The 72,089-nt window shown below is 38.4% G+C and overlaps 1 protein-coding gene across 1 annotated transcript; it reads right to left on the reverse strand.

Moving 5' to 3' along the window:
• Positions 1 to 9,701: 9,701 nt before the first annotated feature.
• On the reverse strand, positions 9,702 to 24,002 carry LOC122009953 (very-long-chain aldehyde decarbonylase GL1-6-like). The gene is made up of 10 exons (XM_042566278.1): positions 23,915 to 24,002; positions 23,551 to 23,774; positions 23,230 to 23,462; positions 13,652 to 13,871; positions 13,199 to 13,574; positions 13,012 to 13,119; positions 12,733 to 12,933; positions 12,509 to 12,605; positions 12,087 to 12,260; positions 9,702 to 9,885 (listed from the first exon to the last, which is right to left on the reverse strand). The coding sequence occupies exons 1-8, from the start codon at positions 23,972 to 23,974 to the stop codon at positions 12,516 to 12,518; spliced, it is 1,512 nt and encodes a 503-aa protein (XP_042422212.1). The 5' UTR covers positions 23,975 to 24,002; the 3' UTR covers positions 9,702 to 9,885; positions 12,087 to 12,260; positions 12,509 to 12,515.
• Positions 24,003 to 72,089: the final 48,087 nt, after the last annotated feature.

A 72,089-nucleotide genomic window follows, 5' to 3' on the forward strand; every position in this document is an offset into this window, starting at 1 on the left:
TATATTATGAAAGCTTGAAAACTATATATATAAGTAGATTAAAATAATAATCATGCTGCTAATGGGCCCGGCATCTGTACGTGCTATGCGCGCATCCCTAACTAGACCCGGGTTTGCAAATCCCGACTTTAGTAGGGTTACTAGGTTATCTGTACCTAGGGACGACTATGGGAGCCCAACCCAATGGATATCTAATCCTGTACAGTGCCACTGAAAAGTAAAATACTGAACATAGCTAATATTTCTTGTCTTGCTTTTACTAGGTTATCTAAACCTAGAACTAGGTTGTCTGAACCTAGAGGCGACTGTGGGAGCCTACCCATTGGACATCTAGTCCTGTAAAAGCTGTAGCAAGACTATATGAGCTGTAAAATGCTTCTATTGCATTTATTTAAGCTATTAAAATGCCTATGGTGGCATTCACTTGAGCTAAGCAATTAATCGGGCACTCGGTGTGCGCTAATGCACACCCTATGTGCCAAAGACTGCATATATCTAAACTAATGCATAAAAATCGTACGGGAACTACTTATACTGCAGGTGAGGGGTTTCTTACCTCCTGTGCTAGTTTTCTTACGATTCTAATCGCTAGATTTCCGGTGGAGACGATCTTCTCGACGATTCTCTCGCGTCTATGTGTTCCTCCCGCGAAGGGAAGCGTCCTCGTGTCGGAGTCGTCGCCAGAAGGTGCTCCTAGAGCCCTTAGGCTTGGTGTGCCGAGAGAGGAAGAGGAGGGAGATGTGGGCGGCGGTGAGGGTTTGAGGGAGAGGAGAGTTACGTTAAAAATAACTCTTCACTTATTAATTCCCTATTTATATTAAGTGGTTAATTCACCCAACTCAAATATAAATATAATTGTTTCCCTTTCCTTTCAGCACGGCCCTGCTGGGTTCACTTGGTTACTAGAGTCCACCATAAGGCATAAAGTTTGCTAGGTCTCGGGTTCAATTCCCACGTAGGCTATTTTCGTTTTCTATTTATTTTTGCTACTTCCGCTATTCTAAAAATTCCATAAAAATATCTTAAAATTCCAGAAAAATACTAGGATATTTCTAATAATTATTTTGAGAATTTTCGGGCGTTACAAAACATCACCTCCCTCCCACCCAAGCAAGGTCGAGTGAACATTGTAATGATAGCAAGTTGAGAAGTGGTTTATATATCAGTGAACTTCAGGAAAAAGATGGGTATGGATATGAGGAAAGGAACACAAGACAACCACAAATACTCACCTCCATCACTCCACCAGTCTCATTTCCGCAATGGTTGATTACATTGGACAAGCAATTTGAACCCCCACCGCATGCTCAAAGTAAATTTGGAGAAAAGTCTAACCGATTCTCTCCAAAACCTCCACTACGGATTCCTTTTCCAAAAAGGCTAGTGGGGTCAATAACGGTAAATTTTTTTGGAAAATTCTGTGATAATAATATAGTTGAGTATAGATTTCCTGATATCTATAAAGATGAAGACTCTTCAGATGAGGATTGTAATGATAATGCACCGGATAGAAAATTTTTAGATCTACCTCTTGGGGTTATAGGGCATTATAGTGAAATAGAATTTTCAGATGATGAATGCGATGAGGTAGATCAATTTAAGATTGTAAGTGAAGTTATTAATCCTCATGTAGTTGATTCTCCTACTGATGATATTGATATTAGTGGACTTTTTACTAATAATGATGATGTGGTAGAAGTAGGAATTGAACTAGCTATGGAAGGAAGTGTAGGGAACTGTGTTGTGGAAGCAATATCTTAAAAATCACTTCCTTTATTTCCACAACCCCTTGATACTTTTATAGTGGCCAGAATTGAATAAGTTGTGGATAAAAGTGTAGGGCTTATACAGAAATGGCAGAGCCCCAAGAATCACCACCTTTAGTTGCACTTCCACCTGATCCAGAGTCAGAACTAGTATTTAGTTTTGAAGAAGACACATCCACTTGTTTGGAACTTTCATGCACCTCTCTGAAATGCAAAATATCACTAGTGATCTTTTAGAAAACTTCATAGAAGTACCTATCATTGATTTTATTGAATGTGATTCATCTTTTGATACATGCTCTATTAAACTTAATATTTTTATAGTTCTTGTAGGACCGATGTGGCCGGCTAGAAGGGGGGGTTGAATAGCCTTGGTTACAACTGGGGAGGTTGTTAAGCCAAGGAAAATGATTGCACTACTATCTCCTTCAGGCGGAGAAACCTCTTTTACAGCAATGTAGGCACAGAATGAAAGAAACTAATCTAAACAGTGGAAGCACACAAGCGTTGTTACAATTTCTGAACTGATTGAAAAGCTTCTGGACCAAGGCTATATTTATAGCCTTGGTCGGGGCGGCTGAAGGATTCCGAGCGCCCTGGGGGATAAATTTTATCCCCCAACATTCAGATCGAGATAAATCTCGATCTGGTCAACATTCAAGGTCCGAGCGCCCCAGAGCCCAAAGTTAACAAAAGTTAACTTTTTCGTCCAGAACCTCTTCTCCACTTCAGTCCCGCCTCGGTCCGGTTCTTCTACTCCGGATCCCCTTGCTTGGGTGATCTCTGTCATCCGGAAAAGGGCTCACCTGAACCCAACTTCCGGTCTTCTCGAGCGGGCTTCCCCGGAAGCATTTCGGGCGCCCCGGACTGCTCCGGGCACCCGAAATGATTCCGGGCGCCCCGGAGCCCAAAGTTAATAGAAGTTGACTTTTTCGTCCAGAACCTCTTCTCCACTTCAGTCCCGCCTCGGTCCGGTTCTTCTACTCCGGATCCGTTTGCTTGGGTGATCTCTTTCATCCGGAAAAGGGCTCACCCGAACCCAACTTCCGGTCTTCTCGAGTGGGCTTCCCTCCAGCTTCTCGTCCCTCGGAATCGCCGCGTGTTTCCTTCTCATCCGCCAGCGTACTCATCCACAATCTTCATCCCTCGGACGCACCGCGTGCCGTCCTTCTTGCTAGCTGCGTCTCTTGCTCCTCGAGCAGTCTTCCACTCCGGCTTTCGTCCCTCGGAACCGCCGCACGCTTTCTTTTCGTTCGCCAGTGTACTCTTCCGCAGCGCCTCGTCCTTCAGACGCACCGCGTGCTGTCCTTCTCGCTAGCTGCGTCTTCCACTCAACTACCTGTGCTCTTAAGCTCCTGCACACTTAGACACAAGGTTAGAAACACACATGACCTAACTTAACTTGTTGATCACACCAAAATAACCTTGGAGTTCCAACAATCTCCCCTTTTTTGGTGTGAGTAACCCAAGTTAAGCTAGGGTAAAAATAGACATAAAATAAAACTAACTTAATTTGCCATTTAAGTACAAAAATAAAACAAGTTAGAATTTGGTCTACCTCCCCCTAGATTTATACTTTTCCTTCTCCCCCTTTGATCACATAAAAAATGGGGTTCTAAGAAAAAAAAATCTAAGGTTAAAACTTAAAAAATTTGAGATCTTTTTTTTAAAAAATTACAATAATAAATAGTCTCTGAAAATTTTAAGAAAATTTTCTAAGTGAAAAAAAAATTCTAAAAAACTTACGTAGAAATTTTCAATTTCAGAACAGCTTTTAACTTAGGCAAAAAAAAATGTCTTCTGAAAAATTTTTCTAAGTATAGAAGAGAATTTTTCTAAGAAAAAAATATCAAAAAAAAATTCTAAGTAAAAAAATTTCACGTAAAAGTATTTTTCTAAGCATAAAAAAATTTTGAAAAAAATGTTTGAAAAACTTTAAAAGCATTAGTTAATTCTAATTTTAATGCTTTGACAGAAAGTTAATTAAACATTTATTTCAATATTTTAGCTTCCAGGTCGTGGCGAGACATTAGGCCTTCTTGGTTATTGGAGCAACAACCACTTCCTTAGTCAAAGCCTCATAGAGAAATTCATTGTTTAATTTTCTCACTGAAAGCGCTAATTTTTATTAATATTTAGACTAAGTAAGATTTAGGAGCCCAATAAAGGTTCCAGCCTACTGGATTGATTAACAATTTCTTAGGAACATATTTTCTAGAGATATTCCTAATTTATCCCTAGTGATATCTAAAATACCAATTTAAATTATTAGATCTTTTAAAATTGGTTTTAGGTGAACATGCATAGTTTTTCAAGTTAGTCTATTTGGATTTTCAAATTTTGATTTTCTAATTGTAATTTTTCATTTTCCAATTTTGATTTATCTAATTCTTCTAAAGGACAGGATTTAGCTAATTTTTTTTTAAAATTTTTGATTTCCTTTTCTAATTTACAACAGTCTTTAGTTAATAACTTAACAAACTTAAAAAGTTTGTCGGGAGGAAGAGAACGTACCTGATTTACCTTGTCGAGCTCGTTGTCCGTTTCTCCCCCTGAACTGCTGCTTGCTTTCGACGTGGCTCCCCCTTCATCGATGCTCTCGATGCTCATTTTGGAAGAGCTTGACTCGCAGTCGTCGTCTTGATGACTTGCCATTAAAGCAAGTCCAGAGAATGCCTCGACTTCCGACTCCGACGATGTATCGTCCCACGTCACCTTTAGGGCCTTTCACTTTTGGATAGGCTTCTTACCCTTCTCCTTGTCCTTGTTCTTCAGCTTGGGGCAATTGTCCTTGATGTGCCCTTCTTCGTCGCAGTGGTAGCAGTGGATCGTCCTTTTCTTCTTCCCCTGCGGATGGTTAGTAGATCTGAATTTACAAAGTTTCTTGAATCTTCTTACCATCATTACCATTTCCTCGTCATCGAGAGAAGATTTCGACTCTAGTTCATCTCTCAAAGCTTTGAGGGTGACGTTGTTCTTGGGCTCCTTCATTCCTGCACATCTTGGCTCATGCACTTCAAATGTTGAAAAGAATTATTCTAACAAAATTTTTTCTAAATCTTTATAAATGTAAAAAGCATCTACTAATGATGCTCATTTGGTATTTCTAGGAAAGGAATTCAGTGCGTACCTGAGCGAATCTCGGTTACTTACCTTTTCTTTGAGATTCGAAAGTCCGGTAATAATTTCTTTTATTCTCGAGTGTAGATGCACGACTGTCTCGTCTTCCCCAAATCGCAGGCTGGTGAGCTGATTATGAAGCAGATCTCTTCTGGCGAGCTTGGCTTCGGACATCCCTTCATGCAGCTCAAGGAACTTCTCCCAAAGTTCCTTTGTCGAGTCATAGCGCCTGATCCTGTTGACTTCTTGAGGTGGAAGAATGCTTAGCAGATGGTATTCTGCTTTGTCGTTCGTCACGTATTCAGCCTGCTCCTTTTTTGTCCATTGACATTTTTCCTTACCTTCTGGAACTACAAAGCCAGATTCCATTGTTAAAACTAATTCAAAATCTATTGTAAAAAATACCTGCATCAATTTTTTTCAGGTGGCGAAGTCCCCTTCATATTTCGGTGGGTGGATGCTTGGTCTGGCCATCTCGTTGCTTCGTTCGGCGGTTAGTCCTCCTGAAGCGCCTTGGCTCTGATACCACTTGTAGGACCGATGCGGCCGGCTAGAAGGGGGGTTGAATAGTTGGTTACAACCGGGAGGTTGTTAATCCAAGGAAAATGATCGCACTACTATCTCCTTCAGGCGGAGAAGCCTCTTTTACAACAATGTAGGCACAAAATGAAAAAAGATAATCTAAACAATGGAAGCGCACAAGCGTTGTTACAATTTCTGAACTGATTGAAAAGCTTCTGGACCAAGACTATATTTATAGCCTTGATCGGGGCGTCTGGAGAGTTCCGGATGCCCTGGGGGGGATAAATTTTATCCCCCAATGTTCAGATCGAGATAAATCTCGATCTGGTCAACATTCAAGGTTCGGGCGCCCGGAAGCATTCCGGGGTGCCTCGGAGCCCAAAGTTAACAGAAGTTGACTTTTTCGTCCGGAACCTCTTCTCTGGTTCAGTCCTGCCTCGGTCCGGTTCTTCTACTCCGGATGTGCTTGCTTGGGTGATCTCTGTCATCTGGAAAATGGCTCACACGAACCCAACTTCCGGTCTTCTCGAGCGGGCTTCCCTTCGGCTTCTCGTCCCTCGGAATCGTCGCGTGTTTCCTTCTCGTCCGCCGGCATACTCATCCTCAGTCTTCGTCCCTCGGACGTACCGCGTGTCGTCCTTCTCGCTAGCTGCGTCTCTTGCTCCTCGAGCAGTCTTCCGCTCCGGCTTTCGTCCCTCGAAACCACCACACGCTTCCTTCTCATCCGCCAATGTACTCTTCCGCAGCGCCTCGTCCTTCGGACACACCGCGTGCCATCCTTCTCGCTAGCTGCGTCTTCCACCCGACTACTTGTGCTCCTAAGCTCCTGCACACTTAGACACAAGGTTAGAAACACACAGGACATAACTTAACTTGTTGATCACACCAAAACAACATTGGGGTTCCAACAGTTCTTTCTTATCTTTCTCTTGTATGGAAGGTGTGCTCTTTCTTTGCATGTGCAGATTTCACGTGGGCTGAAAATTGGAAGCTCAATTTGAACCATCTTCCACCACTTGAAAGAACTTTCAAGAAGACAAAGATGGAGAGAACGATACTTCACTTTATAGCTCCTATGATGAAAGCTCTCTCCATAATAAGAGCCTTTGGTAAGAGAGTGTTGAAATCTTTCTAGTTTCCATTTAAGTTCTAGTTTCTTTTTCATAACCCAAATCTTCTACTTAATTTTTCGTATCTATCTTCTTTGTATAGGATTCAAAAATTAGGAGGAGTGTGGCTACCCGATGGAGATGTTAATGACTTGGGCGTTTGTATACATCATTTAGTAACTTCTCTTACTTCAAACCTCCTCCATGTTATATTTCTAGTTTTTATTGGGACAATAAAAAGTTTAAGTCTAGGGGGATATGTTGGGTTGTAGTTTAGTTTTTGCACATTTTTATTTGCATACTAAAATTTTTTCTAGTTACATCATTCATTACATTATGATTATTTGTTCCTTAATACAAAAATATTAGCATGCTTGTTCTAGATTTCATGTGATTTATTGGTTAATTATGATGATAGTATATTTAGTGATATATCTTTTTCTATCCATGACAACATGAAGTGAGCAATATTTTTACTATAGAAGTTTGAGTGTTGGTCTTGTTTTAGGATCTCTTTACATATTGCCTAATTTTGATGGTAGATAACTCTAAAAATAGTTATGATTCATAGAACTGGACTAGTACTTGTATTTCTAAAGTGACATTTTAATTATATTTTGGTTACTGGAAAATCTCAGATTATGACAACTCACTTAAAAAAATCAAAATCCTTGCATTTACATTTATATATTTTTATTTGTGTTAATGCTACACTTTTAAAGTACTAAAGAAAATTATATGAATAAAGGATAAAAAATAGTTATCATGAGTGGAAACTAATAATTTACCCCTTTGAAATCGAGTTAGGTTACCAGGGAAATAAATGTTATGTTTCTCTTGACTCTTAGTAGTTCTTTAAGACCTTGTGTAGTTTTAGAGAAATGAACCATGCATATAGCAGGTAATTGTCTATCACTAAAAGCATAAGGAACACAGTTTTATGACGATTTAACTAGGCTTAGGGATTGATATTTGATAAATTTATGCCACTATTGTACTGAGCATGGAGAACTATTACTTAGGTTGTACTTAAATAACTTTTGCATCTTGCTCACCAATAAAATTATTTGATAGGATTAGATCGACTTGCTAGATATTATGATGCACTATTTAACCACATGAGTTTAGATAAGTTTTTACTTGAGGACAAGTAAAGGTTTAAATCTGAGAGTATGATGTACGTAAATTATATATGTTTTTAAGCATCCTTTAATGCACATCTACTTGTATTTCATGCATATAATCTATGTTTATTGCACCCTATTTTATTATTATGTCATATTCCATTCTATTTGTTCGAAGATCTACTCTTTGCATATTTTTATTGATAGGACGTAATTTGGAGTGAAAATAGAGCAAAAGACGCACATTGGAGCAACTTATGAAAATCCAGCAATATGGTCGTGCCAAAGGGCACGACCGTGTGCTCTTGCCCATGGCAAAGCAAGGGCAGGCCGTGTGAATTCACATGGCCATGTCCTCCGTCCAGAGCACAATCAAAGGCAGGTCATGTGGTTTCACACAGCTGTGCTAATTTTCTAGAGTTGATTCAAGTCTTGGCTGTGCCAAATGGCATGGTTATGCCCCCTCACTCATGGCCATTCAAGCCACGGTCGTGTGAATTGGCGCGATTGTGCTTCCCTAATTGAGGCTATTCACACCTAGGCCGCGGCCGTGGCGGAGAAAGCAAGGGGGTCGTGCCCCTTGCTATAAAAGGAGATTTTCTCCCCTTTTCACTCATCTTTGACTTCGGGCTCCGTCCCCATTCCTTGGGGAAGGGCTCTCCCTTGGGAGAGCCCTAGATCTTCTATCTTCACCGATCCGTCTACCTTCAGAGCAAGGATTGCAAGCAAGAAGACCGAAAATGCATAGATAAGCATTCCTCTCTTTTCTATATTTTGTTTTAAATTATAGGATGCTTAATTTCTCTTCTGTTGTTTGTAAATCCTTTACAATGGAGTAAATCTCCATATCTAGGAAGTAGTTGTGATGTAATGTCATATATGAACTATAAATTTGGACATTTATTTGTACAATGATGTGTTTTATAGACTTGTTATTATGTGTTGTGCCTTGTACATGTTTGATAAAATGTGTGTATGGTATATGCATGTTGATTGTGGTGGATTTGTCACTTTGTAGAGGAGAAATACTAGATTGTATGACCGTGAAACCCTGTGATAGGAGGTAATCCTTTAAGTGGACTTTCTAGGATGATCCTCTGGCAAGGAGACCGATTCACTATAAAGGAGTATCTAATTAGAGCTTATAAGGTTTCTCCCAAATTAATGGTTGGAAGTGACTTATGTAATCTAAAACTGTATGTCCGGGGGGGGGGGGCCTGTAAAATAGGATTACCTTTTAATCGAATTTTTTCAGGTTACCTCTTCTACTTAGTTGCATTAATCTACCATTAGGAAGTAAATTGGATAACTATAGGATTGTATGATCGGAGGGTCGTAGGGTAACCCTTTAACCGAACTTTCTAGAGTTGCTTTTTACTTAATGATGTTACGACTTGGGTAGAGTGCGACTTACGCGGGGTTGTGTCAGACTTTAGTTAGAAGTCCTACAAGAATATAAATACGGAATTAGGTAGATGAATAATGCATAGGGACATTAACTAGCATTATAATGAAATCGAAATTCTAGAATCTATCATCCTTCTTTCACTTACGCTCATTCTCTCGCTCTCTGTTATCTCCCTCACTATCTCTCTTATCTCCTCCTTCTCCTTCTCCTTCTCCTTCTCTTTTAAGCAAAGATTTGAAGACGTATGAACGTAAATCCGCGTGATTATTTCATGGAAAGGAGTAGGAGTATAACGGGAATGTGCTACGTATTTTTAATTTAAAATTACGAAAGTTGGGGTAATATTGAAAGCTTACGTGGTTCAGTGAAATGCTATTTTTTTAATTCAACTACAAGATCAGTCCGGTTTTTATAACTATGATCAAACTCACAACCTACTCAAACCTGTAAATCACGTCAAAACCAGTAGAACCAACAAAAGCCCATATGCAAGTAATTTGAGGAATAGCATTACATAGATGATGCTTGAAGCCACAAGGTTATGTAGTAGAATAGCACACATGGAAATTTCCTCCTCGCTCACGAAGCAGCAGTAGCAATTGTTCATATAATCATTACACAAGTAATTAATAGCACGCAGGGGAAGTGGTTACCGGGGATTACTAGCTTGCAGGAGAAGTGACATTGAATGGAAGAAAGCCATGGGCAAGAGCAGCTCGCCATACTCTATCCACGTCGTTCACCATGTCACCACATTCGTGTGTGTTCCACCCTTCCAACGCATGAACTATTCCAGCCACCCGCCACGCGCTCATCGCCCTTCTTGGAAGCCAGTTCTATATATGAAAATTTTACAAATCAAGAAAAAAAGATATGTCATTGTAAAAGATGATTGAAAAAGAACAATGAATGATGGGTAAGGTTGATCATATGATACGACCAACAAAGTTACACATAACAGTAGAATAGGTTTGATTAGGGGTAATATATATAATCAAACTTGTAATATCTAATTGGGTTTGAAATATAATTTAGATTACAAAATTTTACTACATGTTATTGACCTTTTATAATTTAAATTAGATTATATTACAGTTTTAAAATTGTACCAAATAAAATAATCAATTTTATAATATAATCTTTATTATATTACAAGGCTAATTACTTCTCACTAAATATAACCTTAGTTGAATTGCTATATAAAGACGGTTGAATGTAATATCAGTTTCTTGTGTATCTGATTTTGTTTTAATCTGTAAGCTACTATCTACTTTTCCTATTAGCACTAATGGAATTTTGGCTCATATTGGTCTGGGGACGGATTGATGGAGGTGTTGGGGCGAATGAATTACCTTTTTGTCACCACTAATGGAATTTTGACTGTCTAATTTTGAACAGCAAGGGGATTGAGAAAATCAAACTAATAAGTAGAATAAAGGGAATCCTATTAGATTACTTATAATCACATTTTTGGTGGCAAAAAGTAAATAAGCTCGCCCCAGCGTCCACGCCAACCCGCCCCAGAACTAATACGGATGAGGTAAATCAGGGACAGTTACTAGCCTTTAGAATAGTGACTAGTACATAAGGAAATACCTTGGCTATGCCGAGATTTGAACTCCGAATCTCATGATGACAACACTTCATATGTTAGCCACTAGACCATCCCGAAGAGACCTGATAATCACATTTCTGATTATCTGTTGGGAGGGTGAAAGTTGGGAGTGAGCTTTAGCAATATTGAATATTTGGAACTGAATAAGCTTTGATTAATAATCCTCACCTGAAAGGAGTTTATGCTATATGAATATGAAAATTAAAAAAAAACATGGGACAGACAAGAAACTCAACTTCTAGTTCACAACAAGTGGGCTAGGCGGGCCCAATCGAGCCAAGCCACACAAGTCGGGCGGATTAGATAACTAAATTAGACTAGTGGATTGGGCGGATTAGACAACGAGATTAGACCAATGAGGTCAGGTAAATTGGACTACTAGATTGGAACAATGTGATCAGGTTGATTGGACCAGTTGCTCGAGTTGAGTAGACAAGCAAGTTGCGCAACTTGGATGGATTGAGCGAGTTTGATAAGCTGTTTAGATGATGAGCCAATCGGACTTGTCAAGCCAAACGAGTCATCAAGCTGAATAGATAATTGGGCTTATCTAAGTTAGTCAAGTAGGACAAGCCAATCGACCTAAATGTGTCAAATGAAGCAAGATAGATAAGTCAAATAAGCTAATTAGACTGACAAGGTTGCTTAGTTGGGTTAGAAGAGAAACCAAATGAACTAATTGAATTGAGAAAGTGGATCAACGGCCGATCGACCTATGTCAAATGAATAAGATAGACTCGTCGCACTTAAATTTATAGATTTTATGAACAAAAATAGTATAGTTATTCTATATATTGGGGAAAATTAAATGACATCCCAAATTATATAAACTGTCAAAAGAGTGCCTTTAAAAAAAAGTTAAAAGAACATCTCGCTAGATGTTTTGTATTCAAAATATTCTTTATTTTAGAGTTGTAACAAATAGCTATAATGTGAAATTTTAATTATTTCATTTTAATCAAAATTATTATACACAAAACATTATTATATTAGCATACTCTTTATTAACTTATCAAAATTACTTAAACTTCATCAAAATTATTTTAAGTTGATTAAAATATTTTAAGATAGTTAAAGCAACTACTTAGGTAGTGATTATATAGTTATGACAGTTACTTAGATAGTTACTATATAGTTGTATGTAGCAAAATTTTAAATCTTACTCTAAAATCTTGAATCCTATATCTTAAATCCTACACATTATTATATCATAATACTCTTTATCAACTTAATCAAAATTATATAAATTTTATTAGAATCATTTTACATGGATCAAAATCACTTTAAAACAACTACATAATTTGAAGTACCCTTTTGATTTTTACCCAATTCTATTTATGTAAATCGTGATCACCCACCATAAATCTTATCTCTAGGCATTCATGAAGTATTAATGTGTTGCAGCTGACGAATGAGATATACCTCACAAACATGCAGGTTCTCATATGCCTTCGGGGCCAACATTGCAGGCGTGCAGTGATAAAAACAATCTTCGCGTGTCATTTGCAGAGGGAATTGAGACATGGGAATAAAATGGATCCCTTCTCTGGCCTTCTTCATTTCTTTTTCACCGGTTCCATTCCCACATAGCCATATCTGCATGTGAAGCAGTAGAAAAGTAAATAGCAAAGCTCTTCATATATATATTTTTAAAAAAATGGTAATTAAACACAAATGATAAGGAAAAAGGCTTTCATCATGAAATTATAGAAATAAGATTTTACAAAATCATCCTACTTATTTGAGATGACAAACTAATGTAGGATCATACTCGACATGAGAAATATTAGGGCTAAACCAAGGTTAATAATCAAAGTAAACAGGTGATTGAAAATAAACACTACCTTGCTTTTATAACACTGAGGTGAAACCAAAAACTTTGAAGTCCAGGTGGCATTTTTGCTTCAAAATTTTATATTTTTCTTTATGGATCACCTCTACCTGTCACACGATTCACTAAGAAGCTATAAATAATCTTAAATAAGGTGCAAAAGGCAAAGAAAAATAGAAATTTGATTGAGTTAAGTGCATTTCCAAGTGAAAAAGAGTAACATAATTCACTGCTGACCTCGATTCCTTTGTGAGACAAGGCCAAGCACAAAGAGAGAGCCAATTTAGAAACTCTTCCTGCAAGTAGAACACTCTCTGTTTCTTTCGGGATGTGGTTGAGAAGCACTGCGGTCGCTAAGCTAGTTCCGTCTACTATTTTTGCCTTAAGCATGGGATTCCTTTTAACATAAAGCTTACCGTATCCATTCAGTTCATCTTCCTGGAATTATGATTTGAAACATAGAATCGACAAATTTATTAAACTAAACAAATGTGAAGAAAGGATTTTAAACATTACTTGGTTTAGGAGGCCTAAACTTATAACTTTTGCTCCCCTCTTATCTGCTTCCAATATAGAATTTTCAATCATGTCATTTATTGTCTCTTTTCCAATCCCTGATAAATACTGGAAGCAAACAAATGACTTGTGTTAGCACACCTCAAGTTATTGACACACAAAATGAGATGCAGTTGGGAATTCCTACTTGGAAGGTGAATCTTGGCACTAGCCATGTCTCCATATGCAGTTTCTTTAACTTATTCCTCTCTACTGTGAGGGTAGTCCCAAATATCGAAGCTACAAACGCCAATGCGCATGAGAAGGGGAACAGAATCCACAAGTGGCATTTGTTGCTGTATGGCTTAGAAGCTAGTGAGGCAAAGCCAATTCGTGAATGGAACACGGATTGCAGAGTGGTCAAGTGGGTCAGATGAACAACATCGACAATTTCCTCCTTTTTTATCATGGACTTTTCATATAACTCTTCCGAAGACTCGTCCATTGTCCCGTATATGTAGTCATATATGGGCATGTACAAAGAGTAGTTAGTTCGAAATTTGGTGTGATGAAGGGAGTGAAACCTGCATGCAGAAGCCAACAATTCACTTAAACCCCCCTGAGCTAGCATTAGTATATATATATACTACTATTTACTTACGAGGGAGTGTACATGAAGTACTTCAGAGGGGGAAAGGCATTGAACAACCACTTCGGCACCATCTCAAAGTTGCAGTGCCCCATGTAGTTCATGAAATCGATATAAATCAAATACCCAAATCCTGCTGCCAAGGAAGCTGTTCCAGTTGAAACCAGGGCTACAAAAGGAATTGAGAAGAGCAGGAAGTAAACTAGCTCTTCAGCAAACGGATGGATGACAGCTGCAACAACCAGCAAAGTAAACAAGTCAGTAGATTAAATTCTATATTATTTTTAATGAGATTAAAAATATTGAAAACAAAATCATATTTATATTTTTAAAATTGAAGAGGCACTTTTGGTATTTTTCATAAAGAATGAAAAACTCCATTTATTGACTTAAATGCGAGTGCGAGAAACCTACAGCTATCTCTTCTTTAGAAAAAACACGAAAACTATATCTAAGGATTAGTATTGATTGGAAAATTGATATAAATAAGAAATTAAATTTAGATCGTCATATCAAGATTCATCTATATGAGAAGATATAAGTATCTTTTTGGATAGCTCAATCTTAATTATTAACTTTAAAAGGAAGGCATTCAAATAAATGTGCATTGAAAAGGAATGCGATCTAGATCATTCAATTCAAGTCGGATGGATCAGATCTAACTGAACCAAAAGGTTCTTCTACCTATCCATTTAGTATAAATAAGATCTCTCACATTCTCATTTGATTCATTCCAATTCAAAGCAAAGCAAAGCAAAGCAAATATTGCATTCTAGATATTTGGAAAGTTCGAGAAACTTTTTCAATTCGGAGGTCTTGCAATTTGCAGTGTTGCTATTACAAAATAAATTCGTTATATTTTGAGAGACAATTATCGTGTTCTGTGAGCACTATGCGCGGAGAAAATTTATCGTAAAGAGATAGAGTCCAACTCTAGCCTCGACTTCACCAAAGCGTGTTATACTGTCATGCTACCCACGCTTAGATTGCATCACCACCAGACCTAATAATTTTAAGATAAATTTTTCTGCCCCTAGGGCGTAGCATAGACGGTGGGCACATGACAACTCTGGCGTAATGGCTAAGGGTCGATTCTCAGGAACTGACGACCTGGGGTTTACCTCACCATGCGCCTGACTCCTGTGTACCTGCATGTACCTTCCTCCATATCCGTATGGCCGACACTAGGGGGACCTTTAATGTAGCGGATCTACATTTTTTAAGATAAATTTTTCTACCCCCAGGACGCAGCACAGACGGTGGGCGCATGACATCTCTGTCGTAATGGCCAAGGGTTGATTTTCAGGAACTGACGACCTGAGATTTATCCCACCATGCGCTTGATGCCTGTATACCTACATGTACCTCCCTCTATATCCATGGGGCCGACATTAGGGGGGTCGTTAATGTAGCGGATCTATATTTTTTTAAGATAAATTTTTCTGTGCAATCTTGATAGTTCATCATTGATGGCTCTTGTTCCACTGGTGCATTATGAGAAACCAGAGAAGTTTAAAGGTACTGATTTCAAAAGGTGGTTCAACAGATGTTATTTTACCTAACCACATTGAACTTTGCGAGATTCTTACGTGAAGATACCCCCTTCATATCTCAAGGTGAGACTGATAAAGGAAAGAGGGCAACATATGCTTGGGGGCATAATAACTTCTTATGTCGAAATTATGTCCTCAATGGCTTAGACAATATGTTATACAACGTGTATAGTCCAATGTTAACTGCAAAAGAGTTATAGGAATCTCTCCAAAGGAAATACAAAACAGAAGATGTTAGACTAAAGAAAAATTTATCTTTAACAAATTCTTAGACTTCAAGATGATTGATTCCAAAACTATGACGACTTAAATATAAGAGTTGTAGTTGATCCTACATAATCTGCATGAGGAGGGCATGCCAATGAATGAATCCTTTCAAGTTATCGCGATAATTGAGAAACTTCCACCTTTGTCGAGGAAATTTAAAAATTATCTAAAACACAAGTGAAAGGAGATGGGATGAATTTGATTGTAAGACTGCGGATTGAAGAAGATAATCATAAACAATCAGAATCAACAACAATGTGTATATTTGTAAAGACAAAATTGATGGAAACAAACTCTGACAAGAAGAGAGTATTCCGGCAAAGGGCAAAGCCAAGGGAGGGCCAAGAAGTTCCAAGGAATATGCCACAATTGTGGCAAACCAAATCACAAGGCCAACGATTACTGACGTCAAAAGAAAGTCACTCAAGTGCATATGACCGAAGATAAGTCATTGCTGATAGACATGCCAGAATTAGTTCTGATCATCGTTGTATTTAAAGCCAACTTGGTGGACAATCCAAGGTAGTGGTGAATCGATACTAGTGTCACATGACACATTTGCTTTGATAAGACCCAGTTTTCAACTTATATCCCTATGAATAGGAGAAAACTAATCATGGGTAATTCTATAACTTCTAACATTATTGGTCTTGGCAAGGAGGTATTAAAGATGACATCAGGCAAAGAAGTGACACTAATTGATGTGTTCTATGTTCCCGACATTTGGAATAATTTTATGTCAAGGTCGATTCTTGTTAAAGTTGGTTCCAGGCTAATATTTGAGGCAAATAAATATGTATTGATAAAAAGTTATCAATTCATAGGCAGAGGCTTCATAGATAATAGTTTATTCAAAATGAATGTAATGGTTGTACATCGTGACTTTAATGATAATAAAATTATAAATTCTTCTTAATTGATTGAGTGTTATTATTTATGGTATGTTAGATTTGGGCATGTAAATTATAATATTTTATGGTGACTTGTGAATTTAAATTTATTGCAAACATTTAATGTTAATACAACACATAAATGTAAAATAGGTGTTAAAGCTAAAATGATAAAGTTATCTTTCCATTTAGTGGAAAGAAGAACGACCCCTTTAGAGTTAATTCATAGTGACATATGTGATTTAAAATTTGTGTAAACTAAAGGAAACAAAAAGTACTTTATTACTTTTATTGATGACTCCATTAGATACTGTTATGTGTATCTATTGTAAGACAAAGACAAAGTCTTAAAAGCATTCAAAAATTATAAGAATGAAGTTGAGAATCAAATTTATTAATGAATTAAAAGAATTTAAAGTGATCGAGGAAGAAAATATGATGGTCCATTTGATGAATTTTGTGTGGAATTTAGCATTAGCCATCAAATGACATATCCTTACTCTCCTCAATCAAATGGGATTGTCGAGCATAAAAATTAAAAAAATGATAAATGCTATATCAATAAGTTTGGGTTTATCCTAAAATTTGTAGGAGAAAGCTATTTTATTGACAAATCAAATTCTTAATAAAATCCCACACTAAAAGAAAGATAAAACTCCTTATGAGTTATGGAAGGATCATAGACCTTGCTATAACTATATGAAAGTATGAGAGTGTTTGGCTAAGGTGGAAGTGCCTAAGTTAGAGCAAATAAAGATAGGATTAAAGACAATCGATTGTATTTTTATTGGATATACCAATAATAGTAGTGCATATCGATTTTTGGTGCACAAATCAACAATTCTTGATATACATGTTGGAATAACAATAGAATCAAGGAATGCAATATTTTTTGAAGATATCTTTCCTTGCAAAAAGAGGAAAGAAGAAAGTTCAAATAAAAGAACTCATAAACTGCGAATATAGATAATCTTGGAAACAATGAAGAAACAAGATGTAGTAAGAGAGTGTTTGGCTAAGGTGGAAGTGTCTAAGCTAAAGCAAACAAAGATAGGACCAAAGATAATCAATTGCATTTTTATTGGATATGCCAATAATAGTAGTGCATATCGATTTTTGGTGCACAAATCAACAATTCTTGATATACATGTTGAAACAACAATAGAATCAAAGAATGCAATATTTTTTGAAGATATCTTTCCTTGCAAAGAGAGGAAAGAAGAAAGTTTAAATAAAAGAACTCATAAACTGCGAATATAGATCATCTTGGAAAAAATGAAGAAACAAGACACGGTAAGAGGGCCAAAATAGTAAATTCATTTGGTTTTGATTTCATGACTTATATGTTGAAAAATGAACCAAGGACAATAAGTGAAACTTTATCAAGTCCTGAGGCTCCCTTTTGGAAAGAAATCATCAATAGTAAGATAAATTTATGCAAAATCATACTTGGGAATTAGTGAATATTTCACCTAAAATCAATCTTTTGGGATGTAAATAAATCATAAAGAAGAAATATAAAACTGATGGAACTATTGAAAAGTACAAGACAATACTAGTGATAAAGGGATTCAAATAAAAGGAAGACCTTGACTTCTTTGATACTTATTCACCAGTAATAAGGATGACATCCATTTGAGTACTCATTGCTATTGATTCAATACGTAAAATGGATGTAAAAATAATATTTCTAAATGGTGAATCAGAAGAAGAAGTATATATGGAGCAACTTGAAGGGTTTGTACCTCCAAGACAAAAAAAAATAAGGTATATAGACTCGTGAAATCACTATATGGGCTAAAATAAACACCGAAACATTAGCATAAGAAATTTGACAAAACTATGATGTCAAATGGATTTAAAATAAACAAGTGTAATAAATGCATATATATCAAAGGCACACCTGACTCGCTTGTTATTATCTGTCTATATATAGACGATGTGCTCATCATACATAGTAATCATGATATAATCATGACTACTAAAAAGATGTTAACTAAGAACTTTGATATGAAAAATATGGTTATAATGGACATTATACTCAAGATTAAGATCACTAAGGCATTAGAAGGAATTATCCTTTCATAGTCTCATTATATTGAGTCAGTGCTAAAGAAATTTAATGTATATGATCTTTCCTCTGTAAAAACACTGATGGACTTAAGTTTGCATTTGACTAAGAATCATAGTGAACCTGTATCTCAATTGAAATATTTGAGAATAATTGACAGTTTGATGTATGTCACTAACTGCATACGCCCGAATATTATGTATAGGGTCAACAAATTAAGTAGATTTACGAGTAATCCAAATAATGACCATTGGAAGACATTAATAAGGGTTTATTTAAGATATACCTTAGAGTATGGATTACATTATACGAGATATCCAGTGGTACTAGAAGGCTATTATGATGCAAATTGGATATCTAATACAAAAGACTCTAAATCCACCAGTGGATATGTATTTAACAGTGTCATGGAAATACACGAAACAAACCTGCATAGCTCGATCAACTATGAAATCTGAGTTTATAGCCTTAGATAAAGCCGCAGAAGAAGCAGAATGACTTCGTAACCTCTTAGAAGATATCCTATGTTGGGAAAAGTCAATGTCTATCATGATGATACATTGTGATAATCAATCGAAAATTGTAAGGGCATAAAATACCATGTATAATCGTAAGTCACGACATATTTGTCGATGACACAATACCATTAGGTAGTGAATCTCTAACGGAGTTATATCTATTGATTATATCAAATTGAAATATAATTTGACAGATTCATTTACAAAATGTTAGAATAGAGATCAAATACAATGTACATCAAGAGAAATGAGATTGAAAATCTATAAACAAGAATATTCACAGTGGTAACTCAACCTTGTTGATTGGAGATCCTAAGATCTTGGTTCAATGGGACAATAAAATTATAAAAATTCACATAAGCACTTGGACTAATTCCTCTCTCATCCTAAGATGAAAAAGTGCTACATATGATATGTAGTGAGGTTAATTATTAACTCTTAATGACTCCGATACTTGAAAAAAAAAGTATAGTAGGATACTCTTGATAGGAGGTCACTTATATTAGTATGAAGACAGGCCGCTTCAATGAAATACTTATGAATCAAAGGTGTTATCCATCACCACAATATATAAAATAGTGAGAACTATAAAGAAGTGAGAAATATTATTGTAAAGATATCATTGTCTTTATTTACATGAACGAATAAGTAGTTCAAGACATCATGTTCACTATGCAACCTAGTAAATCTAATGGTACTCTACTACGGAAGATTCAAAGCCACAAGCTACCTCTCCTAATGTAATAATCTTTTGATTGAACTCTCATTTGATGTCAACATACATGCATCATTAATTTTCATTCATATAGGGGATTGTTGAAAAATTAATGTGAATGAGAAATTAAATCTAGACCGTTGGATCAAGATTGACAAAGCTGATTCATCCATATGAGAAGGCAAAAGTTCCCTTTCAGATGGCTCAATCTCAACCATTGACTTCAAAAGGAAGGCATCTAAATAAAAAGGCATTGTGTCACTTGGGAAGAGATGCGATCTAGATCATCCAATTCAAGTTGGATTGATGAGATATTGAACCAAGAGGTTCTCTACCCCTTTATTTGGTATAAATACTCACATTCTCATTTGATTCACTCCAATTCAAAGTAAAGTAAGCATTGCATTCTATATTTGCATTTGGAGAGTTTGAGAAGCTTTTTCGGTTTAGAGGTCTTGCGATTTGTAGTGCTACTATAACAAGATAAAGTCGTTGTATCTTGAGAGACAATTGTCGTGTTCTGTGAGCACCATGTGTGAGGAAAATTTATCTTAAAAAAGATAGAGTCGAACTCGAGTCTCTATTGGTGCATATTGCATTAATAATTAGGTTTTGATGTAAGATAAATAGGTTGAAGTTAGATGTATTATTTGTCTAACTTTTTACCAAGTGTGCAGGACTTGATGAGTCCAGAGGACTGAAACACTAGGCTGAAGTCTAGTTAGGTTAATAGCTAGCATGAAGTCCAGATTTATTAAAATTTGGCATGCGAAAGTCCAGTTAGGTTGACAATTGATAGAAGTTCAGATTGGTTGAGATCTGGCAGAAGGAAGTCTAGTTGGGTTGACAATTAGCTGAAGTCTAGATTGGTTGAGATCTGGAAGGAAGTCCTGGTGGGTCAAGGAACCTACAATCAAGGAAGTCTGCAAATAATAAATGAGGTAAGTCACAGACGAGTCTTGATGGGACTATAGGCGTGATCCAACTTAGAGTCATTTGGGAAATCTAAGCTGAGATCATAACTAGATCCTGGTCTTGGGAAGATATGATCTAAGTCATAAATTAATTATATTATCATTGTGCTAACTTTGTTTTGTAGGATAAACATATTATGATTGTCTGAACTAACTCTTTTTTGTAAAAAAAAAGTAAAGGTGGAAATGAGTGGTATGAGCGCTCGGAAGTGATCCGGGCTCCTGGACGCCGAGCGCATGGAGTTGATTCGAGTGCCCAGACCAGCTTCGATGAGGCCGGGAGGGTGCCTAGCCAAGCACCCTGGCTATCTGGGTGTCCAGAGTTGCACCAAGCGCCTGGACCAGAAAAGTTCATCTAGAAGCTGAGTTGAAGCGTGACGACTGGCCGACCCACGTCAACGATCCAAGCGTCCGGAGGGGGTCCAGGTACCCGAAGGGGGTCCGGGAGTCCGGAGGTGGATAAACTTTGAGAATGAAATTTCGATGAGAGTTCGTCTTATCAGCACAGTCTAGGTTCCTGGGAGCGGATTCAGGCACCCGGACAGGGACATAAAAGGATGTTTCAACCAACAGCTTCAACACATCAATTGCTACAACTTTTGTACTTGCATGGTGCTCCAAAAAGGTCTTCGGGAAACCAAAAGGCTGCTCCGATAAACTACTCTTGAATCTATAATTTTGTATTGTCAGTATAATCTAAATTCCTGCATTGTACTTACTCTTGTAATGATTTCGTGATTATAGTGATTGCCCAATGAAAGCACTCGGTGAGTGCGGACCTTGGAGTAGGAGTCGTTGAAAGACTCGAACAAAGTAAAACTATTTGTGTTAGGTGTGAGTTTCTTGATTATTTTCCGTTGCGTATTCTCAATTTTTAAAAAAGCGATGAATATGATTCACCCCCTAGCATCTTTATGATCCAATAGTCTCAGCTTCGCCAAAGTAGTATTATACTGTCATTCTGTCTGCATTCAAATGATCAAGTACCAGACCCAACAATTTCAACTAAGATTCATATACCAACCGTCCCAATCAATCACTCTAGATGTGGATCTCGACATTCTATTTATCGAAGATAAACTAAAGCAATGTTTGACACCCAAAACACAAAGAAGCCTCAAAACTTTTAAGATTCAAGATACTCCAATCTTAGCTATGTGTTATGAGAACCTGAGTAAAAAGTTAATGTTATTATGAAGAAAAAAACATGTCCTCTTAACTTTCCCACCTTGGGTATGTGTTATTGTCTATTTTTACCCCAGACAACAAGGAGCCCCAATTTGTCCGAGCTCTCTAGCCTCACAAATCACACTGTCCTCATACCAAGAACAAGTTGCTTTATTAATTTCATGTTTATCTTTCTTATTTCCATTTTCCCAATAATTACCCAATAGATTAATTCCATCTTCTGTCTTCGTTTTCATCAAATAGAAAAAACGGAGGGACAAATCAAACTGCCCTAACAAAACTATCAATCTACAAAATATATTGCTTCCCCTCACAGGACCATGACCGTGCATTTAGGGTTGTAAATTGTTGGATATGGTGGTGATACAATCTGAGTACAGCTAGAATGACAGTATAATATTATTTTTGGCAAAGTCGAGATTAGAGTTGGACTCTTAAGATGAATTTACCCTGCACACGGTGCTCACAGAACACGGCAATCGTCTCCCAAGATATAATGACTTTATTTTACGATAGTAGCACTATAAATTACAAGACCTCTGAACCGAAGAACCTTCTCGAACTCTCCAATGCAAGTATGGAATGCAATATTTACTTTGCTTTGAATTGGAATGAAAAATGAGAATATGGGAAATCTTATTTATACCAAATGAAAGGGTATTAAAATTTCTTGGTTCAATTAGATCTCATCTATCTAATTTGAATTGGATAGTCTAGATTACATCCCTTCCCAAGAGATACAATACCTCTTCATTAGATGTTTTCTTTTTTGAAATCAATTTCAGATTGAACCAAAAAACACTTAAACCTTTCAAGTTGGATAAATAAGATTTGTCAATTTTAATTCAACGATCTAAATTTAATTTCTCATTCACATTAAATTTTCAACATAAAAAAGTCAAACACCCATAAATAAATTTGGTGTTTGATTTAATAAGAGCTAGGTCAATTGAATGAATAAGTTTGAACAATTTGTTAAATTAAACGAATAAGATTAAACACATATGTGCTCAGTTCATTAATATTCATAATAACGTTTATGAATAATGTTTATGAATAATATTTATTATAAAAATTTCATCAAAGTGCTAATTAAATAAAGAAACTTTTAAAATAAATAAATAAGTATATATTATCAAACTCAATAATTAACCAAATAAACTTAAAATATAAAAATTTTAAATAATCAAACAAGTTTGAATTGAGAGTTCAATAACATTTAAACGAACTAAGCTTAAACTCACAAAAAAAAAAAAATAAAGTCTTGAACAATCATTTTAATGATTTAGTTCCTTTCAAGCTCAGTTTGGATTTGCCCGATTACCTTATCAAATAAGCGGCCTGGATCGGTTACCTGTGCATCTTTACTTTCAAAAACGAAAAGAAAAAAACATATTAAAAATAAGAAACTCACATGTTATAGGCTGAGTGACGATGGAAGCATGGTGATGGGAATGGTAACGAGAATAGAGGTAATGGTGATGCAAAGCTCGATGAAACCAATAGTAGAGGAACTCCACAGGGCCTGCATGAAGAGCTATCACGATAAGCACGCCTTTAGGATCCCACAATGGCGATTGTGGCAATCCAGGAATAAGCATATTTGCCATGTAGAATAGGAGAGCCGTCAAGATGATCTGGTCATCCCTGCCATTATCCATATCTTCTTAATTACTTCTGCAGGATAAGAAATTAAAAGCTAACGAAATAGTAGCTAGAAAAATAAATAACCCACCAATTGCTTTCTCTGTCAACTTGCTCGAACTCGAGGCTTTTGTCAACTATGCGATGCTTGCTGTTGGCTGTCTTGAGACGCGAGACAGTGATCCAGAGCTGGGCGAGCAGCAACCTCAGCAGCAATACAGCGAAGATGAGCAGGCCAAGCGTTGCCCGCTCCCCTGGCTTTCTTACCATGAAGCTGTGCGTGCTGTGTGCCAACCATGGAGCCAACAGCAAATACTTACGTACATACATACAAAACACACACACAGATATGCATCAGGATTTGCAGATCACGTTGAGAGTTTAGATGTGTGGTATTATTAATTAAGACGAAACTTTTATAGGAATGGGATATATATATATATATATATATATACCTTCATGTTGCCTAGCTTCTGCCATGGCCATTGCGTGAGGGGTCCTGGTTGGGTGGCCATTTGCTTGAGCTTCTAGCGACCCTGTGTTATGCCACAGATTGTTTAGATGTGTGGCATTTATAGGTCTCAAGCATGTTGCATCATGCGGTTGTATTTGCTCATTTTTGTGTGGACTATACCAACCCTCCTTGGCATGCTTTTACAGTATAAGAACGTAGACAAAAATAAAAAAGACATTCTTTTTCAGTGGAGTCCTGAAAAGGATGTCTCTTTTATTATTATTATTTTGTTTTAAGTATAGACCTCGAACCGATCGGTATATAATTTTGAGGAAAATCAAACCGGATCTGACCGGACGCGCCCCTTAGAATTCTCTCTGCTGCTTCGTAATCTGTCCAAAATCCCTTGCTTGCCCGTGCCATCCCGTCTTCGCCTATCAACTCTACCGCACTACCTGCCTGCCGTCTTATCATCTTCCCGAATACTTAAATCCTATATATTTAGTCTCCAGGACTACTTAAATCCTACATATTTCATCATTTAACTAATATATTCAATTGGTTCAATCAGACTAATAATGCTAGAGGTTGGGCAATCCAATCATGCTAACCCGTCTAAATAAATCAATTAGCTACCAATATAAGGAGGGACAGCCCTATACAACCTTAAGATAGCCCTATACAACTACCCCAGGAAAGCAACTAGACAATCATACACCTAAGGCCATTTAGGCTTTCCCTAAGGCAAGCGCCAATTAATGTGCGCTAGTAAGTCAAGTAGACTTTCATAATATTTCTTCTCGATATACATTAGAGGTGGTAAAATGTCTTAAGAAATTAAAAGTCATGGAAAATACATTTTATTATAATAAAAAAGGAGAAATGAAAAATCATCCCAAATAGACATTCAATATAGATGTTTACTTATTTTATAATACTCCCCTTAAATGTTCATTATTTAGAGAATATCGTCCTGAGATTATAGTATCATGGTAGGACATCTATATTGTCATTCAAATATCTATGATTCGATCCTAGGTACAGTGTATTTGTAGAAATTTTTTCTTCAAATGAGACGCACAATAAAAAAATGTTGGGTTATGGTACCACGATTTTGAGTTATGGTGTCCGCCGCGTACACTTCTCAATTTACCCTAATGGCCGGTGAGAAATTTTCATGGAGTCGGACCTATCTATAATTTACTTCACGAATTATAGCTAGAATTGGATTTCCAAGCAATACTAATTTCTTTTGTTATTCTTAATTAAAATAAATAAATCAGAGAACTATCATGTGAGATTATGAAATATCTATTGATACGGTGGTAAAGGGTGCCTATCAAGTATAAGTCAAAGGCGAGATCAACAGTCGACATGGAAGTCAAAATCAAGACAATAACGCTAGAGAACTAACAGACCCACCAAAATTGGTCGAGCAGAAGTCAACGCCAACTGATGATCGGGTCAAAAGGGTCCGATCATCCAGGTGGCTGGAAAGAATATCAAATGCTCACAATTGACAAGTGAACGCTATGACAACCGAAGCACATATCCGGTCGGGCAAGAAATAATTTGCCGAATTGAGATACTACGGAGAAGAGCAGCTTAGATCGACCTAGCGGGAAACCCCGACCGAGTGGCTACCCCGCTGGGACAAGCTTTGGGACCCCTCCCATATCTCATGATATCCCTCTGGGAGATAATGCCGCTGACAATAGGCATGGTCAATAGACAAATCGTACGATTGACGCTTCTACTATTATATCTGGGATTTGCATACCCTATTAAGGTATGATGTCGGTGACACATTCCTGACAAGTCTTTTCATAGGGTAGTTGAAAAAATGTGCCAACATCTTGAGAAGCGTGCACATCGCCTATTGTAGCACTATATCAAGGAGGGTCCATGCACCGACAGAGGTATGTGATATCTGTTATTTGTACTTGTGCTCTCATTATTATTAGATTGCTCCTTCGTCTTTCTACTATTTCAGTGACTGACTTGAGCATCGGAGGGCCAATGCCGGAGACCCCCTCCCTAGCCCGACACTGACGCTTCTTGTGTTGTAGATCGGAGCGGAGTTTTCACGCAGTCAATCGAGGAGCCACATCCCCAGCTAGCATTCTTCACCGTTTTCTGTCAGGATCATATTGGTGTCGTCTGTAGGAAACATATCTTGTATCCGAGACGTGGAGATGGAGGACGTTGGATGACTCATGATGGTGGTACTAACAAAGGAGGAATTAGACATGCTGATACAAGTCCGAGCAGCCATGATTATGGAGCAGCAACAGCGGGTGATGGACGAGCGACATGTAAAAAAACCTATGGTGTCAGCAGCGGGACAGCAGGTTGGATACAAAGACCGAGAAGAAAATATATCCGTTCGGGGACAGAACAAGAAACCAACAGGCACATACGGGGATGCGTCGAATGCGCCGATCCCCTTTCACTTAGCGTTGTTCCATACCCCTTTGGAGGAACAAGGCCGAGTGGATAGAGAGTAAGGATCTTCATCGAACGACACACCTATCCAGGACGGACGGAAAGGAAAGGCGCCAAGGTTGATGATGCCCCAGAACAGATCAATAGGAAATTCTCGCAAGGGATCCTGGATGACACACTACCACGCCATTATACTTCACTAGCGATGAGAGAGTATAATGGAACGACCAACCCAGAGGACCATCTAACTAGGTTTAATAACACGCCCACGCTCTATCAGTATACTGATGGGGTGAAGTGCTCAGTCTTCCTCACCACTCTTTCTAGAGAGACACAGAGGTGGTTTATACGCTTGCCGTTTAGATCAATCCGTAGCTTCAGGGACTTCCGGGTGGCGTTTCTAAATCATTTCGCTAGCAGCTGCCATGACCAGAAGATGAGCGTTAACTTATTTGCTCTAAAGCAATGGCCCAAGGAGGCACTAAGAGCCTATATCAAGAGGTTTAACCAAGCGGCCATGGATATTCCATAGGTCACTCCGGAGTTATTAGTAAGTGCCTTCTTGTAGGAACTTTCAGAGGGTGAGTTCTTTCGCTCGCTCATCTGAAGGGCGATGAAAGACTTCGATCACCTGCTCAAGTGCGCCAGTGAATACATCAATGTGGAAGAAGCCTAGGCGGCACGAAGAAAGGAGGCACTCACTAAACCTATCGCCACCCTTGAATGACGGTCGGATAGAAGCCATCAACCACCAAAGGGCCCCCGAGCGGGAGTAGCACAACCGCACCACGAGCCCCGAACCTATGTCGTACAACATGTAGTAGCAAACTGACCGAAAGTTGCAAAAGGCAGCCCTTGGACATCATTATTTTTCTCGTTCAATCAATTGGTGACACATAACACTCGAGTTTGCTATGACTTGAGGCCAATTTCAAGTCGGCCGACTCCTCCAGGATATCGCTGTCATGCACCATCTCACGATCGTCATCATCAGCACCGATTAGATAGGCGATGGGAAGAAGAAAGAATGGCGGTCGAGAAATGTCAGCGCTAGCCTCAACTGAGAGGTAACACAAGTCCCACTCGAGTTTCGGCTGAGCGGACTAGACCCTCAGCTTGGGAGGAGGAAAATTGAAGCAATACCGCTTGGGCAAAATCAGAATGATCGTCGAGGGCCAACCTACTATGATTCCAACCGAGCAAGGAACTCGCACGTCCGATGACCGAAGATACATGTTGTGGGATGTAGCAAGAGAAGGCTGAAGGACCATATATCAGTTTTGGTTCTCGGGACCTAAAGGGAGTGGAGATCCCTCATGATGATGTCTTGATCATCCGAGCAGTAATAGCTAATTACACTATTCACCAAACTTTTGTGGATACAGGCAACTCGGTGAATATCATCTTCAAGAAGACGTTTAACCAGCTGCAAATCAACCAGAGCAAATTGCAACCCATGATGACCCCGTTGTATAGGTTCACGGGAAATGAATTATTGCTGATCGACCATGCTCGGTTGGCCATATTGCTTGGAGAAGAGTCTCTCAAGAGGACAAGGACCACAAACTTTATCGTGGTTAATATGCCATCCACCTACAATGTAATATTGGGTCAATCAACTTAAACGAGTTCCGAGCCATAATGTCCACCTTCTGCCAGAAGATAAAGTTTTGGGTGGACAATGCGATAGGCAAAGTCAAAGGCGACCAATTGGCTACTCGGCGATGCTACGTCGAGATAGTCAAGTTAGAGACAAAGGCCGCTCGGAAGACTCAGCGTTTGGAGGTGAACACCAACATGGAGAAACCGACGACGTTGGTCTATGATGAAAAAGAGGAGGTTCAAATCCATCCAAGTCGATCAGAAGCCACAACATTTGTTATCGCCGACCTGATAGACTAGAAGAAGGCAGAGCTGGTTGCCTGCCTTAAGTAAAGTATGACGTGTTTACCTGGTCAACTCACAAGCTTCCGGGCATCTCGTCGAACGTGGCTTGGCACGAGCTTCACGTCTGACTATACGCTTGACCGATGAAACAGAGGAAGAGGAACTTTAGCTCGGAGCAGAATCAGATCATCCATGTGGAGATAGAAAAATTGTTGGAAGTCGGTCACATTCGCGAGCTATAATTTTCGAGCTGGCTGGCCAACATCGTGCTAGTCTCCAAGTTGGGCAATAAATGACGAGTCTGCATCGAGTTTCATGATTTGAACAAAGTTTATCCGAAGGACTTCTATCCCCTGCCTTGAATAGATCAAATGGTACACTCCACGGCAGGCTATGAGCTAATCTGCATGCTTGATGCATACTAAAGCTACCATCAAGTGCCACTCACTAAGGAAGATCAAGAGAAGGTGAGCTTCATTATGGCCGATGAAACCTACTGCTACAATGTTATATCGTTCGGATTGAAGAACGTCGGCGTCACTTATTAAAAACTAACGAACAAGGCGTTTCGACGGTAGATCGGCCGAAATATGGAGGTATATGTTAATAACATATTAATAAAATTACTCCAAGCCGCTGACCTTTACACAGATATCGAAGAAACCGTTACAATTTGAGGGTGTACGGAATTATGTTGAACCTAAGCAAGTGCCTATTCGGAGCGAAGAATGGTTGATTCCTCGGGTACATCATAATTGAATGGGGAATAGAGGCGAATCTAAGCAAGGTGATGGCGCTGCAAGACATACCCCGCCCCACAACTTGAAGGAGGCCCAACGGCTGTCCAGACGAATCACTATATTATCAAGATTCATCTCCAAATCTTCTGACCGAAGTCACCCATTCTTCAAGATCCTGTGACATGCGACGAAATTCCAGTGGGGCGCGGAATGTGACAAGGCGCTGGAGGAACTTAAGACATAACTTACCTCCCTACCTGTACTGGCAAAGTCCAATGCCGAAGAGTCTCTCTAGATTTATTTGTCATCCATAGAGTTCAACATTAGTACGGCTGAATGGCTCTAAACAATAGTCGGTGTACTTTCTTAGCCATATATTAAAAGATACAGAATCCCGCTACACTAATCTAGAAAAATTAGCGTACGTACTAGTACTCATCGCTTGGAGGCTTCACCCATACTTTCTCTCACATCCCATCGTGATGATGACTAATAGCGCATTGGAAAGAGTCCTCAACCCAGAAGCATTCGGGCGGTTGATCAAATGGAGCACCGAGTTGAGTGAGTTTGACATACAGTATCAACCACGGATGACGATCAAGGCCCAAGCCTTAGCTGATTTTGTCACTAAGGTCCAGAGCGTCGAGTAGGACACGACTTGGAAGGTATATGTGGACGGCTTGTCCACTCGGTAAGGCAGTGGAATAGGCATCTTATTAATATCACCGCATGAGGATAGGATGCAGTTGTCCATACGACTGGACTATCGGGCAATGAATAACGAAGTAGAATATAAGGCCTTGATAGCAGGCCTACAAGTAGCATGACACATGGGAGCCACGAGAGTTCTCATTCACTCAGATTCTCAGCTGGTGTCTCAGTAATTGTCGGGAACAATTGAAATAAATAGTGCTTAGCTCAGGCTATATGCAGAAGCCTTCGAGAAACTAAGAGTAAATTTCCAAAAGGTCATTATACAGAAGATTCTCCGATCGGACAATCAATGTATAGACAAGCTGGCTAAACTAGCGAGTTCTTTAATTCCGATCATTGTGAATGAACCAGTCGAGAAGGTTTTGCTAGTGGCAAGCATCAACATGACAACCGGTATGGGTTCGTCAAACGACTGGAGGGTACCATTCGCCAATTTCCTCCGGTCAGGCGCTACGCCCGCCGATCGGGACAAATCACAATTATTAAAGAAAAGGGTCAGCCGGTTCACACTAATTGGAGATCAGTTGTACAAAAGAGATTTTTTGAGGCCGCTGCTTAAGTGCATCAGATCGGATGATATCGAGTATGTTTTGCAAGAAGTGCACCAAGACTCCTGTGGTGATCATCTGGGTGGTCGATCGATGTCTCCTAAAATACTATTGACTGGGTATTTTTGGCCCACATTGCAAGGCGACGCCGCCTAGATGGTGGTCACATGCCTTTCTTGCTAGAAATATTATAACATCCCACACAGGCCTACTGAAGAAATGAAATCACCGACTGTGTCTGCATGGATATAGTAGGCTCATTCCCCATCATGACTAGACAGAAAAGGTTTTTACTAGTGGTGATAGACTATTTCTCGAAATGGGTGGAGGCAGAGATGCTCGCCAGAATAACTGAGCATATCAAATTCATAAGGCAAAGTATATTATGTCAGTTCGGCATACCTCGCAAGCTCGTCTAAGATAATGGAAGGTAATTTTCTGGATGGAGGCTTAGAGAGTGATGTGCCAGTTATGGCATCTTGCAGGATTTTACTTCAGTGGCCTATCCGCAAAGCAACAGCCAGAAAGAGGTCACCAACAGGAAAATCCTTAGAGGACTAAGGGCTCGACTTAACCACGCCAGAGGTAGCTAGGTCGATTAACTCCCGAGTGTACTATGGACCTATCGCACCACACCTAGAGAGATGACCAATATAAACCTATTTCATGAGGTAATGGTGTTGGTCGAGATAGGAGTGCAGTCTGATTGGGTTTAGCTCTATGACAAGGAAAACGCAGATCGATGACTCATGGAGCTTGACTTGGTGGATGAAGCACGATAAAAGGCTACCGTCCGGCTCATAACATACCAATAGCGCATGAAGTAGAGCTAAACCGAAGGGTCATCCTGAGGTCATTCTAGGTCTGCGACTTCGTATGGAAAAGAGTCAAGTCGGTCGACGATGTCACCAAGCTAGAATCCCCATGGGAAGGACCATATAAGGTCATTCGGAAGCTTCGCTTGGGAGCTCATTCTTTACAATATGAGAATAGGAGAAACCTCGAACGACCTTAGAGCACAAATCATCTCCAACCCTATAGGGTTGTGTGAAAGGTGCTTGGTTAAATTTAGATATACTTGTATAAATGTATATTATGTAATTGCAGGGGAACGATGAATAAAAATCCCAAGTGTCTCAGACTCTTGCATCGATCTATCAAGTTAAAAGTTGAGCAGTGACTATAAATCAAAGAGTCGACGAGTCAACAACCAAGCGATAGCTATAAACCTGAGAGTTTACACTAACTAAAGTCAAGCTTGACTATAAACCCAAAGTTGACAAATCAACAGCCGAGCAGTGACTATAAACCCGAAAGTCTACGCTAACTAATACCGAGAGGCGACTGTAAACTCCAAGTTCATCAGTTGAACGACAACTATAAACTTGGGGCTAGCAAGAAACAATAATAGCTGAGTGGTGGATATAAACCTGAGAGTCTATGTCAAATAAAGTCGAGCGACAACTATAAACTCGAGAAGAAAGTTATTAGAGAATCAAGCGACGACTATAAACCCTGATTCAACTTGGAAGAATGGAAACGCAAGGATTCACACTTAGAAGGTCTTCACAAGTATTACAATATTGTAAGATGGGAAACCGGATAGCTTTATGAAGTTGAGCGGTGATGCATGGAAGGACACTTGGAATATTTAACAATGTCCTACAACAAAATCTAGGAAACCGCCAAACGGGCGTGTGTTTATTGATACTTAGAAATTTTTACAAACTATCAAGGAGAAGTGTTGGGGTTGATTTGTAATTAGAGGGGGGTGAATAGCTCGTCACGCTCATTGGCTTGCTTCGTGATGATGATTTGAAGCGGATAGAAACACAACACACGCTCACAACGCTAAAACAAAGGATTTACTTTGTATCCACCTCAAGAAGAGGTGACTAATCCAAAGATCCGACCCTCACTCTCTCATCCACTACGAAGACACTCCTTCTCGATCACAGTTGGAGACGGAGAAGCCTCGTACAATCTCTCAATACAATAAGAAGAAAAGAAGAAAATACAAAGAAAATCTTACAAGATTTACACAAATGAATCCCTAGCTAACTTCCTCTTCTTGTTTGGAATGCCTCTTGACCTTGTAAATGCAGCAATACTTTACTCCAAAAACTTCAAGAATTGGTCAAGATCACCTGAGAGAATCATGAGAGGAGGAGAAGAAGACAGCTAAGGAAGAAAGCTCGCCACAGTTTTATACTATGCGCTTTTAGGGCTCCCAATCGATTGGGCTTACTCCTAATCGATTGCCACGTCACATCCACGCAATCGCAGCTGTCCATCACTCGCTTCCTTTGTAACAGTCATATCTCAATCGATTGACTAGTCGATTGGGGAGGCTTGAATCGATCGGATGATCGATTTAGAACTCCTCTTTGCTCTCGCTAGAAAAGGCCTGAATCGATTGATCAATCGATTCTGCCTTCCTCATGTCCGTACAAGAAATCTAGCCCCAATCGATTGGTTGATCGATTGGCGTGGCCTAATCAATCGATTGATCGATTGACATAGCCCAATCAATCGGTTGATCGATTGGGGACTCTTCTATGCTTGAGACAAACACTCCCAATCGATCGGTCGATCGATTGAGCAGTTGGTTATCGTAGCACTCTCCTAATCGATCGACTAATTGATTGGGCTTAGTCCAATTTGATCATCTAAACAAATTGACCAACCCTAACTTCCCTAACTTAAGTCTAGGGTGTTGGTTGCTACTCAGAATATCGTACCGGTTCCCCTGTACAAAAATTTTGTACAAGTCCTGAACCTTTCCTAACAACCTATTGTGTTCTTTAGAAATTAAATTTGGAATCACAAACAGAACTTAACATTATTGATTCCAAATGCAACTTATCTGTTCTTAGAGGTTAAGACTTGGATCGGAAATGATGCTTAACATTATTAATCCAAATCCACCTATGTTACAAATTTGATTAAATATTTATTTCAGAGATCGGCTTCTAGGTTAAACATGGTGAGGCACTAGGCCTTCTTGGGTATGAGATCATCCACCACTTCCTAGACAAAGCCTTTCAACAAAATTCAATATTTAATCTCTTTATAGTAACCCTAGGTTTAACTAATAAGAACAATCAAATCACAAGATCGAAAAATAAAAGAAACACAAATTTGAATCACAAATCCGAAACCTAGAAACGTTAGCCTCTTGTGTTTGGTATTTTAAGATCAAAACAAAAAGATGAACTAGTTATGATGTGGAAACTAATAACTAGTTATACCTTTTGTAGCTTATAGACCTCACGATCTTCTATCGTATTCCTCTTCTTATCTCGGACGTCATGTGGGCGACGATCTACCGAGACGAGAATCCACCCAAGCTTCCTTCTTCTCCAAGCAAGTTTCGGCCACCAACAATCTTCAAGAGATGAAGAACTTCGGCCACCAACCAAGCTCCAAGGGATGCTAAGAAACAAAGCCTCCTTTCTCTACTTCTCCAAGCAAAGTCCGACCACCAACAAGCTCCGTGAGAGTTGATGCCGCCAGCCACCAAAGAAGAAGAAAAGGAGGAGAGGAAGAAGATGAGGGCCGACCACCACCAAGGAATTGAGGAGAGGAATAATAGATGTGTTGTTGTTGTTGTGAGGTGAGGCATCTCTATCCTCTCTTTTATATTCCTTGTTCTTGGCAAATAAGGAAAGTTTTAATAAAAACTTCCTTATTTTCCTTGCCATTGAAAGGAAAATTTAATTAATAAAAAAAATTTCCTTTTCTTCTATTAATGTGGCCGGCTCCTACAACTCCTCCAAACAAAGAAAGTTTTAAACATAAAATTAAAACTTCCTAATTTGTTTCCGAAAATTTTTAAAATAAAAATTTCTCATCAAAAATTCCCTTCATGGTTGGTTATAAAAGGAAACTTTTATAAATTAAAATCTCTCTATTAAAAGATGTGGATGATTACAATATGAAAAGTTTTCTCCAAAATTAAAATTTTTCTTTCAATCTACAAATAAGGAAAGATATCAAACCTTTCTCTTAATCTTTTGTAGAAACTATAAAAGGTAAAATTTAATTATAAAACTCTCTTTTAAAATCATGAGGATGGTTACAAAAAAGGAAAGTTTTATCAAAAATTAAAATCTTCCTTTTAATTACAAATAAGGAAAGATATCAAACATTTCTCTTAATCTTTTGTAGAAAGCTATAAAAGGAAAGATTTAAATTTTAAACTCTCTTTTAAAACCATGGCTTCCACATAAGGAAAGCTTTTAAAATAAACTTCTTTTATTTTTTATGTGGCCGACCACCTAAGCTTGGGCTCCAAGCTAGGGTCGGCCACACCTCAACCCATACAAGCTTTATCTTGGCCGACCCTTGCTTGGGCTCCAAGCTTGGCTTGGCCGACCACCTTGGGATGGGTAAGAATATGAGTTTAGGTGGGTATAAGACTTTATAAATAAGAGGCTACGACAGGGACCGAGAGGAGGAATTGGTTTTGGTCTCCCGATGAACTTGAGCTTCCCATGTTCGCCCCGAACACCCAACTCAAGTTGATCAATAATAGCTCATACCACTAAAAAGTTATTATTGAACTACCACACCATTCCTATATTACTATAGGGGCTCCTTCTTATCATGAGTGTGTTAATCTCCCTGTGTTTAAGATATAGAATGTCCACTAATTAAATGAGTTACTGACAACTCACTTAATTAATATCTAGCTCCAAGAGTAGTACCACTCATCTTCATTGTCATGCCGGACTAAGTCCACCTGGAGGGTTTACATGACAATCCTTATGAGCTCCTCAAGGGGGCATCATCAGCCTAGATTATTAGGACACGGTTTCATTCTATAATCAATAATACACCATATAAATAGTATCATTTCCAACTTATCGGGACTATTGATTTAACGAGTTAAATTACACCCTTTGATAAATTAAAGAAATAAATATTAAGTATATGTGTTTGTTATTCTATCATGATTAAGAATACACACTTCCATAATAATAGAGATATTGTTCTTTTATATAGTCATTATTGTTGGTTGCTACTCGGAAAACCTAATGGTTCCACTGTACAAAAATTTTGTACAAGATCTGAACCTTTCCTAGCTACCATGTGTTCTTTTAAATTAAACTTGGATCGCCTGCGGAACTTAACATGTTTGATCCCAAGTTTAACTTATATAATCTTTTAGGTTTAGATTTGGATCTCCTGTGAAACTTAACACGTTCGATCCAAATCACCTAGGTCACAAAGACAATTAAATATCTATTTCCAAAATCAGCTTCCAGTACTGCATGGCGAGACACATGACCTTTTTGGATATGGGAGCAACCACCACCGACTAGACAAAACCTTTTAAGGAAATTAAATATTTAACCTTCCCATAGTAACCCTAGGTTAACCAAAAAGAATAATCGAAGCACAAGTTCGAAAAGAAAATAAAAGAACACAACATCGAAAACTAATTCGAAATCTAGAATCACATGCCTCTTGTATTTGGTTTTTTACAAAGAAATAAAACTAGTATGATGCGGAAATTAAATACTAGTATACCTTTTCTTTTGCAAGCAATAACCTCTAGGTCTTCTATCGTATTCCTCTTCTAACCTCAGACGTTATGTGGGCAACGATCTTCCGAGATGAGAAACCACCAAAGCACCTTCTTCTCCTCCTTGCAAGGTTCGGCCACAACAAGAGCACCTCCAAGGATGAAGAGATTAAACCACCACCAATGCTCCAAGGGATGCTAGAAAAGAGGCTTCTTTTCTCTCCTTCTTCTCCTTCTTAAATCCGGCCACCAAAGCTATCTCCACCAAGAGAAGGTTTCAGCCACACAAAGGAGAGGAGAGGAAAAAGAAGGGGCCGGCCACACCCAAGGAGAAAAGAGAGGAAAAATAGAATAGAGATGTTCATTATGAAGCCTCCTCTACCCCCTCTTTTATAATCCTTGGTTTTGGCAAATAAGGAAAATTTAATAAAAAACTTCCTTAATTCTTTTGCCATTGAAAAGGAAAATTTATTTAATTAAAAATAATTTTCTTCTCATCAATTATAATGGTCGGTCATTCTAAAGCTACAAACAAGGAGAGTTTTAATTAATTAAAACTTCCTAATTTGTCTCCGGAAATTTATAAAAAAAATTCTCCAATAATTTTCATCCCTTCATGATTGGTTAATAAAAAGAAAATTTTATAAATTAAAATCTTCCTTTTTAACATGTGGATAAAAAAAAAGTTATCTGTAAGAATTAAAAACTCTTTAAATCTACAAATAAGGAAAGATATCAAATCTTTTCTTAATCTTTTGTAGAAACTTATAAAAGAGAATATTTAATTTTTTAAACTCTCTTTTAAATCATGAACATGGTTAAAAAGGAAAGTTTTCTTAAAATTTAAAATCCACCTTTTAATTAACAAATAAGGAAAGATTTCAAATTTTAAACTCTCTTTTAAACATGTAGATGATTTACAAATAAAGAAAGTTTTTACCAAAAATTAAAACCATCCTTTTAATCTACAAATAAGGAAAGAGATTAATCTCTTCTTTTAATCTTTTGTAGAAAGCTATAAAAGGAAATTTTTAATTTTTAAACTCTCTTTTTAAAACCTTGATATCCACATAAGAAATAATTTTAATAAAAATCCTTTTTAATATTTTAGTGGTCGGCCACCTAAGCTTGAGACCCAAGCTTTGGCCGGCCACCAACTTGGCTCATCCACTTGGTCTTGGCCGGCCCTAGCTTGGGTTCCAAGCTAGCTTGGCCGGCCCCATTGGATGGGTAAGAAGGTGGGTATGTGGTGGGTATAAATCTCTATATACAAGAGGCTACAATAGGGACCGAGAGGAGGAATTGGTTTTGGTCTCCCGATGAAATTAAGCATCCCGTGTTCGCCCCGAACACACAACTTAATTTCATCAATAATAATTCATTCCACTAAAGAACTATTATTGAACTACTGCACCAATCCCAAATTACATTTTGGGCTCCTTCTTATTATGAGTGTGTTAGTCTCCCTGTGTTTAAGATGTCGAATGCCCACTAATTAAGTGAGTTACTGACAACTCATTTAATTAATATCTTAGTCCAAGAGTAGTATCACACAACCTTATCATCATGTCAGACTAAGTCCACCTGCAGGGTTTAACATGACAATCCTTATGAGCTCCTCTTGGGAACATTATCAACCTAGATCACTAGGACATAGTTTCCTTCTATAATCAACAACATACACTATAAGTGAAATCATTTCCCAACTTATCGGGTTTATTGATTTATCAAACTAAATCTCACCCATTAATAAATTAAAGAAATAAATATCAAATATATGTGCTTGTTATTATATTAGGATTAAGAGCACATACTTCCATAATAACTGAGATCTTTGTTCTTTCATAAAGTCAGTATAAAAGGAACGACCTCTAATGGTCCTACTCAATACACTCTAAGTGTACTAGTGTAATTATATAGTTAAGATAAACTAATACCTAATTACACAACGACCTTCCAATGGTTTGTTCCTTTCCATCATGGTCGTGAACTACTGTTTATAATTTATAAGGTACTGATAACATGATCCTCTGTGTATGATACCACACACCATGTTATCTACAATATAAATTAATTGAACAACTACATTTATCATAAATGTAGACATTTGACCAATGTGATTCTTATTTCTAGATAAATGTTTATACCAAAAGCTAAGCTTTTAGTATACATCCTAACAATCTCCCACTTATAATAAAAGACTAAGCTGTCATATCTGCTGCCATACATCTGATTCCCAACCCTTCAACATGGCCATCAAAAGCTCTTGCCTTAAGGATCTTAGTGAAAGGATCTATAGGTCATCACCTGATGCAATCTAGGCGGCAACAACTTCTCCTCGTTTATACGATTTCTCGTATTGGGTGGTACTTGCGCTCTATTATGTTTACTTGCCTTATAGACTTATGGTTTCTTCGAGTTTGCTACTGCACCACTATTATTATAATAATTTTTTGGGTAAACCAGAAATTATGTCTAAGTCTATCTTGAAGTATCTAAGTCATACAGCTTCTATAACTACCTCAGAGGCTGCCATATACTCAGCTTCTATGGTGGAGTCCGAAAAGCACCTATGCTTATCACTCTTCCATAGTTATGACTTTACCTCCTAAAGTAAACACAAAACTCCGAGGTTGACTTATTATTGCCCTATCCGATTGGAAGTCAAAACCGTGCAACCCATAGGGACCAAATTAACTGCCTTATAAGCTAGCATATAATCTATAGTGCCTCTAAGGTACTTCAATATATGTTTTACTGCAGTCTAATGTCCTTGTCCAGGGTTACTTTGATATCTGATAACAATGCCCTTGGCAAAACAGATTTCTGATCTCGTGCATAGCATACATTAGGCTTCCGACAACCGAAGCATAAAGAACTGCCTTCATTTCCTCTATCTCCTTTGATGTCTACGGAGACATTTCTTTAGATAAAGTTACTCCATTCTAAAAAGGTAAGAAACCTTTCTTGGAGTTTTGTATGCTTAAAACGAGCAAGGATTTTTCCGATATATGAAGCTTGGGATAAGTAAAATATTCTTTTCTTGCGATCCCTTATTACTTTGATCCCAAGAATATACATTCTCCCAAGTCCTTCATATCGTATTGTTTGGACAACCATTGTCACGCCCCAGAGGAGTCCCTGTCCGAGAAAATTTCGGCAGCATCTCCCCTGTACGGTGGACAATCTGAAACTTTTCTACATCCTCATATACCTCAGCCACAGGCGGCTGGAATAATAACAATAAATAAAAACAATCACCACGTAGTTTATATAGATATTCAGCCTCTGGCTGTCACAACCACGCAGTTAATAATAGTAATCACAAACAATAGTACTCTGACTCGAAATCCACCCTACTCAACTACATTCGTAAAGTTCAAATCCGGCGAACTCACCTCTTCTGCCGTCCAGGCAGGCATGTAGTAGAATAAAATCCAAATCATACCAAAAGTCCATCAAAACGGAAGGATTCCATACAATATCCATATGTAAAATCCAAAACAAGACTAAAACAAAGTCTGATAGAGCAAAGCTAAAATAAAATATCCAAGTATCAAATCAACCAAGTCTAAAACATAGTCAAATGAGAAGCATAAACAAAACCAAAGATAACTATAGCTGATGGTCTGCAGGGGACTAACAACTGGAACTCTCTCTCCTGACAGCATCAACCTGAAATATAACAACAATGGAGGCGGGGTGAGTCCAACACTCAGCAGGTACAATTGATATACAAAGTAGGGAAATAACACCTAGCACTAATCATGCGTACAGTCTCCTGATAAGAAAGATAAAAATGCATCTGAAGTAAATAGGAGAGAAACTGTACTAACCAGGACCTGAGTATAAGGTCAAACAGTCCGAGGGATAAGGAAATCCTGTATGCATGTCAAACATAGGTATCCAAACAATATGCAGCATATAAATGCAACAAACACAAACACAAGCAATAAATGCATCATGCATATGATGCCAATGATGCGTCCTGGTCACCCCTGACGCCAGTCGATCATCTCACACAATAGTGAGGCCGAGTGGGTAGGGTTGAACCCTGCACTCTGTCGTCACTACTCCCGATGAGTGACCGAGTGGACGGATGCCGTCGAGTACACCTATCCTCCTACCCCAAATCATAAATGGGGAGCGCAATGCTCTCATCTCCGGTACAGTGACGGGAGGAATCCCTGCCTGATAACACGTTGTGTCGGACCACCCATGAGCGGACCAACAGGAGCAGCATCCTACTGCAACACACACTGCTGAATCGACCACTAACCCATGGCGGTGGTGTGTGCAGATCCATGTAGCGATGTGCTCAACAATAATGGAGCGGACTATCGAAAAGATGCAATCATGCAAATGGTGCATGACAATAACCACAAAACATCCCGACCTAATCCATATATATAGAAAAGTGCACCCTAGGTCAACGAATCATATCGAATCAAAGGTACATAGTATAAAAACCTAGGTCCTGAACATGGTGAAGCATGGTATATCACTACCCCCTATAAGCATGTATAAACAAATAAAGTATACATGGGATGCAAATCAAGCAATCAATCAATCATGTATCAGATATTGGGTAGTGACTAACCGAAACAAATAAAGGACATAATTAATGCAACTTGTTAAATTCACTACTATGTATATCAAATGACATAAGTCAAAAGTACCCGCCTCCAATAGGAATGTCCAAATCCAACATCGAGATACTCGTCTCGCGTCAAAGTCCTGTAATACCAATAGATATACTTCTATTTAGCTAAAATTCAAATGAATTGCTAAATAAATCCTTAAAACTATTTAGGGCAAAAACCCTAAATAATAATCACCAATATACCTAATCAATATACACGAAGCTCAAAAACCCTAAACCTTACCTCAAATTTTTTTCGATGACTCAGTGCTGCTCAAATCCTGAAGAACTTATTGTCGAGACCCGGAGAAGCTGCTGTGGGAAAACAGTGACAAGTACCATAGTTATCAACCAACAAATTCAGCACAGGATCCAAATCAAAAATCCAAATACCCCTTTTTGCCTTACCTAACTCGCTACCCCCTGTTCTCCTCACTGCCGGCGGCTGGTGGCGAAGAAGGAGGATCCGGTGGTGAGGTCTAGGGCAGAAATGTTTGGCCGGCTAGGAAAAATTCCAATGGCTGGCAACCGAAGATCGGCAGGGCTCATCTAGGGCTTGCTTCTGCCGTGAATAGGGCGTCTCCGAGAAAAAGGAGGAGGTTCGGTAGTGGCGAGAGGTGGCTGTCGGAGAGGGCGTCAGTGCTTAGGCTCGGCGTCGGGTCGGAGTGACGGCGACGCGGCTAGAGCTCGGTGGACCTGGTGGCCGGCGCTCGAAAGAAGAGAAGGAAAGGCCGGCTGCCGGCGCTAGGGCACAGGTGACGGCTATAGAAGGGGTGGCTCCCGGCGGTGTTAGGCTCGGGTGGCTGACGGCTAGGGCACAGATTCGGTGGGGAAGAAGGAAAGGCTCGGCGAGGGAGAAGTATAGAAGAGGGAAAAAAAATAGCGTCGGCGTCGCAGAAGAAATGAAGAGAGGGAGAAGGAACTGCTCAGCGCCGGTTAGGGCTCTGGAGAATTCGGCGAAGGAGAAGAAGAATGGCACGCGGGGAAATAAAATAAAAATGAGGGAGAAAAGAAATAAGAAAGGAAAAGTAAATAAATAAAAATCAACTTTTCCTCACTTAAATGGGTAGCCTAAATAGGCTTTCCCGGGCTCTGTTTTTATCCCCGTTACTCGTCCATACGAACTCCGAAAAATTCCCGAAAAATTTCCAAAAATTCCAAAAAATTCCTTTATTTATATTCGCCTATTTTCCGGTATTTTACAACCATACCCTCACTTCTGACAATATTTTGATATTGTTTCCAACTACCAAAAATGTTATCTATGTATAGTACAAGAAATACCACCACGTTTCCATCACACTTTTTGTATACACAAGACTCATCCGGTTACTAAATAAATCCATAGGTCTGGATTACTTTGATAAACCAGATGTTCCAAGACCTTGAAGCTTTGCCTCAGTCCATAGACTGATTGAGCTTGCACACAAGATGCTCTTTGCCCTTTACAATGAACCCTTCTGGTTGCTTTATATTGATGCTTTCTTCAAGACTTCCATTAAGGAATGCTGTCTTCACATCCACTTGCCAAATAGATAAAAGAATCCAGATAGATTTAAGCATGGCTACCAGTGAAAAAGTTTCCTTTTTCATCAAGCCTTGCTTTGAAAGTTTCCACCTTCTTGTCTATCCATCTTTTCCTATTGTAGACCTATTTTTACCCAATGACTTTTACACCATCTGGTGGTTCTACAAGCTTCCAGATTTTTATTAGAATACATATATTCTAATTCTGTTATTCATTACTCTTTGCCAAGATGCTGCATCTTTATCTTGGAGTGCTTCGTCATATGTTCAGAGATCAGGTTCATGTCCTCCAGGGATCGAGTCCAAAAACTCTGCCAAAACATGAATCTTTTTAGGTTGCCTAACAACCCTCCCACTACGATGAGGCACTTTCTGCAATTGTGTATCATTTGTGATACGTGTTGCAGTTTCTTGTGATATTTCATCTTGTACAGTTGGTACTAGGTTAGACGTGTCCTTTAAGAACTATTTTTACTTATGGGCTTGTGGTTTATTACATAGTCCTTTTCTAAAAATCGATCATTGATGCTAACAATGAGCTTCTGATTTTTAAGACTATAAACCTACTTTCATTTCTCTAGGATAACCCACAAACAAGTGAATTCCTGTCCAACTTATCATTGTCTCTCTTCAGCATATGTGCTAGACTACCCGAATCCGAATGTGCTTCAAAATAGGCTTACACCTATTCAACAATTCTATATGAGTAGAGAGTTCTGACTTTGGAAGGTACTATGTTCACTTCCGTTTCCAGAGTATATCCTTAAAATGAATTTGATAATTTTCTAAATAACTCATCATCAATCTACTTATTTCCATAAGAGTCCTATACCTTCTTTCTACTACACCATTCTGTTGGGGTGTACTAGGTGCAGTTAGTTGGGATTGAATCCCAACTTCTGATAAGTGACTCCTAAATTCTCCCAAGAGGTACTTGCCACTACAAACTCACCGTAGTGTCTTGATACTTTTACTTTGACGTTTCTCCGCATCAGCCTCGTACTCAAAGCACTTAGACTTGCGGCACATCAAGTAAATGTATCAGTATCTCAAATAGTTATCTATAAAATAGACGAAATATTTGAAACAACCTCTTGCCTGGATAGTCAAAGGTCTTCACAAATTAGAATGAACCTATTCCTATATATCTTTGGCTCCAAACCCCTTAGACTTAAAAGCTTTTTGGTTATTTTTCCTTCCAAGTAAGACTCGCAGGTTGGAAAATTTTCCTCTACCAATGAACCCAAGAGTTCATCGATTATTATCCTTTGAATCCTACTACAGTTAATATAACCTAGCCTTAGATGCCAAAAATATGATTGGTTCATTTCCGAAGGTTACTTTCTCTTAAAATTAGAAGATGTGTTACTAATTTCCATTTGTTGCATCGTGGGAGTTATTGGATTTATAAATTGCCAACCAACGTACCAGAACAGATAACTTCCTTCTTTTTCTTGATAACAACTTTGTTATTAAAAGAGGAAGAATATCAAGTTCTTTGAATAGTTTAGAAACTAAAAACTAGTTCTTTCTAAACTTGGTACGTAAAGATAATTACTCAAAAATCCATGTTTTATTCTTATCAAAGGATAAACATCTCCCACTGCAACAGCTACCACTTTTACAGCAGTGCCCATGTAGACGGTGTTTTTATTTTCATTTAGTTGTCGGGTTTCCTGGAACCCTGCAATGAATTACTGACATGATTAATGGCATCTGTATCTACATTCCAGGTTCTGATAGATAACACCACTAAACATGTTTCAACTAATGAATTAAATACACCTATATTGTTCTTAGTTCTAAGAAGACAGTCTACCTTAATGTCCAAGTCCTATCATTATAATTGGGACTACTAAGTCTTTTCTATAGTATAACAACTAGGGGATTGACAAACATTCTAAATCCTAGGAATCACAAAAATATTTGGTCAAGATCAACTTCTTAAAATCCCATGAATTTTGTATGCCACGATAGTGTGGACGTATACAAAATCAAAGAGGAGATTTTATCCATTAATTTTATTATCTCATCAACTTTACTTTATGACGAATAAAATTAATAGTTGATCTGTCTTTGATCAAATATTTGGCCAAAACTTTTGAATTTAAAATAACATTGATTCCTCAAACAATATTATTTAAATTCACCAACACCTTAAACACCGTGAATTTTGCATGCCACGATAATGTGGGCGTATACAAAATTTAAACATTTGTAAGAGGAGGGTTTTACCCATTAATTATCTTGTCAATAAATCTTTATGACAAAATAAAATTACCTCAAACACCGTGAATTTTGTATGCCACGATAGTGTGGACGTATACAAAATCAAACATTTGTAAGAGGAGTTTTTTAAATTTTATTATGATCTTGTCAACCTATTTATTTGACAAATTAATAGTTGGTTTTCTTTGGTCACACAAATAATAGCAGTGACTCCGATGGGGAGGATACTATTAGACGTGCCTAAGTGTATACCATTACTTGACACTAAGTCCATTAATAAGATTGTGCCCCTTCCAATGGGGAAGATCACACGCTCTTAATTAACTTCCTATAGTCATCCAAAATGGAAGTTTAATCTAGTGATCCGCAAACAAGTTCATCCGATATGGAGGAAGGCACTCATAGCCAACGCGCAAGCTTGTTGCATCACTTATAAACCAATAATGGAGACCGTGGAATTTATTTTTAAAAATAAATCCCTCTCCCACTTAGTTATTTAAAGTGAGGAATTTTGACTACGCTAGCCTACTTAACATGCATACTAACAAGCACACACAGCACAACATAAAAAGTAATAAATAGAAAAACTAATTTTCAACTATTATGGCTTTAATCTATTGCTATCCTTCGTGTGTCGCCAACCCTAGCTGCTGCCATCTTTGGCCACCTCCACCGGGTCTAGTTGTCGCATCCATCTTGCTCCTTGTTTCGCTGCGCCTCTGATACTCAAAAGGTTTCACGCCATGCAAGATTTGATCCGCGACATAAATAGAATTTTACATTTTTCGATCCTATATTCCTCGAAGGAATGTACATGTATCTAGATCAAAAAATAAAATCCTAATAAAACTAAATATAGCTCCTGCTGTATTTTATAATAGAATCATGTACACACAATAAAATACCCTTGACATGTCCAAGGGTCCAATCACACACATAATATCTATAAGCCATAATAGTTGGATCCTGCATCCACAAAGTTAGCACATCCTACTATTATCCTGCCTAAATTATGTATGACATGTGCATAATTAAACTAATACCAAATACACAGAGGCAAAACCCTAGCTCTGATACCAATTGTTGGTTGCTACTCGGAAAACCTAATGGTTCCACTGTACAAAAATTTTGTACAAGATCTGAACCTTTCCTAGCTACCATGTGTTCTTTTAAATTAAACTTGGATCGCCTGCGGAACTTAACACGTTTGATCCCAAGTTTAACTTATATAATCTTTTAGGTTTAGATTTGGATCTCCTGCGGAACTTAACACGTTCGATCTAAATCACCTAGATCACAAAGACAATTAAATATCTATTTCCAAAATCGGCTTCCAGTACTGCATGGCGAGGCACATGACCTTCTTGGATATGGGAGCTGTTAGCTAGAGCCCTAGAGCCAATCATTTGATGATTGTATTTGGACTTATTGTATCATATTCTATATAAATAAAGGCATTTGGATTTTGGTTATTATACTTACTTGTATTGGTGCCAAATAAACTAAGTATAATAATGTCCTTGAGTAGACGATTCTCACCTATATCAATTGGTTAGTCGAACCGATAGTGAGATGATATAGGGAACACTACTCTTAATCATTCCTAGTCGAGTATTAACATTCAGGGACAATGTTAATGCAATAAAACTAGCATGTAGGTCAACTCGATGACTTGATCTCACAAGTCATGGATATAGAGATATCAAGTTGACACATGGGTATACATTAGAGAATGTATACTGAATGACCCGCCATGAGAAAGTATCATGGATCGTTATATGAGTGTCATATACTTTCTCATGTGGCTATTAGTATGACTACTAGTCCTTAGACCTGAAGTCACTATAGATCCCTACATAAGGAGTTATGTACTTTGGTTTCGTCAAACGTCACCCGTAACTGGGTGGATAATAAAGGCGATTACTGGGTATATAACAAATTATGCAGAGGGATGTGAGTGATGTAGATGGGATCTATCCCTCCTATATGACGGGAGAGACATCGGTATTCTTGATAGAGTGAGACCACGAAGTGCATGGCCATGCCCAAATGAGTCAATATAGGATATTGAGCTCATTTGATTTAGTGAGTCTACTTGAAGTTCAAGATTTAGATTGGTCAGAGGATGACACGGTCTATGCCTCACATTGACCAATCTAGATGTCTATGATAGAAGGACACTTGTCATATATTGTGAGGAGTCACAATTAGTAGTCACAAGGTGATGTTGGATCTCGACATTCTTGTAACTTGGGTAGTAATGATGTGTTGCTAGATACCGCTCATTACTTATGCTCCTAAATGGGTTTAGGGCATTGCCAACGTTACAAGAACCTATAGGGTCACACACTTAGGACAATTAGATGGAGATTAGGTTCATATGATGAACCAAGAGGATTAGATTCAATTGATGAATCAAATTGGATTAAGAGTAATCCTAATTGGGCTAACTTGAGTTCGACTCAAGTTGATTCATGTGTTCAATGAGTCTAATTTAGATTTTGACTCATTGAATCAATTTAATTAAATGAATTAGATTCATTATATTAAGTTGACTTGAATCAAATGGTTGGATTCGATCAACCATGGAAGAGATTTGGTCAAGTTTGACTTGACTTGAGAGGAAGATTAAAAGTCAAGTTTGACTTGACTTTATGCCACCTCATTGGTGAGTTGGCAATGATATGGACCAATGATGTTACTCCACATCATCATAGGTGCCACCTCATGGAAGTTACAAAGCCATTTTCTTTAATAGCTTCATATTAATTGCACTTAATGCAATTTTGGGAGTTACACAATGGAGAGTGGCCGACCACTTTTGTTTGAATGAGAATTCAATTTTTCATTCAAGTGTGCATTTTCTTCCTTCTTCCTCTTGGAGCTCTCTTCCTCTCCCTCTCCTCCTCAACTTGGCCGAACCACACATAGGTGCTAGCACACCTCTTTGTGTGTTTTTCTCCACCTACGAGTCCGTGTGGATACTTCTAGAGGAGTATCTATCTTGATACTCTTGAGATCCGGCACCGTTTGGACGAGCGGGAACACGAAGGGCTTCGCTTCAAAGGTATAACTCGTTTCATGTAGATCTAGGAGTAGATCTAAGTTGTTATCTCGTACTCGTATCGTTTTGAAAAGTTTTCTTCACACGAGATCCAGTGGCATGGGAGATTCGGGGTTTCCGCGACGCAAAAAAGCGGTTTTCGCGGCCCGAAAAACCCAACTGTGGTATTAGAGCCACGTGCGAAGCTTGTACGAGTTTAATTTGATTTTTATGAAAAATTAAAGCTTCTGTACATTTCTGTAAATTTATGGTTTTTATAGTTTTAAGAGTAATATTTCTCATAGAAGCGAAGCACAAGTGTTTATACACTTGTAGGCTTCGACTACCGAGAAGTTTTTTCCGAAACGGCATCGTTTCGACCCAAATCTTTTTGGGACAGCGGGATAAGGTGCTCTTGGATTGCTTAGGAACAACTCGCGATGGTTAGATCGCGGGTAGGGGTACTGCCCCTAACCCCGCAAGGGGATTTGCTCCGCGATTGCGCCCGAAATCGCTAATCGGGACCGCCGGGAAAAATTTACTCATATAATCTGTAAAATTATGAAAAATTACAGAAAAATTACAGAAATATATAATTTTGAATTATATATTAATTTTTTGATAGTCATGGCCCAAATGACCCAAATTAGATTTGGATATTGTGTTGTAATTCATAATACGGTCTGCGTGCCGTTATGTGTTGTGCGTGCTTGTATTTTTATTTTTATTTTTCGCGACCTGCGCGTCATGCCTTCCTTTTATTCTGGTTGTAATTAGATTTAGACTCGAATGTAACTCGAGTTTCAAAATTGTAATGTAATTTTGAAGCGGTGGAAGGTCCACACGAGACGGAGTTACGAGGAGGGCGCGAGCAACACAAGATGGTCAAAAGGAAGGCGCTTGAGAAGTTGACCTTAGGTTGACCATCCGATCTTCTCATTGGCTTGAGAAGATCGTAGTAGGGCCATGACTAATCACAAAACTTAGTTAATTACTTGTGTATATGATGCATGTTTAATTAAGTAATTAATTAGTGCCTAGCGATTAAGATTAGATCTAAATCGTGCACAAGATGCACCCTTACGATTAGATTAGATCTACATCGTGTACAAGATGCACTCTATCGATTAGATTAGATCTACTTCGAGTATATGATACAACATCATTTAGATTAGATCTAAATCACGACAACTCAAAATGCCTACCATGCCGTGATACCCATCACTACCTCGATCGCATGATGTTGTTGAATCTGCCAAAGCATAGCAACGCATACTATCTTGGTAGGGTGCGGAGGGACAATCTTGGTCCTCCCTATCAATGCATGGGTGAATACAAACTCAATTAGATTGAGTATTCCTAGTTTACTCGGTTGGATCGAGTACAACTATATGCATTCTTCCAATGGTTGGAAAGGTAGGACAAAATCACGTTTATATTAATTCTCGGGCGTATTAGCCAAAGCTAACTCGAGTTTTAATATAAATGAGGATTTTATCCTATAAACAAGAGTTGCATAGAGATGTAATTGGTAATCGTTACCTACCGATCATACTAAATCTTGGGCGTATTAGCCAAAGCTAACTCAAGGGTTAGTATGATGTGGATCTTGTCCCACATGAATTATAGAATTCAGTGGGAGCATCATTTAGTTAAAGGCCTAATTAAATGATTAAGAATATGATATTTATTTATGCTTTTATTCTGTTGTAGATAACCATGACGTCAAATACGAACACCTTCTCCCTGCGATCTGTCCTTGAGAAGGACAAGCTCAACGGAGCAAACTTCCTGGACTGGTACAGGAACCTGAAAATAGTTCTCACTTAGGAACGTAAACTGTACGTTCTGGAGCAGCCCATTCCGGAGGCTCCTCCTGCCAATGCCCCGCGAGCTGACAAAGATGCTTACAAGAAGCATCAAGATGACGCATTAGATGTGTCATGTCTAATGCTCGCGACCATGAACTCTGAGCTTCATAAGCAACACGAGTTAATGGGCGCTTACGATATGGTTGAACATCTTCGTCAACTGTATCAAGGTCAAGCGAGGCATGAGAGATTTGAGATCTCAAGGGCACTGTTTCAGTGCAAGATGTCAGACGGGGCTCCAGTAGGCCCATATGTACTTAAAATGATTGGGTACATAGAGAACCTACAAAGGTTGGGGCTCCCTCTTGGCCAAGAGCTGGCTACTGACCTGATCTTGCAATCCTTGCCGGATAGCTACATTCAATTCGTTCTAAACTACAATATGAACGAGATTGACAAGCCACTGCCCGAGTTACTCAGCATGTTAAGAACTGCTGAGCTAAACCTTAAGAAGGCTAAGCCCAACACTGTTCTGATGGTTCAGAAACATAAGGGCAAGGGCAAGCCCAAAGGCAAGGGAAAGTCCCAAGCCAAGGGCAAAGGCAAGGCACTGAAGCCGAAAGGAGGGGTCGCCAAGGATGCTACCTGCTTCCACTGCGGTCAGACCGGGCACTGGAAGAGGAACTGCAAGGTATACTTGGAGGATCTTAAGAAGAAGCGAAGTGAGACTTCCACTTCAGGTATATATGTTATAGAAGTCAATCTATCTATTTCTACATCATGGGTATTAGATACTGGATGTGCTTCTCACATTTGTACTGATGTGCAGGCGCTGAGAAATAGCAGGGCATTGACAAAGGGCGAGGTGGACCTACGAGTAGGCAATGGAGCACGGGTTGTTGCTATTGCTGTAGGGACTTACTTTTTATCTCTGCCCTCTGGGCTTGTACTAGAGTTAGACGATTGTTGTTATGTGCCTGCATTAACTAAGAATATTATTTCAGTTTCTTGTTTGGACAAGAAAGGTTTCTCGTTTACTATAAAGAACAAATGTTGTTTCGTTTATTTAAACGATATGTTCTATTGTAGTGCACCTCTGTTAAACGGACTCTATATTCTAGACCTTGAGAGCCCTATCTATAACGTAAATACCAAGAGGTTCAAGTCAAATGACATGAACCAAACTTACCTTTGGCACTGTCGCTTAGGTCATATAAATGACAAGCGCTTATCCCAACTCCATAAGGATGGTTTGTTAGACTCATTTGATTTTGAATCATATGAGATATGCGAGTCATGCCTACGAGGCAAGATGACCAAGACTCCCTTTAGTGGGCACAACGAGAGAGCAACTGATTTGTTAGGACTCATACATAGTGATGTATGTGGCCCTTTCAATGTTGCTGATAGAGGCGGTTATAGGTACTTCATCACATTTACTGATGATTTCAGTAGATATGGTTATGTGTACTTGATGACACATAAGTTTGAATCATTTGAAAAGTTCAAAGAATTCAAGAATGAAGTACAGAACCAGCTTGGCAAGAGTATTAATATACTTCGATCAGATCGACGTGGAGAATACCTTAGCCATGAGTTTCGTGACTACCTAGCTGAGTGTGAGATTCTATCCCAACTCAGTCCTCCTGGAACACCACAGTGGAATGGTGTATCCGAAAGGAGGAATTGTACCCTATTAGATATGGTACGATCTATGATGAGTCACATTGATTTTCCGACATACCTTTGGGGCTATGCTCTAGACACGGCAGCTTTTATACTCAACCGAGTTCCATCCAAGGCCGTGATTAAGACACCATATAGGATATGGACTGGGAGAGATGCCCAGGTGTCTTTCATGAGGATTTGGGGTTGTGAGGCTTACGTTCGACGTCAAGTCTCAGACAAGTTAGGACCCAAATCTGACAAGTGCTACTTTATTGGATATCCCAAGGAAACTAAGGGATATTACTTCTACATTCCCAGTCAGCACGTTCGATCTTGAAGAAGTTCAAGATGCGAACAATAGCACTGATGCCTCGATAGAAATTGAACTGGAACCACAAAGTGTTGTGGATGATGTTGTTCCATAAGGAGTTGAGGAACAACAACCAGTTCAAGTAGACATACCTCTTCGCAGGTCTGATAGGGTACGTCGTCAGCCTGAGAGATACTCATTTCTCTTATCTGACCATGATGACGTTATGCTCATAGAGGATGAGCCTACCACCTATCAGGAAGCTGTGATGAGACCAGATTCCGAGAAATGGCTAGAGGCCATGAGATCCGAGATGGAATCCATGTACACCAACCAAGTATGGACTTTGGTTGATCCACCTGAAGGGGTAAAACCCATTGGGTGTAAGTGGGTCTTTAAGAGAAAGACTGACATGGATGGACTTATCTATAAGGGTCGCTTGGTAGCTAAAGGTTTCAAACAGATTCATGGTATTGACTATGATGAAACCTTTTCTCCAGTAGCGATATTTAAGTCCATTCGGATCATGCTTGCTATTGCAGCCTACCATGACTATGAGATATGGCAGATGGATGTCAAAACCGTGTTTCTGAATGGAAACCTACTCGAGAATGTGTACATGACACAACCTGAGGGTTTTGTTGATCCACAGCATACTAGCAGAGTATGCAAGCTGTATAGGTCCATTTATGGACTAAAGCAAGCTTCTCGGAGCTGGAATCTTCATTTCGATGATGCAATCAAATAGTTTGGTTTCATCAAAAACGAAGATGAACCTTGTGTCTACAAGAAGGTTGTAGGGGACGTAGTTATCTTCCTCATATTGTATGTGGATGACATACTACTCATTGGGAAGGATATCCCTATGCTTCAGTCTGTCAAGACCTGGCTAGGGAGTTGCTTCTCAATGAAGGACTTAGGTGAAGCATCCCGTATTTTAGGGATACAGATCTATAGAGATAGATCTAAGAGATTGCTTGGCCTAAGTCAGAGTACATACATTGACAAGGTACTCCTTCGGTTTGCCATGCAGAACACCAAGAAGGGATTTCTACCGATGTCACATGGCGTGAGTCTTTCGAAGACTCAAGGTCTCTCTTCTAGAGAGGAGAGAGACCGGATGGATCAGATCCCTTATGCCTCTGCCATAGGATCGATCATGTACGCCATGCTATGTACTCGACCTGATGTCTCATATGCTTTGAGCAGATACCAGTCAGATCCAGGTGAAAGTCACTGGATAGCGGTCAAGAATATTCTTAAGTACTTAAGAAGGACTAAATAATATTTCTTGATATATGGAGGCAATGATGAGCTAGCTGTAAAGGGTTACAGTGATGCTAGCTTCCAGACCGATCAGGATGACTATAGATCGCAGTCGGGGTTCGTATTTTACATTAATGGTGGTGCTTTGAGCTGGAAGAGTTCGAAGCAGGACACAGTAGCAGATTCTACGACAGAGGCCGAGTATATTGCTGCATCAGAGGCAGCAAAGGAGGCAGTTTGGATTCGCAAGTTCATCACTGAACTTGGGGTGGTTCCTAGCATTGCTGACCCTATTGAGCTCTATTGTGACAACAATGGAGCTATAGCACAGGCGAAGGAACCTCGCTCACACCAGCGGACCAAACACATACTACGGCGCTTCCATCTCATTCGAGAGATCATCGAGAGAGGAGATGTGAAGATTTGCAGAGTATCTACAGAGGCTAACATCGCAGATCCCTTAACCAAGGCTTTGGCACAGAAGAAGCATGATGGTCACACTAGGTCATTTGGGCTTAGAGCCTACACTGATTGGCACTAGTGCTAGTGGGAGATTGTTAGCTTGAGCCCTAGAGCCAATCATTTGATGATTGTCTTTTAGACTTATTGTATTATATTCTATATAAATAAAGGCATTTGGATTTTGGTTATTATACTTACTTGTATTGGTGCCAAATAAACTAAGTATAATAATGTCCTTGAGTAGACGGTTCTCACCTATATCAATCGGTTAGTCGAACCGATAGTGAGATGATATAGGGAACACTACTCTTAATCATTCCTAGTCGAGTATTAACATTCAGGGACAATGTTAATGCAATAAGACTAACATGTAGGTCAACTCGATGACTTGATCTCACAAGTTATGGATATAGAGATATCAAGTTGACACATGGGTAGACATTAGAGAATGTATACTGAATGACCCGCCATGAGAAAGTATCATGGATCGTTATATGAGTGTCATATACTTTCTCATGTGGCTATTAGTATGACTACTAGTCCTTAGACCTGAAGTCACCATAGATCCCTACATAAGGAGTTATGTACTTTGGTTTCGTCAAACGTCACCCGTAACTAGGTGGACTATAAAGGCGATTACTGGGTATATAATAAATTATGCAGAGGGATGTGAGTGATGTAGATGGGATCTATCCCTCCTATATGACGGGAGAGACATCGGTATTCTTGATAGAGTGAGACCACGAAGTGCATGGCCATGCCCAAATGAGTCAATATAGGATATTGAGCTCATTTGATTTAGTGAGTCTACTTGGAGTTCAAGATTTAGATTGGTCAGAGGATGACACGGTCTATGCCTCACATTGACCAATCTAGATGTCTAGGATAGAAGGACACTTGTCATATATTGTGAGGAGTCACAATTAGTAGTCACAAGGTGATGTTGGATCTCGACATTCTTGTAACTTGGGTAGTAATGATGTGTTGCTAGATACCGCTCATTACTTATGCTCCTAAATGGGTTTAGGGCATTGCCAATGTTACAAGAACCTATAGGGTCACACACTTAGGACAATTAGATGGAGATTAGGTTCATATGATGAACCAAGAGGATTAGATTCATTTGATGAATCAAATTAGATTAAGAGTAATCCTAATTGGGCTAACTTGAGTTCGACTCAAGTTGATTCATGTGTTCAATGAGTCTAATTTAGATTTTGACTCATTGAATCAATTTAATTAAATGAATTAGATTCATTATATTAAGTTGGCTTGAATCAAATGGTTGGATTCGATCAACCATGGAAGAGATTTGGTCAAGTTTGACTTGACTTGAGAGGAAGATTAAAAGTCAAGTTTGACTTGACTTTATGCCACCTCATTGGTGAGTTGGCAATGATATGGACCAATGATGTTACTCCACATCATCATAGGTGCCACCTCATGGAAGTTACAAAGCCATTTTCTTTAATAGCTTCACATTAATTGCACTTAATGCAATTTTGGGAGTTACACAATGGAGAGTGGCCGGCCACTTTTGTTTGAATGAGAATTCAATTTTTCTTTCAAGTGTGCATTTTCTTCCTTCTTCCTCTTGGAGCTCTCTTCCTCTCCCTCTCCTCCTCAACTTGGCCGAACCACACATAGGTGCTAGCACACCTCTTTGTGTGTTTTTCTCCACCTACGAGTCCGTGTGGATACTTCTAGAGGAGTATCTATCTTGATACTCTTGAGATCCGGCACCGTTTGGATGAGCGGGAACGCGAAGGGCTTCGCTTCAAAGGTATAACTCGTTTCATGTAGATCTAGGAGTAGATCTAAGTTGTAAACTCGTACTCGTATCGTTTTGAAAAGTTTTCTTCACACGAGATCCAGTGGCATGGGAGATTCGGGGTTTCCGCGACACGAAAAAGCGGTTTTCGCGGCCCGAAAAACCCAACAGGAGCAACCACCACCGACTAGACAAAGCTTTTTAAGGAAATTAAATATTTAACCTTCCTATAATAACCCTAGGTTAACCAAAAAGAATAATTGAAGCACAAGTTCGAAAAGAAAACAAAAGAACAAAACATCGAAAACTAATTCGAAATCTAGAATCACATGCCTCTTGTATTTGGTATTTTTACAAAGAAATAAAACTAGTATGATGCGGAAATTAAATACTAGTATACCTTTTCTTTTGCAAGCAATAACCTCTAGGTCTTCTATCGTATTCCTCTTCTAACCTCGGACGTTATGTGGGCAACGATCTTCCGAGATGAGAAACCACCAAACCACCTTCTTCTCCTCCTTGCAAGGTTCGGCCACAATAAGAGCACCTCCAAGGATGAAGAGATTAAACCACCACCAATGCTCCAAGGGATGCTAGAAAAGAGGCTTCTTTTCTCTCCTTCTTCTCCTTCTTAAATCCGGCCACCAAAGCTATCTCCACCAAGAGAAGGTTTCGACCACACAAAGGAGAGGAGAGGAAAAAGAAGGGGCCGGCCACACCCAAGGAGAAAAGAGAGGAAAAATAGAATAGAGATGTTCATTATGAAGCCTCCTCTACCCCCTCTTTTATAATCCTTGGTCTTGGCAAATAAGGAAAATTTAATAAAAAACTTCCTTAACACTATGTGAAAATCTAGAATAGACTTCGCAACTGTTTACTTCGGCAATCAATATTTGTGAAGTAATATATTACAATCAACTTCGATAATAAATTTGATGTAGTAAATACTATTTTAGACTTCATAGATTAAAAAATGTGAATCTCACTTTTAATTTTATCTATCATTTTACTTCATAATATAAATTTGATGAAGTAATAAGTCACAATATCAAACTAATATATCTAAGTGTTGAAGTAATAAGTTTGAACCGGTTTAAAAAAAAATTCTGTTGAACCGATTAATTTTTTCCACGCGTGAACCTTAACCCTACGCCCTCTTAACCAGTAATACTATTATTTTTTTTCGCCATTTCGCTTCACTGCTCTTCCCTCTTCGTGATTTTTCGCCCGACGCACCCTTTGCCCGGCGACCTTCGACTCCCCCCGCAACGTACGGAGATCGCGGCCTTCGAGTCCCCCCCTCCCTCCCCAACGCACAGAGATCCTTTCCTCTATACAGCACAGGTTTTGTTCCCTCACTACAAGAAAAAATATCTATTATGATATTTTCTTTATGACACTAATTAAAAAATGTCCTTATAAATATTTTATAACTACACTTATTAAAATTGATTAGTTTTTTATAAAACAAGATCATATTAAATGACACATTTTATAAATGTCATCGTAGTATAAACATATTTGACCTAAACTTTTCCTTTCCAACTCCCGATCCTTTCCTCTTTGTCGCGCCCTTCCCAACCCCACCCGATCCTTTAGTCTCAACAGCGCCCTTCCCACTCGATCCCTTCCTTTCCTCTCTGTAGCATTTCTTCCCTCTCTTACCCCGTTCTTTCCTTTCTTCTCTACATCGCAGCCAGGTTTCTTCCCTCTCCGTGGCAAGCAAGGAGCATCTCAACGGTAACCCTATTTCTTATTTCTTTCCTCTCTATAGTACCGCGAGCTGCCTCGCCAGACGACGAGTGGCCGCTTCGTATGTGACCACACTCGAGGGGGCCGCAACCTCGCTAGGCTACTGGTTCGCTAGAGGCTAGTTCATGAACAGTCACACGCGAAGGGGTCGATGCCTAGCCAGGCAACCGATTCACAAACAGCCGCACACGAAGGGGCACACGAAGGGGCAGATGCCTCATCGGGTAGTGGCCTGTTCCGAGGCGTGACATCGCTACCTGCTTTTGAAACTCTAGGCCTTTTATTTTTTCCTAATTAATTTGATCTGCATTAGTTGAATAACTATAGGGACTTTAATCATGAATTGGTTGGTTTTGTTGACTGTGAATATTATAGAGAAGTTACTTAGTTGTGTTTGCTGTTGATAATTATACATAATATTTGTGATGTTTGTAATTTAGACTATGTGTTTGCCACAAATAAAAAGAAAGTCCAAGTAGGGAAGAGGAGATTATAAATTCTTCTTTTGGTCTCTTTCTTGGCTTTGCTCTTGTTATACCTGCATTTCTGTTAGTTTTACCTTGGTGGATGCATAACTTTACATGACATGAAATGAAAATCTAGTGTCGTTATCATAGAAGAAACATTTTTGGAATTCAAGTTTGTATGCTCTTGTGTCCCTATTCATGAATGTTCTGATAGTTTTTCATTTCAAACAATTGCTTGATTAGATGTCTTATTCTAGAGCTTGTAATGGATTGATTAACATCTTTTTAAAAATTTCATGATTCATTAGATTGCTGTGAAGGAATATCCTTCTTGATGATTATCATATGCTGATATGCCTTTATGCCAAAAGAGCTTGTATATTGTATTGTAATGTAATATTTAAAAAGGATTACCCTTCTTTACAAAATGTTTCCATATATCTTTGCCTTAATGATATAAGGGTGTGGTTAACATTTAGCAGAACTTAAATGAAGAAATCCAGTTTGTAATTCTTTGTTTTTAAATGTTATAAAATTGATTTTCCAAGTCAAATGACAATAACATATAAATTTGTTTCTTGTCTTATGCAGGTTTTGATAAACAAAATCAACAAGTCCATAGTGGCTCTTCTACCAATTATAAAAAGAGTTGTATACAGAGAATCTCTTTTATCCCTATCTATTTCATCATTTTTTGTTCATTTTTTTTCTATTTCTTTCTACTTTATGGGTTTAAAACCTGGTGATGTGGCAAAATAAAGTTTTTCCATGGGTTACAACATCATACCCTTGAGATTTAATATTGTTCTTTGACCCTTCATAGTTCTTTTTGTTTTTATTATTCTAAAGAGTTGGCAAAGGACTATTTCATATAGTGGCTACGTGTTTTTTTAGAAAATGGCCCAAGTGGACTACCTAGTTCTGGAGGATGATGTAAGGAAAACAAATTTAATGTGTTGTTTTGTAGTTGCTAGTTCATTTGATATTAAAAGTAATTTTAATTCTCTCCATTGTGGAATTCAAGGATACTTTTTCTCCCCATAGAGGAAGACTACATTTTGAACTTTGAATTATGAACATCTTGGATGTAGAATGGCATTAGTCATCTTATATATTTTTGATATTACAGTATGACATTAAATATAAACATGTTATTGCTAAGATCTGTCTTTGGTTTTGATATTATAATGCACATTAAAGATTCATGTATTTATTTCTTTGTAGGGTTACAAAAAGTGAGGAGTCATAAGCATCTATGAGTTCCGGTAAAAGTTTTATATATCCATGGTGATGATGAGCATGGGCCTAACTTGTAAGTATTTGTTACTTTTTAATGTGTCTAGTGCAACAATTGAATACTAATGTTGATTGACATGTAAAGTTTGTTGATTTATTTTGTTATTAATGGTGTTTGCTTTGGTAATGCACATATCCTGTTATGGACTATTATGTGGGTTTTACTTGGACTATTATTTTGTTATTAATGGACTATTATGTGGGTTTTACTTGGACTATGCCGGGTTAGCTAACTACAAGGGTACATATAGTAGTTAAATAGGATATATAACCTGCATACAACACTAATCTTAAATTTCATCACAAGAACCAAATTCTGGTGCCATATATTTATTTATAGATGCTTCATTTGTTGTGCTTAACCATATCACTTCTAATGCTATTTTTAATGGATTCATCCGTTTCCATTTGTAGATGCTCCATGTGTTCTGCTCTACCATGTCAGTCTGAGTGCTATTTTTAATGCATTCTCACATATGTATTTCACTTTATCGCATTTATAGAGTAATTATAGCTAATTCAACTAACAGATCTTTAATGTTTATAGCTATTATGTGGTGGTATTGCGGGATGTACTGCAGCCCTTTTTACAACACCCTTTGTTGTGATCAAGACTAAATTGCAGACACAAGTGAATTTTTAATTGTGTATGTTTTTTTAATGGATGGTCTAGATACGTATACATTGAGCATGGATAAACTTCTATCACAATTTTGCCCATCCAATGTAATTTCTCTTTTTAGCCAGGTTCCTGGTACTCGGGGGAAATACAATGGAGTTTTCCATGCTCTGCAAGAGATTACCAGGCAAGAAGGTTTGAAAGGACTTCACAGGTAGACTATATTGTTATGACTATGGTAGTTTGGTTACACATTTGCCTAGTCCTGGCATTTGTAAATGTTGCCACTATGTCTTTGTAAATGTTCATTCAAGTACTGAATGTTTGGAAAGCATTCAAGTGCTTTATGTTTGTTTTTTTCCAATTTACAATTCTTTGTTTGCTTACACCTACAAAATACCAAATAATTGGTGTAAGCATACAGGTGTTTATGAATGCATACAGGTTCTTTATTTTGCTTACATCTGTAAAATACCAAAATACAATTCTTTATTTCCATATTGTCTGCTATATATATAATGCATACAGGTGTTTATGAATGTATCTTCTATGTAGGTTATTCATGAAAAGCAAAAAGAACGAACGATGCATTATAAATATCATCACAGATTGTCTCGCAAAGGTTACATCGGTTTAGAAGCTGAATTGATAAGCTACCATACATTATACTTGGCATTTTCAAGTAAGTATTTAATATTATGTAACTGATCATTTTTGGAATTGTAGGGGGAGAAAAAATTAATTGCTGAAAATGAGGAAGTTGATAGATCGTTGCTTTGGCGTAAAGCTCGTGAGGACAAATCTGGCAACATTACAAATATAGAAGGTGAATTTCTTCTTTATGAAATATTTTTTTTATAAAATATTAAATCATTTGTCATTGATCCTTAAACTTTTGTTAATGATTCAGTTTGCAGCATCAAAAAACAAACAGTATTACAATCAATCTCAGTATGATGAAGTCAGAAGTGAATGGAGCGAATTCGTCTATTTCTATGTGGGTGCCTAAGTGTAGGCTATGATATAAATTTTAGATTATATTTAGAGATTTATGGACACAAGTTTTGAAGTTATGGTTAAACATTTCTTTTATGAATACACTTTTGGATTGTATTTGATAGATATTTGTGATATATTTATTCAATTTTGGTGATGAAAACTATTGTGTTATAGCAAAATATTATGATATACACTTTTGTCAATTAAATTTGTATTGTAGTAAAATATAGTCAACTACTTCGATACTATAAATAAAAATGATGAAGTAATACAACACATAAGACTTTAATAAATTTAAATATTGTCGTAGTTAAAGAAACTATTTACTTTGCCACTGATTTAAATCGTTGAAGTCATTTGTATGTATTACTGCGCTAACTTAAATTGTTGAAGTGTAGTAAAATATGCTTTCCTACTTCCATACTACGATGAAGTAATACAATAACAATTACTTCAATCAAGCTAAAATATGCGGAAGTAATATTAAATATTTACTACATCATAATATAAAAAATTGTGAAGTTGTAACTTCTTTAAACTTCGTCAAACAACATAACCTATGAAGTAATATATAATCAATTACTTCGGTATTTTTACTGGTCTTGATGAAATAATAAAGCTTTTTTACTTCGAAAACGGTTCGATTTTGAACCGGTTTTGAACCGGTGATAGACTTCGGTAACGTGTGGTGAAGTAAAAAATTTACCCTTTTACTTCACGTGTGTCTACTTCGGTAAATATCTACCTATTACTTCGGATAATATCCGAAGTCTATTGTCAATTTTCACATAGTGTAATTCTTTTGCCATTGAAAAGGAAAATTTATTTAATTAAAAACAATTTTCTTCTCATCAATTATAATGGCCGGCCATTCTAAAGCTACAAACAAGGAGAGTTTTAATTAATTAAAACTTCCTAATTTGTCTCCGGAAATTTATAAAAAAATTTCTCCAATAATTTTCATCCCTTCATGATTGGTTAATAAAAAGGAAATTTTATAAATTAAAATTTTTCTTTTTAACATGTGGATAAAAAGAAAGTTATCTGTAAGAATTAAAAACTCTTTTAATCTACAAATAAGGAAAGATATCAAATCTTTTCTTAATCTTTTGTAGAAACTTATAAAAGAGAATATTTAATTTTTTAAACTCTCTTTTAAATCATGAACATGGTTAAAAAGGAAAGTTTTCTTAAAATTTAAAATCCACCTTTTAATTAACAAATAAGGAAAGATTTCAAATTTTAAACTCTCTTTTAAACATGTAGATGATTTACAAATAAAGAAAGTTTTTATCAAAAATTAAAACCATCCTTTTAATCTACAAATAAGGAAAGAGATTAATCTCTTCTCTTAATCTTTTGTAGAAAGCTATAAAAGGAAATTTTTAATTTTTAAACTCTCTTTTTAAAACCTTGATATCCACATAAGAAATAATTTTAATAAAAATCCTTTTTAATATTTTAGTGGTCGGCCACCTAAGCTTGAGACCCAAGCTTTGGCCGGCCACCAACTTGGCTCATCCACTTGGTCTTGGCCGGCCCTAGCTTGGGTTCCAAGCTAGCTTGGCCGGCCCCATTAGATGGGTAAGAAGGTGGGTATGTGGTGGGTATAAATCTCTATATACAAGAGGCTACGATAGGGACCGAGAGGAGGAATTGGTTTTGGTCTCCCGATGAAATTAAGCATCCCGTGTTCGCCCCGAACACACAACTTAATTTCATCAATAATAATTCATTCCACTAAAGAACTATTATTGAACTACCGCACCAATCCCAAATTACATTTTGGGCTCCTTCTTATTATGAGTGTGTTAGTCTCCCTGTGTTTAAGATGTCGAATGTCCACTAATTAAGTGAGTTACTGACAACTCATTTAATTAATATCTTAGTCCAAGAGTAGTATCACTCAACCTTATCGTCATGTCGGACTAAGTCTACCTGCAGGTTTTAACATGACAATCCTTATGAGCTCCTCTTGGGGACATTATCAACCTAGATCACTAGGACACAGTTTCCTTCTATAATCAACAACACACACTATAAGTGATATCATTTCTCAACTTATTGGGCTTATTGATTTATCGAAATAAATCTCACTCATTGATAAATTAAAGAAATAAATATCAAATATATGTACTTGTTATTATATTAGGATTAAGAGCACATACTTCCATAATAACTGAGATCTTTGTTCCTTCATAAAGTCAGTATAAAAGGAACGACCTCTAATGGTCTTACTCAATACACTCTAAGTGTACTAGTGTAATTATATAGTTAAGATAAACTAATACCTAATTACACAACGACCTTCCAATGGTTTGTTCCTTTCCATCATGGTCGTGAGCTACTGTTTATAATTTATAAGGTACTGATAACATGATCCTCTGTGTGTGACACCACACACCATGTTATGTACAATATAAATTAATTGAACAACTACATTTATCATAAATGTAGCCATTTGACCAATGTGATTCTTATTTCTAGATAAATGTTTATACCAAAAGCTAAGCTTTTACATCCTAACAATTATAAAAAGAAACTACCTCAAATGGTCCTGCTCAATACACTCATATTGTACTAGTGTAATTTATTAGTCAAGATAAACTAATACCTAATTACACTACAACCACTCCTATGGTTTGTCCCATTCCATCTTGGTTGTGAGCAACTGTTTATAATTTATAAGGAACTGATAACATGATCTTCTGTGTGTGACACCACACACCATGTTATCTACAATATAAATTAATTGAACAACTACACTTAGCATAAATATAGACATTTGATCAATGTGATTCTTATTTCTAAATAAATGTTTATTAAAAAGCTAAGCTTTTAATATATATTCCAACAATCTCCCACTTATACTAAAAGACTATGCTGTCATAAATGCTGCCATACATCTGATCCTCATCCCCTCAATATGCCTATCAAAAGCTTTCGCTGGAAGGGCCTTCGTGAAATGATCTGCCAAGTTATCTGCTGATGCAATCTTGGCAACAATAACTTTTCCTCGTTATATGATGTCTCATATTGGGTGGTACTTGTGCTCTATGTGTTTACTTGCCTTATGGGCTCGTAGTTCCTTCGAGTTTGCTACTGCACCACTTATTATCACAATACACTGTAATAATTTTAGGCAAACCAGGAATCACATCTAAGTCCATCATAAAGTTTCTGAGAAATACAGCTTCTATGGCTGCCTCAGAAGTTGCCACATACTCAACTTTCATGGTGGAGTCCGAAAAATATCTATGCTTAACACTCCTCCATTGTTATAGCTTTACCTCCTAAAGTAAACACAAACCCCCGAGGTCGACTTACTATTGTCCCTATCTGATTGGAAGTCAAAATCTGTGTATCCCATAGGGAGCAAATCATCTGCCATGTAAACTAGCATATGCTTTACGGCAGTCCAGTGTCCGGGTCCTGGGTTACTTTGATATTTATTAACCATGCCCATGGTAAAATAGATATCTGGTCTCGTGCATAGCATACATTAGGCTTCCTATAGCTGAAGCATAAGGAACTGCCTTCATTTCTTATATCTATTTTGATGTCTTCAGAGACATCTCTTTAGATAAATATACTCCATGCCCAAAAGGTACAAAAACCTTTCATGGAGTCTTGCATGCTAAAACGAGCTAGGATAGTATCGATATATGAAGCTCGGGATAAGCACAACATTCTTTTCTTGTGATCCCTTATTACTTTGATTCTGAGAATATGTGTGCATTCGCCCAAGTCCTTAATATCAAATTGCTTGGACAACCATACCCTTACTTTCGACAACACTTTGATATTATTTTCAACTATCAAAAATGTCATCTACGTATAGTACAAGAAATACCACCACATTTCCATCACACTTCTTGTATACACAAGACTCATCTGGACACTGAATAAATCCATACGACTGGATTACTTCATTAAAATGGAAGTTCCAAGACCTTGAAGTTTACTTCAGTCCATAAATAGATCGATTGAGCTTACATACTAGATGCACTTTGCCCTTTGCAATAAACCCCTCTGGTTGCTTCATATCGGCTAATCGATTCCGTGAGCTTCTGTTAGAGAGAAAGTCATTTCAATCAATCAGCTAATCGATCAAGCCTGCCTAATCGATCGGCTGATCGATTGGGTTTCTGAATTTCTGAAATCAACTTTCATACAAAATTCAGAAATACCCTAATAATTCTATAAAATTCTAAAAATCATGAAAAATCTTGTAGACATTATTTAGGTCATATACTATCATAGAAAAATAGTTTTCTAAGAAAATACTTCTGATTTTCAAAGATTGACACAAACTTGAAAGCTCTTGAAAACTTCAATGTTTTCTCCTAGTTTGTGTCTAATTTTTCAATGATGATTACTATCAAAATATAGCTTTCACCAAGGTTTTCCAAAGTATATTTAAAACTCTTTTCAAAACCAATTTCTAATCATGTTCTTTGGGCTCAATGCACATGACTTGTGCATTAGCTCTTCCAATGATTAGAAAACACACAACTATGTGTTTTGATGAAATCAAAACTCAAGGAGATGTACTAAATCAACATCTTGAGTCTTATTCACCATCCTAATATCTCACTTATATCTAATGTGCACTAAGACATACAAGTCAACTTATAGTCTTTGTGATATGTAGATTTTGGTTTTTCCCTAAACTAGAGATCATGCATATCTATCTAGGCATTTTAAAGTATGGTCATCCACCTAGGATGTCATTTGTTGATAAAATATTTTATAACTTGTTGGTAAATGTCATTGTCCTTAATTACAAGGAATTTTAAAATAATACATGATATTTTATGGCATACATCAAGATAAGTAATTTTTAAAAGAAAATCTCCTTTAGTTACATGATATATGTATGACATGGCATGATATTTTTTATAGTTTTTTATAATAAAAATGAATTCAAAATGATGTCATGGAATGTGATAGGCAATCAATCATGGTAATTTAGCAAAGAAAGATATACCTAGATTATCTATCTAAATGTCCTTAAATAAATGCTAAACCTAAAATTGATCCTAGATTTGCCTATATCTTCTTAAGAAAATGTCAACACCCAACTTGATATATTTTTTGTTTTTTTTACTTTCCTAATTGTGCCAATTAAAATTAAGCTCAACTCCTCAAAGTTTGGCACATTTTACTCTCCCAAAGAGTAACCAATTTATCTTTTACATTTTCAAAGGTTAACAAAACCTTGAAAATGTCTTTAAGTGTCAACTTCGCCAAGGTTGGGTTAACCACCCTACCCACTTAGAGTTGACACTCTCTAAAGCCATCTAGGGTGTAGAGAATATGCTCCTAGGAATCCAAAACTTATTGCTACTCCTTGGATGTTCTAGGTATTCACTAGGGATAACTTCCCTAGATATCTTCTTAATGATCTTCCTAGGCTTCTTAGAGGCATTGGTCATCTTCTCTAGGTCAACTCTAGTGATAGTTTCCCTTGTGACCTTTCTTAGTGACTTTGTTAGGCTTCTTAGAAGCCTAGGTCACATTGGTCTTTGCAAAAATACTCGGGATAACTTCCCTTGTATCTTTGACTTGATTTCTAGACCTAGGATTAGTTTTGTAAAATACCGAAAATGGGTGAATCACCATAAGGGAATTTTCCAGAATTTTTAGAAATTTTCTAGAAATTTTTCGGAGCTTGTATGGCTTAGGTTACGGGGATAAATAATGGGGTCACGAGAAATCCTGTTTAGGCTACCCCATTTAAGCGAGGAAAAGTTTGCTTTTTCTTTTATTTTTTCCTTTTATTTTCTTTTCTTCCCCCGTGCCCGTGCCCTAACCTCCCCGCATCTTCTCCTCTCATGCCCTAACTGCTCCTCCCAAACCGGCACCGCTCTCCCTCGCGTCACTTCTTCTTCTTCCCCGTGTACAAAAGCCGTCGGCCAAGGAAGTCTTGTTCCCTTCCTCTCGCACATGAACCCGAGCCCTAGATCTTCCCCTTCCCCTCCGATCGACACTGATCCGCCGCTTGCTTTCCCCGATCCTTTACTGCCACCACCGATCATCTTCCTCTCGGTCTCACGACGCCACCTTTTCTTTGCCCTAGCATTGATCGCCGTCGATCCTTATTCTTCTCCATAGTGTTGTCACCGGGCGAGCCTAAATTTGCCGATGTGCACCACTAGCTCCTGCTCTTCGATTCTTTCGGCAGTCGGATTCACTGCCTCGACATCTCTCCTTACTACTAGATGGTTGCCGATAGTCTACTTCGAGCCGATGAACCTCAGGTATGAGTAGGGACATGCTGTGGTGCCCTAGGTCTACCGGCCACACTTTCCTTCATCTCCTTCACTAGTGACAACTGGAATTCCCTCATTTTGTACAATAATTCTCTTCCCTTGTGCTAGATCTTTGCTGTACAGATCTGAGGTGTCTTAGGTTGGAGGAGATCCACACCTGTTGGCTTCAACTACAATATCCAGCAGTAGACCATCTTTTCGACAGTGAACCCTTCGAACCGTATCCCACCAGCAGTCACTTGGCTGTGAGGAAGAGGTAAGGTCAGTAGGTTATGTCTTGAATTAGGTTGTTTTATTTGATCGGTGATCTCCATTGCTGGATCACTACTTGAACCAGTTGATTCCAATCTTGATCCTAATAGTATACTGGAATCAATAGAGAGGTTACATTTCTGTGGTGCTGGAATTGTGATCGTGAAGTAGGATTTGTTGTAGGTGTTCTTGGTTCTAGCAGCAACAATCATCTTGTTCCAGTGTCAACAGTGGCTAGGTATTGAGGTAAGGTGTAGGGGAATTTGATACAAATTGGTTAAGTGTGAATTACGTTTATGTTTATGTGTTGATTAGGGTTTTGCCCTAATTTAGGGTGAGAGATTTTATTTAGTTATTTATAAGAATTGTAGCTAAATAAAAATGTATATATATTGGTGACATAGGACTTTGACGCGAGACGAGTATCTCGACGTCGGATTTGGACTGGATTGGACCTTTCTATTGGAGGCGGGTACCTTGACTTATCTTTTAGATATGTCATTTGATATGCATAGTAGTTTTTAACAAGTAGTAATGATTATGTTTTATATCTGCATCGGTTTGTCACTATCGGATACCTGTTACATGCTTATTTTGCTTACCTGTTTTGCATTTCATGTTAGTACCCACCTGATTATATATGCTTATAGGGGTAGTGACATAACCATGCCTCAATATGTTTAGGACCTAGGTTTTTATACCTTATCTGATATATGTACCTAGACTATTAATTCGATCTATTTATCCTATGGTATACATTATGTAGAGATGGATAGAATCAGGATATTTCCATGCTTAGTGTCATGCACCATCTCGCATGATTGCATGCTGTGTGATAATCGACTCCATTATTGTTGAGCACATTGCTAGTTATATAGATCTGCACACATCACCACTCATGGGTTAGTGGTATGTCAGGCAGGGTGTGTGGCAGTTCTGCTGTTAGGCTCCGCTAGTCCGATGACTCAGCGTGGTAGCCGGCAGACAGTTCTGCTTTGTTAGGCTCCGCTGGTCTGGAGACGCAGCGTGGTAGCTGGTAGACAGTTTTACTCTGTTAGACTCCGTTGGTCTGCTCATGGGTAGTGTGACGCAGCGTGGTAGACGGCAGGGATCCCTCCTCTGGACTTGCTCAGGGAGATGAGAGCATTGCACTCCCCCATTTATGATTTGGGGTAGGAGGATAGGTGTACTCCGACAACATCCCATCCACTCGGTCACTAGGGAGCAGTGATGGCAGAGTGCACGGTTATCACATCCCTACCCACTCGGTCTCACCATCGTGTGTGAGACGACTGACTGGCAATAGGGGTGACCAGGACATGTCATTGGCATCATACGCATTGATGCATTTATTTCTTGTGTTTGCTGCATTTATTTTCTACATATTGGGTGGATGCATATGTTTGACATGCATACAGGATTTCGATACCTCTCGGTTTATTATCCATACACCAGGTCCTGATTAGTACAGTTGTTCTCCTATTTATTTCAGTTGTATTTATCCTTCTTATATCAGGAGACTGTACATATTATTAGTGCTATTTGTTATATTTTTACAATGCATGTCAGTAGTTACCCGCTGAGGAGTTGACTCACCCTGTTGATATACTATTTTCAGGTTGAGGCTGTCCGGAGGATTTCCAGTTACTAGTCCCCCTCTAGATTTCAAGGATTTTCATATGGACCTTTTCATTATTCTTTTCTTACTATATAGTTCTCTATGTATTGGACTTATGCTGGTTTTGCTTTATGGATATTGGATTATCTTTATTGTCGATGATATTTATTGGATATATTTTACTACATGCCTACTTGGATGGCAGAAGAGGTGAGTTGATTTTATTGCGTCGTGATTTGAGTTTTATCGGTGTAGTTGAGTAGGATATAAGTTTTGAGTTTTATGGGTGTAGTTGAGTAGGATATTTGAAATGATTTTTCTTATCTTTGCATTAGTTTAGTTTTACTAGTAAACTACGTGGGTGTTTGACTTATTTTTATTGTTATTATTCAGGTCATGTTGGCCGAGGTATCTGGATTGATATAGTAAGCTTCAGATTGTCACCTGTATAGGGGAGATGCTGCTGAAATTTCTTCTGGCAGGGACTACCTGGGGCATGACAAGTTCCATAACTATATGGAATCTTATGATATGAAGCTACATCCTTCTTAGCGTTAGGTTTGTATCCTAACCCTCTATGGCCATTTGATGGTTTTTGTGCTCCTAAACCTAGATTATGCTCTTTTTGCCCCTTAAGGATATTTTCCATCCTTTTAGGGTCTTTTCCATTTTATCAAGGCTTGACCCCAAGACTTGATTTTCTTTGCATAAATCCATAGATTTTGATTTGTCATTAAATCCTTGAGAATTTCTATTTCTAGGCTTATATCTAAAATTCATAGATTCTTGAGTTAAGTATCTCTCAACTTCGGAGTCCTCTTCCTCTTGGTCTTGCTCCAATGAGTCGCCCTCTTTGGATTTCTCTTGGTCTGATATAGTGGAGGGTTCTTCATGAAGCTTGATCAATTTTCTCCATAGTTCATTTGCATCCTTGTATTCTTCAATTTTGTAAATGATTATGCTTGGCAACAGACTAACCAATAACTTGGTTACCTTGACATTTGCTTCGCACCTTTGAATTTGCTCCTTCCTCCATTTTCTTTTCTTGAAAATTTTGCCTTTTGAATCTCTTGGAGTTTCAAAACCTTCCATTAGAGCAAACCATTGCTCTATCTCCATCATGAATTTTTATTTTGATTCTTGATTTCCAAGAAGTAAAGTTTGTCATTGTGAATGGTGGAGGCACTCTTGTGTCGTATCCAAATCCATCTTGGAATTCCATTTGAAGTTGAGCTCTTTTGAAGTATTTGACTTTGTTGAACTTGCTTCAACTTCTTCTCCCTCTAGCTTGTTTCCCTTTCGGCATGAGTCTGATGAAGAGCGACCTTGCTCTGATACCACTTATTAGGGTCGATTTGTAGCTAAAGGGGGGGGGGGGTGAATAGCTCGTTGCACCTGTTGGCTTGCTCCGTGATGATGATTTGCAGTGGATAGAAACATGAAACATACTCACAACGCTAATACAAATGATTTACTTGGTATCCATCTCAAGAAGAAGTTACTAATCCAAGGATCCGACCCTCACTCTCTCATTCACTATGAAGACACTCCTTCTTGGTCACAATCGGAGGCGGAGAAGCCTCGTACAATCTCTCAATACAATAAGAAGAAAAGAAGAAGCAAATACAAAGAAAATCTTACAAGATTTACACAAATAAATCCCTAGCTAGCTTCCTCTTCTTGTTTGGAATGTCTCTTGACCTTGGAAGTGCAGCAACACTTTGCTACAAGAAGCTTCAAGAACTGTCGAAGATGACCTGAGAGAATCATGAGAGGAGGAGAAGAAGACAGCGAAGGAAGAAAGCTCGCCATAGCTTTATATTGTGCACTTTTAGGGCTCCCAATCGATTGAGCTTACTCCCAATCGATTGTCACGTCACATCCACACAACCATAACCATCCATCGCTTGCTTCCTTTGCAACTGTTATATCCCAATCGATTGACCAATTGATTTGGGAGGCTTGAATCGATTGGATGATTGATTCAGAGCGTCTCTGTACTCCCGCTGGAAAATACCTGAATTGATCGACCAATCGATTCTGCCTTTCTCGCATCAGCATGAGAATCTAGTCCCAATCGATCGACTAATCGATTGGCGTGACACAATCGATTGGTTGATCGATTGAGGACTCTTTTGTGCTCACGACAAACACTCCCAATTGATCGGTCGATCGATTGGGCAGCTGATTATCGCAACACTCTCCCAATCGATCGACTAATCGATTGGGCTTAGTCCAATGTGATCATCTAAACAAATTAACCAACCCTAACTTGCCTAACTCAAGTCTAGGGTTCCCAAATCCAACATCCGGTCAACCTTGACCCGTTGGAACTCATCATGTATAGCATCCGGTCAACCTTGACCTATTGGGACTTCTTCCCCAAGTGTCCAGTTAATCCTTTGACCCACTTGGACTTTTATCCTCATGCCAAGTGACGGATCAACCTTGACCCACTTGGACTTATCGTCTCGTGCTAAGTGTCCGATCCTCCATGACCCACTTGGACTTCCTTTCACCAGATGCTCGGTCATCCTTGACCCATTTGGATTTCCATTGCCTGGCTTCACTCACCAGGACTTCCTTCTTCCTAGCTTCACTCACTAGGTTTTTCACTTGGCTTCACTCACCATAGTTTTCCAATTGCTCGGCTTTACTCACCGGGATTTCCAACTGTTTGGCTTCACTCACCAGGTCTTTCACCTATCTTCATTCACTAGGATTTTCACCTGACTTCACTCACCAGGATTTTCCTTCTGCCTAGCTTCACTCATTAAAACTTTTGTACACCAAGTGTCCAGTCAACACTGACCCACCTGGACTTTTCACTTGCCTAACCTCCAGTTGGGACTTCCCAATCAAGTATCCAATCAACTTTGATCTACTTGACTTCTTCCTTTCATATTGTCAAATATCGAAACCAAACATCACAACTTATGCTTAAGCTGACTCAAGCTAAGTCAACCTGGTCAATTTGACCCAGGGGATATTGTACCAATAGGAAGTACAAGAGGCAACCTAAGAAACTAAGAAGAAGATTAGTCAAGGTAGTTAAACACATCGTCCGACAACGACTCAGTGAGCTTCTTCCTATTTATAATCTTGTTGATCAGTACTAGAGAAAGATAGCCGCCATCCTTCATTTGTTGTAGAGTCCCATCAATGTCATAATTGAAGAGGCAAACAGTCCGGTCTATGAGCTTGTCATTGAAAGGGTCAGAATGGAGACAGTTGCACTTGAAAACTTCAAACCATCCAGGCTCTTCCTCTTGGTACATCTTGAAGGCTGCTCGGGACGCCTCCAATTCAATTTTCAATGAAGCCCCGCTTGGCATCTTGGGCGTCAAGCTGGAGCTTCGTAGCCACTTGCTCTGTAGATCGACCATCCCGTTCAGTCATGAGAGCAGCCTCTGCCTCCTTGAGGTTTCGGGCTAAAACCTGAGCCTCCTTATTTTTGATGTCTAAGTCCTCAATGGCTTAGAGCTTCCTAGCATTAGCGGAGTTGATCTTAGACTCAAAACTATTGCCCTACTTGGTGAGCCGCTCAATTTGTAAGGCCTGATCGTTATTCCGGCTCCTCTCCGCATTGAGCGCTCGCTCGGAGCCTATTAGCTGCTCAGAGCTTCTTTCTAGGTCGGCCTTCAACTGAGCCTCCTCTACTGTCAGCTACTTAAGATGATCCCGGGAGGTTTTTGAGGGGTTGCTCGAAGCACGCAGCTATTGCACTTCGTGCTCCAAGAAGGCCAACCTCTAGCACATGGCCAGACTTTTGACCCAGAATTACAATAAAAATAGGTTAAAGAACGTCGGTCCGAAAATATGCAAGCAAACATAGTGATAATATATATACCCTAGTGGACTTCTGAGTATATCCGTTTGCAAGCTCTCCAGGAGAAATGGTCGCCACGCGGGCCCGTATATCAGCCCAAACTTATGGAAGCGGTCCTTGAATCCTAATCTGGTGTTCAAGGGAGCATGGCTCAGTGTCACTTGAATATCGCCACTCATCCGTTGGTAGGTGAATGATGGTCGTAATGTGTCTCCGGCTTCTCAGACCTGAGGGCTCAGAGCTGGGTTGTCTTGTGGACCTGGGCATGGGGGAAGATCGGATAGTCGACACCTGAGCGGCTGGCAAGGATGACTGAGGTGGAATGAATGTGGAAGGCGGCCCTCAAATGGTCCTTGGTAGCAGCGCGGACAACGAGGGTGTCCGGTCGAATGAAAGAGGAGTGGTAACAGCGGCCACCTCTCACTTTGGAAAGGCGAGAGATGGAGTCTCGCCCGCTTGGAAGGTGAACCCGGTAG

The sequence above is a fragment of the Zingiber officinale genome, chromosome 8A (assembly GCF_018446385.1).
Source record: "Zingiber officinale cultivar Zhangliang chromosome 8A, Zo_v1.1, whole genome shotgun sequence".
Taxonomy (NCBI): Eukaryota; Viridiplantae; Streptophyta; class Magnoliopsida; order Zingiberales; family Zingiberaceae; genus Zingiber; species Zingiber officinale.

What these genes read in the sequence shown, in the direction of transcription:
- LOC122009953 (XM_042566278.1), bottom strand. Translation starts at nt 23,974, where the DNA reads ATGGCCACCCAACCAGGACCCCTCACGCAATGGCCATGGCAGAAGCTA. An exon ending in CGTCACTCAGCCTATAACAT is followed by an intron (nt 13,872 to 23,229) that starts GTGAGTTTCTTA and finishes TGGTTGTTGCAG; the next exon opens with CTGTCATCCATCCGTTTGCT. An exon ending in TACTTCATGTACACTCCCTC is followed by an intron (nt 13,575 to 13,651) that starts GTAAGTAAATAG and finishes TTCTGCATGCAG; the next exon opens with GTTTCACTCCCTTCATCACA.